The sequence below is a fragment of the Neovison vison genome, chromosome 12, assembly GCF_020171115.1.
Source record: "Neovison vison isolate M4711 chromosome 12, ASM_NN_V1, whole genome shotgun sequence".
Classification (NCBI taxonomy): Eukaryota; Metazoa; Chordata; class Mammalia; order Carnivora; family Mustelidae; genus Neogale; species Neogale vison.
In genome coordinates, this window is record NC_058102.1 from 28,863,172 (window position 1) to 28,935,260 (window position 72,089).

General features: G+C 37.1%; 1 protein-coding gene across 4 annotated transcripts; it reads left to right on the forward strand.

Annotated features, from left to right (window-relative positions):
• The first annotated feature begins 14,854 nt into the window (after positions 1–14,854).
• DCN (decorin) lies at positions 14,855–56,316 on the forward strand. 4 transcript variants are annotated; one of them, XM_044226864.1, is made up of 9 exons: positions 14,855–15,180; positions 17,665–17,712; positions 19,193–19,439; positions 33,687–33,799; positions 41,068–41,281; positions 42,110–42,223; positions 47,529–47,622; positions 51,635–51,773; positions 55,575–56,316. In XM_044226864.1, the coding sequence occupies exons 3-9, from the start codon at positions 19,226–19,228 to the stop codon at positions 55,767–55,769; spliced, it is 1,083 nt and encodes a 360-aa protein (XP_044082799.1). In that variant the 5' UTR covers positions 14,855–15,180; positions 17,665–17,712; positions 19,193–19,225; the 3' UTR covers positions 55,770–56,316. The 4 variants fall into 4 exon arrangements, with proteins under 4 accessions (XP_044082799.1, XP_044082798.1, XP_044082797.1 ...); XM_044226863.1 differs by lacking the exon at positions 17,665–17,712; XM_044226862.1 differs by lacking the exons at positions 14,855–15,180; positions 17,665–17,712 and adding an exon at positions 18,179–18,341.
• The last annotated feature ends 15,773 nt before the right edge of the window (positions 56,317–72,089 follow it).

The following is a 72,089-nucleotide window of genomic DNA, read 5'->3' on the forward strand; positions in this document are numbered from 1 at the left end:
ATCAGGTTCTCTGCTCAGCAGGGAGCCTGCTGCTCTCCCTACTTGTGACCTCTCTCTCTGTCAAATACATAAATAAAATCTTAAAAAAGAAAGAAAGAAAGAAAGAAAGAAAGAGCTGAACAAAGTGAGTATCAATGACCTCTTTTGGACCCATAATAAAATGGAGGTTTCAGAGAAAACACCATACTGAAATCTAGCTAAACAGATGAATTCAGAGTCACAGCTGGAATCTGCTTAAGTGGGGCAGAAGCCACGTTAGCCATAAACTGGTAGAAACACTTACATGGTACTCTTGAGCAATCACTGAAGGCTAAATGTGGACTACCATGAAAATGAGAAATTTCTTGGTCTTCAGTCTTAGGGTAATGTCACACTTTCAGGGGTTTTACCTCTAGAAACTCCACCAGGTTCTGAAGTTGAGGATCTAAGGAAGATCTCCTGGCTCTGGAATGGAGAAAAGATGAGCAATCATTAGTAATATATCCAGAATGTTCCCTGTAATAAAAATATACCATTCCAGGGAAAAAGCTTTACCAGAACCTGATCCCAGATGAGGGAAGATGGGTTTCCCACCACTCCAGATCCTCCAACCTTCCTGTTTTACCAACAGGAAGTTTGGGGGTGAAGTTATACCAGGGGACAGATAGTGGTGAAGGTCACAGCCCAGACATACAAGCACACTAAAAGACTAAGACTTAATTGTGAGATTATTGGTCTCCCTCTCCTATTCTTTTTCATCATAATAAGCTCCATTATAATAATAGTAGATTATAACACAAAGAGCTTCATGGCACATACTCTGTCTGAGGAAGGGTAATTAGGAAATCCAAAATTAAGTGGAGAGATAAACCAAGGACACTAGAAGAATTTGAAACTTTTGCCACAGCAGGTATAAATACAGTCCCATTCCTAAATACATTAATGTAAATCCTCATGCCGTGGGCCTTTTATTCCTTAGCTCCCTTCACCTGATACAATATGCCTAGCTTTCAACAAAAAATTACAACGCATTCCAAAAACAAGGAAAAATAGTCTAAAAAGACAAAGTAAGCCTTTGAATCATGCTCAGGTATAACAGATGTTGGCATAATCACAGGGGATATTTTAAATCTTTGGTAATAAGTTAACAGCTCTAATGGAAGAAAGAGACAACATGCAAGAATGGTTGGGTAACACAGCAGAGAGATGGAAACCAGAAGGAAGAATATAAAAGAAATGCTAGAAATACCAAGTTCATAACAGACACCAAAAATGTGTGTGACAGGCTTACCAGTAAGCAAGATATGTCTGAGGAAAGAATCAGTGAGCTTGAAGATAGATCAGTAGGTCTAATTTTCGGAGATCAGTAGAAACTTCACAAACTGAAGTTTGAGGAAGAGAGAATGGAAAACAAAACAAAACAGAATGAAAAACCCAGAACATCCCCAAACTGTAGAATAATGTTAAAAGATGTAACATACACGTAACTATAATAAGTAATAATGGCTAAAAGTCTTCCAAAATTTATTATAGATACCAAAGCACAGATCTAGGAAGTTCAGAGAACACTAGGTGGGATAAATATCAGAACACAGCATTTAGGCATATTATGTTTAGAACCACTCTCCATCAAAAAAAAAAAAAAAAAAGAGAGAGAGAGAGAGACGCGTGCGCGCGCGCACACACACACACAAACTCTTAAAAAATCCAGAGGGGAACAAATGCATCCTACTTACAGAGGCACAAGGTGGCCATTCTATAAAGTGGACTTCTTTTTGTAAGAAATCATGTAAGGAAGAATAAGGTAGGATGAATTTAAAGTTTTGATAGAAAAAAAAATACCAACCAGGAATTCTATATCCAGAAAAATTATCCTTCAAAGTGCAAGAGAAATAATAACTCCCTTTAACAAAAACTGAAGAAATATGCAAACAACAACAACAATAACAACAATAAAAAAACAAAGTTAAAGATTTTTTTTTTTTTTTAAGCAGAAGGAAAGTAATATAAGCCACAAACTTGGATCTACCTAAAGAAAGGAAGAGTGTTAGGAGAAAAAAAAAAAAGATAAAATAAAAATATTTTCTTTTTCTTACTCTTTTTTGATATAAAAGATAACTTTATATAAACTTAAAATAGTCAACCAGTCCTCTGTGTGCCTGCTGCCTATGGGTAAGTGAAATGAATGGCAGCAATATCATAAAGAGAGGAAGGAGGGACCGGAGAATGCTCTGTTATAAAATACCTGCATTACAAGTGAAACATTATAGTATTTTTTGAATGTTTATTAGATTAGTTAAAAATGTATATTGAAAAATCTAAAGCAACCATTAAATTTCTAAAAAAACCAATTTACATGCTAAGACAGGAGATAAAGGGGATTCATATAAGATGCTCACTCATAAGCCAGACAAAGCAGAAAAGGGGAAAAAGGAATGAATAAGATCAACAAATAGAATAAAGTTGCAAAAATGTAAGATATTATCCCAACTCTATCAAGAATGGCTCTCAATGTGAATGGTCAAACACCAGTTAAAATTCAGGGACTGTCAGAATAGATAAAAAAGCAAGTCCCAACTTCATATTGCCCCATAAAACCCACTTTAGAAATCAACTTTAAAAATAAAATTTCAGATTGGTTAAAAAAGATAGAGCAATATATATTATGCTAACACTAATCAAAATAAAACTAAAGATGTTGTACTAATTTCAAAAAAGCATACTTCAGAACAAGGAAAATTATAATGGATAAACAAGCATTACTTAATGATAAATGAATCAATTTTAATTTCTTTTAAATGCATATGTACTTAACAACAGTGTGTCAAAAAACATTAGGCAAAAGCTTAAAAAATGGAAGATAGATAAGAACAAATTCACTCCTATAGTTGATGACTTCAACACTCCTCTTAATAACTAATAGATCAAGCAGAAAATTAGAATATATTTTACCTGAATATCACTATCAATCAACTTGATCTAACTGATATTTACGGAATACTCCAACCAATGACAGCAGAGGACATATCCTTCTCAAGCTCACAAAGAGCATTCACCAGGATTGATTACATTCTGGGACATAAAATATGCCCTAATAAATTTAATAGATAAGAAAATATACAAAGTATGTTCTTAGACTCTGTAGAATTAAGATATCCATCAAACAGATAGCTGGCAAATCCCCAAACATTTGAATTTATACAACATAATTTTAAATAACTTTTGGGTTAAAGAAGATAAATGTTTGGGTCAAAGAAGAGAAATTTTCATTTGAAGTAAATGGAAATGAGAAAATAAGTTACCATAATTTGTGCAATACCATACAAAGTGGTGGTAAGAAGGAATTCATAGCAGTAAATGCACATACCACAAAAGGAGAAAGACCTAAAACCAACTTCATCTTACAAAACTAGACAAAATTTTAAAAAATTTACCTTATAAACAGCCAAATTTTTTAAATGACAATACACTTAATTTTTATATTTGTCTAACTATCTTACTTTAGAGAAAATTGTAAATATAAGAAATTGGAGTACAGTGTGTAATAAATTTAATGTTTGTATTCCCCCCAAATCTATATATTGAAATCTAATCCTCAATAAATGTATTGAGAGGTAGGGACTCTGAGAGGTGGTTTGGTTATGAGGGTCAAGCTCTCATGAGTGGGATTCACACTCTCATAAGAGGCCCTATAAGAGGTACTCACACCTTTTGCCATGTGAGGTAATCTCAAAAAGAATGGTCTCTGAACCAGGAAGTGGGCTCTTCCCAAATACCGGATCTGCCAATGCCTTGATCCCGGGCTCCCTAGCCTCCAGAACTGTGAGAAACAAATGTCTGTTATGTATGAGCCACTCAGTCTGTGATATTTTCCTGTAGCAGCCTGAACAGACCAAGATACTGTGTTTTCCTCATAGATGTACTCCGAAGTGACTGATGAAAACCATTGGATTTTTATGGACCTTTTTCTTAGGGATGGGATCATGTGAACAGAAAAGGTCACTGTTGTTCTGGTTGCAGAGAAGATTTAGGAAGAATCAGCCACCTCTTTCTTCAGTCCTCAAGTGTTAGCATGTTTGAAAACCCCTTGCCTAGACTGCAATCCATCCCACTCTGTGACAAAATTCTGTAATACAGTCCACCTGGCATTTCTATCCCCTCAACAATGTATACACAGTCATGTATAAGTCTGTTAGCCAATTTCATGACTTTTATATACCATCAATCCATTATAATTTGTTTATGGACTTATGTCATATGTCCAGTGTTTTAGTTTCAATGATTTAACAAGCAATTATTGAGCAACTGTATTCCCCTTCTGCCAGATGTCCAGGAGGATGAAGTTGAAAAGACATGGCCCCTACATTCAACCAACCCATAGTTCAGTGAGATAAACAATTACAAAGACCTTTTTAAAATAATGGAAAATACCGTGCACTTTATTTATATGAAAACATGGCTGGTTTTCCCCGACATGATAGGATTGGAGGCCCTCGTGGAGGCCGTTGTGGACCGTTGCCCAGTTCTCTTCAGCACTGATGCCTGTAGCTGCCAGAATTTTTGACAGCTGGCAGTTCCCAACATGGCCCCGTTGGGGAAGGGAGCTTCACCTTGCATAAGGGCGACTCATACACTGTATCTGGCTCATGTGAGGGTATAGAACTGCCAAACTCAAGTTAAGTATCAAGTCCTCTGAGCTCTGGAAGTTCCCACTTGACTGGCTGAGGCTGTGGTTTTGACTGCCAACACAGCCCTGCTTCTCCTGTCTCATGGTGCTTTCCTCACACCCTTACAAGGATTGTTTCTGCGAACAGAAACAATCACCCTCCTCCAAGTAAGCTTTGTCTCAAGATCCGCTTTCTGGTGAATCCGACCTGAGACCTCTCTGACAATATGCACCCATAAGAGTCCCATGTCCTTAAGGAAAATCCTGAGGGGCCAGACTGGAAATAGGATAAGGCATTCAATAAGGGCGTTTGTTAGGGAAGACCTAATGTGGGATTTATAGGGCATTAGAACACCCATGAGACTTGGACTAGACACTCCCTTTAGGTAACTTCACCCAGTAAGAGCAGAGTGGCTGATCAGCCGAGTTAGAGTAGTTTTAAGACGTAGGAAATAAGATTAGTGTAGCCCTTACATTGCTGTTATGGGGAGTCTCCTTGACATTTTGGAAGGAGGTTTGAATGACCTCACAAATGTAAAGGACTAGGGATATGCTTCTGACCTGATCCCACCAAACTAAAGTGACCTTAGATAGGAAGTCACCAAATATGTATATGTCTGACGTCTTATGGATTAATCATACTAACATTAAACTAAATACGAAATATTGGAATTTGGTTTAAAAGTATTGGGTTAGGGATTATTAAATATTTTCCAAGAAGTAAAGCCTCTGCCATTGATAACAGGCAATGTGAATTTACATGATACATCAATAAATAGTTTTATTAGAATAATTATGTATGTATTTAAGCATGTAACAGAAAATTTATCATATGATGATGTGTTTTTGCAGATTTTATTATTATTTAGAACAATAACAATAACCATTAAGTAAATAATGAATAATCAATAAGTAAAATACATAATCATCGAATAAAACAGAGATGACAAAAATTTATGATGTTGGTAATCTGTCTGAATTTTGAAAGTCACTGACTTATAGGGGAAACGACAGTGGTGTTGGAAAGATGCAGTGTGGAAAAGTCTTGGGCTATGGAAATGGAAGTACAGAGGCACATTAAGGAAGTTTAGACAGCTGCAGTTCTGCAATCTATGTGTAGGGACCTGGGGGTCATTGGCTGGGCTTTAGAGAGCAAACAGGTTTGGTGATGTCTCAACTCTGTAATATGGCAGGGAAGCTAGAAGGGCTGAGATCTTCCAAATTACCACTCTAAAATAATACTCAGCTTAAGTGGAACAGAGACTTGATCCTCTGTCGATCTAAGAGGACTTTGTTGGGGGAAGACAGGTTCTAGCTGTGTAAGGGCAGGTAATATGGAAGAATGAATGTGTGTGCCTTGAGTTGTGGAACCTTAGGTCCTAAGGGTTAATGTTCAATAACTACCTGGCCCTACCACATGCCCTGCCTGTTTTAAGCATAAGAGATTGAGCAGTGAACAAAAGGGACCCATATCCCTGCTCTGATGGAGATTTCATTCTGGTACCCACATCCAGGATGCCTTAACATAAATACAGTTTGCAGTGAACTGAATTATGACTCTTAAATTATGAAAGAAAGAAACTTCACTTCTCCCAAGGTAGCTTTTGTCCAGAACTGAATTTTTTCCTTCCTAAAAGTCTCTATACAAGGCTTACATTATTTCTCTTGTTTGGAATTAAACATTTAAGTGGCTTGCTTTTAATTTCAACATACTCCCTATTTTTAAAGAAAATTTAAAAGCACTTTACAGACATACATGCTGTTCTTTCAGGAAAATATTGTTTTTAGTACTTTCATAAAAATAGCTAGTTAGTGTAGAAAATATTTCTAGTGAGATCCATCTTTGACCATGCCAAGTTAGTTTAACTGTATTTTATAATCATAAAACATAGCCTTATGTTCCTTGTTTTATAGGACTACTGTGACAAGACACAGATACCTTATTGAAGCTTGGTTATCAGTACTGAGCAAAGAACTGAAAAGAAATGCCTACTGATAAGGAGTCAGTGCCATCATTCCGAATGCATTAGCTGGTCTTCAGATTACATTCGCTATGTTTGTAAGCAAACATTTGGGATATTAAAGCTTTCATGGTGAATTACTTCCTCCAAAAAAAATCTGTGTGTTTTCATTGTTATGTTTTTGTTTGGTAATGATTTGAATTTAAAATGTTAGGTGTCTAAATTTCATCTTTGACATAAACATGGCAAACTCCTGGACCCAGTGACTAGGATTTATTGATTGAGACTAGGGTTGTTCTCCAAGAAGAAACACTTCCCTTGAAGCAATGTGGCTCTGGCTTCTTCACTGCTAGTGATAATTTTCTGTTATTTCACTATCTTCCCATTTAAATACGCATTTTTTAAACTAGTAAAAAAAAAAGTTTTTTTTTCTAAATCAGAAATTTGTTACATGACTCTATTTAAATGAGGTATCTAGAATAGGCAAATTTATGGAGATGTAGAATAAGGTTTACTGAGGACAAAGGGAAGAAAGAAATGGGGAGTTATTATTTGGTGGGAAAGAGTTTCAGTTTGGGATGATTAAAACGTTCTGGAAATGGGCATGGTGATGGTTGATTATAAATGTACTTTTTTTTTTTTCCCCAAGATTTTATTTATCTATTTGACAGAGACACAGTAAGAGAGGGAACAGAAGCAGGGGGACTGGGGGACGGGGAAGCAGGTTTCCTATGAGCAGAGAGCCCGACATGGGGCTCGATCACAGGACCCTGGGATCATGATTGAGCCAAAGGTAGATGCTTAACAACTGAGCCAATAGGCAATCCATAAATGTACTTAATGCTCTTAAATTGAACACTTAAAATAGAAAGTGATAAAATTTCATTATGTATAATTTTACCACACACAAACACACACACACACACACACACACACACACACACTACATGGAGTTTGAAACCACCAACTTTCCAATGGCATCATTAAATAGTTCTTAATGTGACATTGGTATCACCGTATTTCAATTGCCACCTGGCAAACATCAGGATTTGCAGCTCCATGAAAGAAAAAAAAAAAAAAATCTCAATTATTTCCTGGAATCTCTCAGCCACTTTTACTATGTGGTTTTCCCCTCCTCAGACAGGTACACAGTGTTCTTATCATTTAGAAGGTTAGCAAATCATCTGCTTAAAGAGCTGCTTTGATAGCACACACTTCTTGGGTTCTTGGTCTATGGGAAGACTTAAATACTCTTTCTAGTTGGATTGGGTATTATTTCCGACCATGAGTAATGCTAGGGAAGTTCCTGAAAATGGCCCCCAGGAATGACGATGTTTCATGAGAAGCCAACCTTTTGATGAAGAAAGCTCCAAAGAGATTTAAACCTGAAACACCAAATGTGATCATGCCTCAATTTTCTCCTTGATCCCCATAGACTCATAATTATAAAGTAAGCTCGCATATTGGTGATTTAATGCTTTTATAAATGATATGCTTAGACATCCTTCTATAAAAAATGGGCACATAAATTATTTCTGAACAGTAATATTTCCTCAAGTATTTGAAGAGGATTTACTCAAAATACGGGATTGTTTCCAAATATAAAACCTCTCTTGTGACTTAAATGGGAAAGCATGTTTCACTTTGTTGTCATGTTAATATATGTCTGCATCAAAAAATTCATCTCATGAATTATTAAAGAATTAACCTCAACAAGGCAAATTACAAGGAACGAATTACTGCTATTAAAGGGACAGCTTGAATCAAATCAAATAGTTCTCAAGGGGCTATAACGATCTCAGAAAAAGCTCCTAAATGAAGTCATTATTTTACAGGACAGACATTAGAACAAAACCTTTCATTTGTTTGCCTACTTAAATCCTAGACGGCTGAATTCTGGGGAGGAGCATTCACTTTTCTTAGGATACAGGGTAAACTGAAGGGAGAATATTTACAGAGCAAATAGGTGCCATGCAGTAAGTACACATTGCACAGACATGACCTGCATTTGAGGGTTCCAAACTAAACAGGACATAACTTTCAGGCTAGAGTCTGAAGAAAAAAACAACACAGAGAAGAAAACAATCTCTTAAAATCCTCAGTCCATTCTGACATTTTCAGTCCTTGACATGGACTTACACAGCCTATCCTCTATGGTTCTATTCTACACCCTTTACAAATACAGACTCATTGTAACCTCCTCCTTTTATCCTATTTTATCATGCGTGGGGACACGCCCGAGGTCACACAGAAATACCCCACAGAGTCAAGGGTCAAACCTGAGCCTTCTGGCCCCAGGGTCTGTGTGCTCAACTATTATACGAGGCTACCACTTAGAAAAACTCATGAAATGAGCTTTGTTAAGGGAATTTTACAAAGACAGGGTCTCTTTTGCTTTCTACAATTCAGGCATTGCACATTATTCTATTCTATCCCATTTTGTGCTTGAACTCAACTTTCATCTTCACATAGGATGTTTTCCTTTGTTTGAAAAGCAAGGACAGCACTGCCAACAGAGTTTACTTCAGTGGTTTATGGTAGCAGGTCTTGCTTTCAGCAGCACTAGTCAGTTAGTAAGTCAACAGGCGGGAGCTGGGCCCGCAGGTGGTCTTCCAGGAAATGTCTGGCTTTTCTCTCTCTCTTTTGTAGTTTCCCCTCACTTCCAATATATACATGTCCTGAGCTGGTCTCATCTGTAAAATGGCAAGTCTGCCATCACTCAGTGGGAGAACAACCTGAATTCCACATAAAGTTTTCCCCATGTATGAATTCAGAGGGAAGGATTCTACATTAATCCTTTCTTTTTTTTAATCCTATAATTCATATTGTATGATTTCTCCCTCATTACTTGCACAAGAGTCACCATCAAGGCTTCATATCATGTTAGTGCCCTAAAAGTTGACTTCACAGAAAATGGTTAATGTATTAGGATTTTGGCATCCATCAAGGGCTTTAGTGAGCTCAATCCTTTTTGTTTGATGCTCTTTTGCATTTATAGAATGTTCTCCCAGAGATGAAGATGGGTGCAAAGAAGTTTACTCTCCCTGCCTTTGCTCACAGGACAAAGCCCGTGGTCAGGATGGCTGGCAACAGTGAGTGGAGTTCATGGCTTCTGGAAGCCTCAGCTCTGTGCTTTTAAAAATTGGTTACAAGGGGATGCCTGACTGGCTCAGTTGGTAGAACATGTGACTCTTAATCTCTCCCAGTTGTGCATTCCAGGCTCACACTGGGTGAAGAGATCACTTAAAAATAAAATCTTTAAAAAAGCATTGATGATGAGAATTGATTATGATAGCACCTAAATGATAGGGTTATCATGGGTCTTAATTGGGATAATACCTTTATAGAACACCACAGTGCCTGGCACAGGATGGGGGCTCCAAACCTTTGTCTTTAATATATCACATCCCCTTCCTGGGCAGTGGGCCTGTTTCACCGTGTCCACCTTCCCGTTACTAAGATATTAATACATCAGCACCAAAACAATACCTCCCTTACCAGTTTCCTTGATTCTATTCCCACCACCTTGCCTGAAGTTGCTAAATTTTATTTGTTAAAATAAAACTTTTATCATGCTATTACTTCACTCAAATACATTTGATAATATCCAGCTTCTGGCACATCAGTTGGCAAATGTAAATCAGCAAATGTATTTGGTGAAGAAAAAAACACATGAGTGCCCTATGGGAAACTTTTCACAAACCCTACCCTCCTTTCTTACCTTATCTCCTGCTGGTGATTACTACAGACAGGGAACATTCACTTACTGTGTGACTTCAACATGTCGGGTACCACGGCAGTTGTTGAATATTCAAGGGTAATAAAAGGGCTCATGGCTTCTTTGAAGGAAAACACCCACTTAAGCCGCATTGACTTATTTATTGTCTTTTGCCTCTCATTGCCAAGATTTTGATAGCTCTGTTCTGCCAGACTAAAAAGCTGTCTCTTTTTTTTTCACATTCTTTTTATCCCTCAGGATTCAGCAGCTCAAATTGTACCTTGTTCTCCATAAACACTTACCTAACTATCCTTGTGTAAAATGATCTCTCCCCTATCACTCCTCTCCCTTTCTAAGACAATTATTTTTAATTATATCATGCTTTACTTTGGCTAGGAATTATAGTTATATAACATTATGAATTTCCTGGGATGAAAACTCTAAAATGCTAACACATATATTTGTTATATAACATATTATATATAATATATATGTCATTATTGTATTATATAACATATTATATATAACATAAATACAAATAAATAAACATACACTAAACCTATTACTATATATATGTATATAGTTTATGCCTTATCTCCTTACTGGTGTGAGTTCTTTAAGGTCATGCCTTTCGCATCATACTTTTTATTTTTTAATATCTTCCATTGTGCCTAATATTAATGTTTTCTCTCATAGTGGTTCCTCAGTTTGTATTTGCTGATTGATGGACAAGTTACTGGAAATTTCCTTGTATTTAATAGAGAGTTATGTTCTTTGCCCACACTACTAGATATTCAATAAACGTTGCCTTGTTGTCCCAGCACAAACTGATAACTCAGGAAAAGAATAAAAATCTCTCGAGTGTCACTGATAAAAGAGATACTCCTGAGCATTCAAGAGGAGAGGCAGAGAATGAAGGAACCGAGTACCTCCCTGTGGTGAGAGAGAGGCACCTTCGCCCTGCCTTAGTTCAGAGCTTACCCTGTCCTCGTCTCTATTCCCAGAGTCGAGGTCCTTCCCCTGGAGCCTTTGGCTCCTTTCGAAGTCCATGAATGCGTTGGAGCAGGACTTGGAACCTAGTGAAATGTTATGCGTAAGGAAGGGCAGAGAGTAATTTAACGAGTACAAAGGGAAGGTTTAAACCCAAACTTACCTAACTGCAACGTCCTTGCTTTTCTGACTCTGTCATGGCTTAGCTGAGTTCTGGCATCTCGGGCTGGGGAAAGGGTGCGCTCTGGTCACCAGACTGGGGTTCCGGAGCAAAGTTCTGCAACACCACCACCACAGGAGTGACAGCAACATAAGCAACAAGCAACACTCACGTGCTACGTGATAGGTGTCAGTCACGATTCCAAACGCTGTATGTTTTCACCTATCTGAAACCTCTCCACAAATCTATGAAGTACGTGATTCTATGCTTACGCACATTTTATAGATTTAAAACTGGAGGGGCAGAGAGGTTAAGTTATTTATACAAGCCCATGTAAATGGGACAAAGAGATGATGGGTCAGGGAAGAGGAGGCTTGTGGGAAAGAAAGATGCTAACGGAATAGTTTTCTACTACCAGATTGTGTTTCGAGCCACCCTGTGTTCAAGGCTGCCTTGAATTGCACCTGAACCTTCTTTCTCGGCTGAAAGAGAAAATCTGTCCAGGGTAGCAAAATAAAGAGCCACACAACACATTCCAGTCCCTGACCTGACTTTGAAGAGTCAGTCTAAGAATAAACCAGTCACATCAGTTTTGTGAAGATAATTACTTGCTTCCAGACCTCTTAGAAAATAAAAGGGTGTCTGAAGGAGAACTTTCTAAACTCTGGCATTCTTCACATCTTTAATATACAGGTACAATTTAAATCACTTGTATTTGATGTTGGGGAGAAAGAGTGACTAGCCTTGAAATGAACTTTGACAACATGGAGAATATAGTTACCCTGCTAACTAGTGGGTTGTCAGTAGAAATCATAGTTTAAGTGGTTTTAACAGCAGATGTAGTATGTGCTCTGAATTTGAATATTTCAAATATCTATAAGGCAGCCAATGTTTGGGTGAACCCTACCCCCAAACATTCCAAGCCAGCATAAATTTCAGCAGCCTCTGCACAACCACTGCTTCTAGCCTCAAAAGTATTCCATTTCACACTAGAATTACAAGAGACCTGAGTTCTGTTGATAGCCACATGGCAACTTTGTGATTTAGCTGCATAAGACTTGGTTGTGTCTTAGTGTCTTCTACCTAAAAGTGGGTGTGACAATGTATACAACTTAACATCCGGTTAAAGGGATTTTAAATAAGATGAGGGTTGGTAAAACCCTTGGGATTTTGGAAGCGAACTTCTTAAATTAGAACAAAATGGAAATGCATGTTCTTGCACAAATGTGACATATAAAAAGAATTGTAACTTGGTCACAGTTTTTAAACTAGTCTGCAAAGACATGTTATCCGAGAATTTTGCTAGTTAATTTTCTTTACTAAGAGCTTGGTCTTTCTTAAAATCTAGTACAATAACAGAAGACTAGAATAGTTGCAAGAGTGGGTGTTAGTTTCTGTTGTGCTTCTTACCAGCTCTGTGAACTTGGGCAGATCATTGGACTTGCATTTACTCATCTGTAAAATGGAAATAGTAAAAATGATTTCCCTTGCTGTTCTCAAAGGATTGCTATGACATACATCAGAAAACAATAAAAGCTAATATTTATGGAGAGCTTAATTTATTGGGCCATGCTCTGAATTCTGTGCTTCATATACTGCTTCATTTCATCTTCTCTCCAATATTTTAAGGTAGGTCATAATTTTTACCTATTATCCAGATATTGGAACTGAGACTCAGAGAGATTTAGTGTGATATCTTACTATCAGAGGAAGAAAACCCAGATGTAAATGGCAACCAAAATGCCTCTGCTTTATGAAAGTAAGATGATCTACATATCAAGATACCGTGTCTTCTTTTCCTCTTCCTTTCCTACTTCTTCTTCAACTTTCTCCTTCATACCCTTATCCCTCCACCCCTTTCTCTCTCTTCGGTGACAATTATTGCCATTACTCATCATATACACTACGGTAGGGTTGGGTTTTGATAAGGAGCAAACCGGGATCTCGGCAAAACAATAATTATGGTGGGATCTAGAGCCAATGTTCTGACTGTCTTTATGTGGTCATTCACCAAGTGTTTCTTAAGAATTTACTATATACACCATGACTGTGCTGGTGCAGGGACTCTACAAATGAAAATGGTGCCCTTCCTTCCTTGGGGTGACACATGTCTGTCAACAGCTATTACATGAAGAAGAAGGGATTGCATGTCATATGAAAAAAATGGATGCAAGAGGAATTCAAGAGGAAAACATAATTAAGTCCACATAAGGGGATCATGGATTTTGCACCGAAGTCCAGGGAAAATAATACTTGGCTTTTTTTTTTTTTTCTAAAAGATCGGAATAACTGGGCATGTGGTTATTCCAATGTCAAAGAGAGGAGATGTGGGGTAAGACATTACAAAATTAGGGAGGCGGGTCTTGGAAAATAACGTAAAATATCACCCCCTCCCCTCCTGCAGATACCCACTCAAGAATTTAATTCCTTCAAGTTTCACCAAGGCAAAAGTATTCACTGTAGAATTGGGTACGTGGATGGCTAGAGGAGGGAAAGGGAAGGTGGATGATGGGAGGGGAGGGCTATCCTCTCCTGTTTCACAGATGTCGATTTCAAGTCTCCACCTGGTAACAACAGCCTAAGGGCCAAGGCATACAAGTCAAAACACAGAGACACACAGGGGGAGAATTAAACAGCACCCCGTCAGGGAATTACAAAAACTCAAAAAAGCTTTGCAGTGGCTAAATAAATAACAGTCCTTGTGTTTACACTTTCTTTTTTCTATTTACTGAAATTTGAAAAGAGCCATAGACTCTGTTGCCTTTTCAAGGTTCTGGATTATATAAAAGCAGAGTCCATGAAAATCAAAATTTTCATATGCAGGCTAAATTAAAAAGTTACCAATTCCTAGTATCTATGTGTTTTATTTAGAAAAATAAGAAGAAACCCAACAGTTAGTAAATGACAAGAAAGATTGTAAACTATGAGTAATGAAATAATAATAATAATTAATAATAATAGCAGCAAAAGTGACATTCTTCTCGTATAAAACTGTGACTTTCTTCCAGGACGCTTTAGAAATACGTTCGAAATACGTAGAAAAACTCCACGGCAGAGTACTTGAATTTGCACAAACAGCCCAGGGCAAGTAAGAATCTGAAAGAGTATTTTCATATAAAACTACTCATGGATTTCTGCAGACCACATTCAAAATAACCACAAGATTAATTTCGTTCCATTTGCCAGATTTGCACATCACGAAAGCCAGAAAAACTGTCATTTCGGAAGTCTAAATGTTACTTATAAACAAGACTAGAAAGGGTGGATAGTGGAGTAAGACGGGGGTGGGGAAGCAAACCCTTTAGTTAGAATGTTTTCAGGAAATGAATCGACACAATAAAACAAATTTCAAATCAAGTTGCCCCTCTATACCACATAAGCAGTTTAGAATCTTAAGCAGATGCCAAAGGAATAAAGCAAACGGGGAGAAAAAAGGCCGATAAACTTTCTGGCAGCCATACAAGACACATATCATTACCATATGATCTAATGTGGGTGTCAGCCGGATTGTGTTCATTGAGGGAAACCTTATTTTTTAACTGTGCTATGGAGTAGAAGCAGGAGGTTTGCAACCTAGTGACAGTCACAGAGCAGCACCTACCCCCTCCTCCTTTCCACACCTGCAAACTCTTTTGCTTGGGCTGAATATTTAGTGTAATTACATCTCAGCTTTGAGGGCTCCTGTGGCAAATCCCCGGATTAAAAGGTATGGTTTTCAATAATTGTCCTGAACTCTGCTGCAGACTAATAAAACTTTGATCAAGTTGAGAGCAGAAGGAATTATTTGGGGAGAGAAAGAAAAGAAAGAAAAAAAAATCATGCTAAACTTTTGATAATCTTGATGCAGTGTTTTAAACAAGTATTACTTGAAGACAAAAGTGGAATATTTGGTAAAATGGTTGAATGCATTGTTTTAGTTCTTTCTGTTCTTGCAAGGATATTTATTAAAAATATATATATAACCTAACATCATGACTGTCTATATTGATATATTTTGTATTTGTACTAATGAAATGTTTTACCTCTTTAGAAAGTATTTATATTTTAGATCAGCATACTATTTGTTATATATATATATATATATATATATATATATATATATATATGGTTTTTTTTTAAGGGATTTAGTTCCCTCCTGAATTCTTGATATTTTCAGAACTTTTAAAAACTCAAGAGATGTGAACTCTGGTGCTTAGCTGCAGAAGTCAAATAAATGTATATTTCTACAACCTAGAAAAGAATAGAAATGATCACCAGAGAGGTGAAAAGAAACATTGAAAATACTTATGCTGCTTTTTGAAGATAATCTCAGAGTTAGCTACATAATTCCTTACAGAGAAAGAAAAAACCCAGCCAGTATTTTCAGTGTAAATGAAATTTTATTGTAAGGTACATCACTTGAAAAGGAGGGTGTAGGTTATTTTTCTTGCTGATTTCCAATCAGGGTAACACAATGACCACTGGCTAAGTGGGGTCCCAGTGACATAAATTCCTGTGGCTTTTTCTTTTCCTATTGCTATTTTGACCAGAAGAAGAACCAAATGCTTCCTATAGCAGTCCTTATAGATAAATGCCATTTTTATTGTCTGTTTTTAAATTATTTCCATTATTATTGAGGTTTTTCATGCACCTAGTGCTGGGGAATTTTTTTTTTGCTCTGTAGTTATAGTTTTATTTATCTCTTGAGGGTTAAATTTAATTTTGAAAGTCATACCAAAGACATAAATGATACCCTACAAATGCTGAACTGAATGATATAGTTAATTTAATGAGCTGAAGCAGTTTAAGGAGCCAGAAATTATTATTTTTGTTGAAACACTTCTAAACTGTAGGGACTAGCTTTAGTGGACTAGTGACATTATACTTAGTTAGCAATTAGCATCTAGGAAGGAGTCCTATTTTTTGAGAACGCTTAAAACAATCTCAGTGAAATTTGGACAGTATATTGTCTCATAATCTCCTTGGTTTCTGCAAGGGTATCAGCACTTTTCTGTTTATTTTTCTTATATACTAAGGAAGGAAGGAAGTGATTAAGAAATTATTAATATCAACAGTCCACATTAATGGTTTTAAGATGCTCGGTCTTCAAGTATGATGACACTAATTTAAAAAATCATCTCTTGGGGGAATCTGTATAAGGTTTCGGGACGTATTATTCTTCTTCAGGACATTCAGGGTTAAAATGCACACACACACACACGCACACACACACACGCACACATGCATCCGAGTGATATAAAATAAGTAATGGAAGCCATAAACTCCCTGCTTGTGTTCAGCTTCAAATCAAGAAAAATATTGTGCAGATAATTTGCACAACTTTAAGAAGAGTAAACACATATAAATGATAATATTCCTCTGAGCTAGCGTTCAAGATTTCCTTTTTGGGGTTGGTGAAACAACCAGGCATTTTCTGTTCTGGAGAAAAGATCAAAAAACGACATCTGCATTAATTCTCATTGCGATTTACTAAATCTGCAATTACTTTGCTTCATTTTCCTTCTAAAATTATATTAAGTATGCAAGCCTAGCAAACCATGGTAAACAGTAAACATTACATTTTAATGTGAAACAGACAGAAACCACTCCCTTAGATCGAGTCCAAGGGAACACTGCCAAAACAATAGGGTCTCCGTTAAAAGGCTGTGCAGTAACTGAGTGGGAACATGCTCCCAGAGAAAACCTGATACTGAATTTAAAGGGGCAGTGTGAATAATAATCTTTGTGGTATTTTTAAAATGAGAAGCCACATGCCTGTACTGCGTATTTACTGCCTTACACATATCTCACTAATAAATATAAGCTGAAGAACAAAAGTGCAAGAAATTCAAAAACATTTTTTTTTCCTTCTCTAGTGCATCTAGCCAGGAATTTCCAGAAGTTACGTAGATAGATACATTGAGGTCAGGGCATCCAACGTGGTGTGTTTTTTGTCTTTGTTTTTTGGTTTTGTTGCATGTGTTACAGTTGGCTGATGACTAAAAATCATTTTTTAAAGTCTGGTTATGAATGGGCAGCTTTAATATGATGCTTACAAGTGTATACTTCAAAGTAGGTGTGGGAGAACTAAAGGTAACATCTGCTGTGTGTTTTGGGAATCCTCAGAACAGTTTCCATAGGGTTTTAAAACATACAAAGTAAGAAATAAACCGCGTGTTCTCTACATGATCAACTACTCTTTGTTATTCAGATCTATGTAGTTCCCTTCAGCCGGCTGAGCACCAACTCAAAGACAGATGTACGTATGTAAATGCTTATCAAATGAATACGATATGGATTTGTCAAAACTGCACTTATGTTTGTTTATAAAACTGCCCTCTAGGTAAAACCAGATACCATGTAAGTCCTATAAAAATCAGGATTTCCCATATATGTTTGCTGCTTTAATAAAAAATGATCAGTTTGAGAAACTGGCCCATAGATTTATTTTAAAAAATGAATTGTGCTTCCACCAAATTAAGGTTTTCCATTTGTTACCTTTCTCAGGCTATAGACTTGATATCGAAAAAAAGATAAGTTTGTGTTTTAAGAAATCAGACCCACTGGCTGCCTGGAACAAACGGAATAACTTGTATTGTTAATAAATTGATGGTCAATTGAGTCATTTATGGGCAAAATGTTGTGCAAGGCCTGGGTACAGAACAAAGAATAATAAGACACGCCCTGAAGGAGTACATCTTCTAGTTGGGGGGACAGACCGAACATGCAAAACAAATTACAGTATAATGTGATAAGTTCTTTAAAAGAGGTAAGAGCAACGTGCTTTGGGGCACGGAAGAGGGAAGAAGCCGTGTCCTGCCTGGATGAGCCAGGGTATCCACAAGGGAAGTCCATTGTCATTTTCAGTCTTTACAGCCATCTTGCAAGGTAGGTATTTTAAATGGCACTTAGCTTTGAGTGGCAGGGTTGAGGTGGGGACTGGAGGAAAGAGGAGATACAGAGAAACTGGGCTCGAAACATTGGTTGGTACCAAATTACGAATGGTCTCACAGGCCACAGAGGGGATGTGGACCTTATTGGCAAGTCTTGAGAAGTCAACAAGGAGTTTTCCGTAGAAGAGGAAGGCAATGAAATCTAATTCTCAGAACATGACTTGAGCAGCAGAGTGGAGGAAGACCTGGAGTAGAACAAATATTCAAGGCTGAGACCATTTGGAAGCTCTTGTGATAGTTTAGGGAGTGATGAGAAAGTTCTGGACCAAGATAAATACAGTGGGATGGGGAGATGAGATTGGTTTCCAGAGAGATTTCTGACATAGGAATTGAAGATCTTTCATGTTTATAGACCAGATTTTATTTGACTGTGACCTGACTTGTGTTGAGTGAGCCCTGAGAATTCCAATAGGGCTTATCATCCTAACAAGTTTGCAAATGAGGTGAATATATAATATACTGTCTCAATCCAGACCCCAAATTCAAGCAGGCAGATTCAAATTGCATTCAAATTTCTTTTCCTAAGTAAAGAGCTGTACTTAATCTGTTACGTACCTTTCAAATACATTTCAGTGTTCTGCTTCCTAACAAGAAATGAAAGGTTTTTCTGTTGTTGTTTTTGTTATATATATATATACATACATACACACACAACAAAGTATATATATATATATATATATATATATATATATATATACTTGACACTCACTCTACTGTGGGGTGTTTCAGAAGATAACGCAGTACCCAGGTTTTGTGACTCTTCTAAACCTTTTGTTTGTTTCCTAGGTTCCTTGCCTGTGAAAATACATGAGATAAATCATGAAGGCCACCATCATCTTCCTCCTGCTTGCACAAGTTTCCTGGGCTGGGCCGTTCCAACAGAGAGGCTTGTTTGACTTTATGCTAGAAGATGAGGCTTCTGGAATAGGCCCAGAAGAGCGCCCCGGTGTGGAGTCTGCCCTAGAGCCTCTGGGACCTATGTGTCCCTTCCGCTGTCAGTGTCATCTGCGAGTTGTCCAGTGTTCTGATCTGGGTGAGTAGGTGCGGGCTCTCTCTACCTGTCTTGCTTCACTCACAGGAATAGCTTCCCGGAGAGGTTAGCATTCTCCCTTTTCATCTCTGCAGTTCCAAATGTGAGAGACAGCGCCACCTATGGAGAAGTGCAGGAAGCTGGCTAGCATAGAAAGAAGGAGCTTTGAAGTTAGATCTTTTTCTTTCTTTTTCAAATTGGGACTCCATCACCTTTGCAAGTCACTTTAAAAAAAAAAAAAAAAAAAAAACTTTCCGAACTTCATGGTCCCATTTCTGTAAAATGAAATTTTGAGCCAAATAATGTCTCCTGTTCCACGATTCCAAAGGGATGGCTTATTTTAATTCCGTGATTTGCTTTCAAGAAATGTTAGATGTTAAAACCTGGGTGATGTCTCTACTCTTGGCTTAGCCCAGATAACAGAGTTCGAACATTACTAAATTGTAAAGTATGCAGTTATCAGAAGCAAAACAAGTAAAGTTTTAGAACAAAACATTATCTTTCAAGTACCAAAATACTCCCCTAATCTCTGGGTCTTGGTTTTGCCTTTGCCTTTGGCATTTTGTAATCTCACTGTTTATATTCTTTAGAAAGTTTCAAAGCAATCTTTACAACTAAGATATGGTGTAAATATTCAATATAATCACAGGACATTTATCTTTAGCCTAACACAGTATACAGCTTGATTTATCACGTTTGAAGAAAAATCTGGTCTGGGAATTCCAAGAGCAATACACTCAAAAGATAAATCTCCAGAAAGTTTGAGGCCCCAGCAGATGGGCCAAAGGGAATGAATATAGTTGACATGACAGTTGATTTGCATCTCTCTCTCTCTCCCTCTCATTTTGGTTCATTTTCTTATAAGGGAAAAACAAAAGAACCAAAAATCTTCACAGAATGACTCTGTCATGGTGTAATTCCTAATAGAAGAAACTCCATAGTGTAGTCGTGTAGTCGGGTACTTCTTTTTTTTTTTTTTAGTAGGGTACTTCTTTTGGGAACCCTGTATCTATTCAGAACATAGTCTCTCTAGCAGTATTTTACAGGAAAATTTGCCACTAACCTCTACAGTTGGAATAAACTACATGCTGACCCCCAGGAAAACATAAATCATGTCAGATAGTAACAACTCAAAATCAAACATTCAGGACAGCTTTTTAAATGCAGACATATTATATAGCCATTTAACACCGGGTGGGGGAAAGTGTGTAGAAAGGCTTTAAAAAGGCTACAGGATAATTTCACAAGATTCATTCATTCATTCAACAAATATATTGAGATCCCACAATGGGTCAGATCTCTTGTAGGCCCTGGCAAGGAAGGAGTGAGGAAGACAAATATGGTCCTTGTCAGTCTGATATGATATTGGTGGTGATTATTTCTCTTTTGAATTGTATATTTGCTACAAGGGGGATTAGATAACTCTCAAGTTCTACAGAAACTGTTGTAAGCATCTGGACATTACCTGCATTTCTAGTATAGGCAGGAGAATCATGCAGTTGAAAATATCTGCACATTGGAATCACCCTATGATGGATAGACTGGGGGTAAACTTAAAAAAAATTATTGAAATGGCCAAGTTCCTAAGAAAATGTGAATCCAATGAAATCTCATTTTGCCTCTGGAAACAAGGTTAAAGGGATCCATGATTATTTCCACCACATATATTGCTAACAATGACCAGCTGATATTTTTAAGGAGGAAAGAGTTGTCCAGTCACTTCATTGGTTTTATTTTCCATAAATATAGTTTACTCATATAATAAATTATAAAACTTGAGTCTGATAAAAGCCTATGAGATAGTTTTCCAGTTGACTCTCATAAAAAAAAAAAGCCCAAGCCTATTGCTCAAAACTAAACAGAAAAATCCAGTCTCCAGAAATGTCAAGTTCATTGACTTGGGTGTCTCATGACTTGGTTTCCTTGATGTCCTTGTTATTATTTTATTTCATTTATGTGTTTGTTTTTGGATGAGGACGTTTTCTACATGTTACCTTTTATCTAAGAGCCCAGAGTGCATTCCTTGAAAAGGCTGACTGACCCTATATACCAAGGACATAGCAAAGATTATACTAACGATTTCTTTTGGGAAACCCTACCGCATGAAGGGAACTAAGTTCCCATGAGCAGTAGTCTCATCTAAGTTACTTGTAGTTTTTATTAAATTCATATTTAAATATATTATGGAAGGTTTTGATCAGATATTTCTAAAACAGAAAATACATCTTGAAAAGGAAGAATAATCTGTTTGTCTTTGAAGAAAACACTCTATTGACACTCTCCACTACCATCAAACTTCTCAGTCTATGTTCTTGGCATTCTTCGGAGCCTTGACATCTTCATCTGAAGAAAGATCACAGCCAACCTTAGATATTCTATTATTTGTGTGTGGTGCCTGGCTCACAGTGGACTCTCAACATATATTTTCTATGTGATGACTGTATGGAGTAAAAGGTGGAAGATATGTAGAAAATAACAAGGAAGGAGAAATAGTCAATCTTATTCATCGTAAAGACATGCAGTTTATTTTTTTTGTTTTTGTTTTTAGTTATTTAGTGATCTGAACATGAAACTTGAGTTATTTTAATAAAGAAGAAAATGTTATGCACTTTGGGATGAGAAAAGTGAATGCTTAACCTTATCAAGGGCTAATGTTTTATTAAGGATCATCCTTGCCAGAGCTTTTAATGAGCAGAGGGGAGCTACAGAGTTGAAAGACAGTAGTCCATTGCCGTCTTATAACTAAACAATATTTAATAAAAGCAAACAATTCTTACTAAAATGTTTGACTATTTTTGCTGCTAAGAAGTATTTTTGGCAAAGTTAAACAACATCAAATTTTTAAGCAGTTCTACATCAAAGCTAAGAAGTAAAAACTGTGTAATTGGAATTGAATAATTAACCCATAGGAAAATTTGAGGTTTTCAAGAAGATACATGGACTGTTTTAGTTCTTCTCATTCCAATTTATCAGAGTAGCATTATGTATATTTTTCTCTAGCATGGGGGATTGAGAAAATAAACATATTTTCACCTGTCAAAGAAAGTAATGAATACTCCATAGATACTGGCCAAGTTGTTTGGCTAAATTTGTTGTAATTTAGATTGCCGTTTGAGCCAGAACTAAATGAGATCCCTGTCTTCGCTCTCTCTCTTTTTTAATCTATCCTCTTGAAACATAAAGCAATTTCCTCTTAAATGTAGAAATCATAAAACAAATAAATGTAAGATTAAGAAATTCAACAATCTATGGGTTACCTTAAAAGAATAAGCCTACAATGTAAGTCATTCTTGCCAAAGATTTTTGAAGTGTCTTAATATTGATCTTGTGAGTGAATGATGTTTTGTGTACTATTTTGAAGGAAAACAGTTCCCTTAGTTAGATGTGTACTCTTTGGCTCAAGTGTTACTAGGTCACCATTCATCTTTGGCTCAAGTGTTACCAGGTAGCATTATTTTTACTGACTTCCATCTTGTTGCTAAAAGGCAGATCAGCCCTGGTAGGTGAAATAAGCCGAAGCATTGTTTTTTGACTATTCTTCCAAATTAAAGTAACAGTTACTGATAAATTTCTTTTTAAAAAGAATTTTTTTTTAAAGGGGCACCTGGATGGCTCAGTGGGTTAAGCCTCTGCCTTCAGCTCAGGTCACGATCTCCAGGTCCTGGGATCGAGCCCTGCATCAGGATCCTTGCTCAGCGGGGAGCCTGCTTCCCTCTCTCTCTTTCTCTGCCTGCTTCTCCGCCTACTTGTGATCTCTCTCTGTCAAATAAATAAATAAAATCTTAAAAAAAAATTTTTAAAGATTTATTTGAGGGAGACGGTGAGTAGGGGGAAAGACAGAGGGAGAGGGAGAGCAAGAATCCTCAAGTAGACTCTATGCGAAACTTGGAACCCAGTGCAGAGCTCATTCTCAAGACCCTTGAGATCGTGACCTGAACCGAAATCAAGACTCAGATGCTTAACCTGCTGAGCCACCCAGGAAACCCTTGATGAATTTCAAAAGAATTTAAATAGCTTTTAAAATGATTTAATAGTTGCAAGAACTTGGGTTTTGCAGTTCAACATCTCTGAACTCAAGTCCTGCTTTACATTGAAACTTTCATTGGATAAATGGGAATATAACATTTCATTAGGTAAGAATAGAAAATATTGATAAGAGTGTCTACCATACTGTTCTATTGAGTTTACCATTTCAGACAAAGTTGGCTAGTGACATGAGGTTATTCCTCATAATGTTCTTTTATTTTTCTTTGACACTGAGAATCTCTGAGAAGTGGATGGCCTGTAGAGTTGAACACAAAGTAGCACCTTCTCTCCCCTCTCTCCTGAATAGGACCACATCCCCTCCAACTATAAATAGACACATATTAGAAAATTATATAATTATCAAGCAATTCAGCCTTCTCCAAACACCATTCCTTTGAACAAAATGGGTTAGGTGAAGTAGACAACAGTGAAACATTTGTATATTTTATAATCATAAATGATTCACAACCCACATATTTGGCTCTCCAGAGATGATGTTGGAAGATGTAACATTTTATTTTGCCATGTAAAAGTAGTGCAAATCACTACTGGTTCCTAAAATGTACTTCATATGGCAAAGGATATTTTAGATTTAAAAATGCCTTAACAAAAAAAAAAAAAAAAAGAAGAAGAAGAAAGAAAAAGAAAATCCCACCACCCTTTACACTGCATAGAGCTCGTTTTCTTCTTTTTAATCATTTTGCTTCAACTGGTGAAAATTTTGTCAGTAGCCACCCCTTGGGACATACATGCGATAGCTTATTTCTTATCTGGGGAAACTGGTTTTCCAGAAGCAAATTTTATATGTGAGGTAAAGGAACTATTAGATTTCCTCTGTGAAATCAACTCAGAAGAATAAATTAGGGCTATTTTGTAGAGGGGCAGAGAGAATGCCGGAAGTTCAACTGCTTTTATAGTTTGTATCTGGCTCTGCCGCAGCAGGGACGTAGGGTGACCCTCATTAAGAATCTCAGATGCATCAAAAGGGTGTGCCTAAGACGTGGCAAGGGAAGGAGCTGTGTGCAGAGCATGCCCAGTGGGTTGCCTAAATGCATATTGGGTAGTGTGGAGCGTGGCAGATCATTAGACGCAGCAGGAAGAATTCTCATGTGACCCAGATGGCCAACGTTCCTGACACCAGGGATTAAAGATGGGGAGGAGGAACAGAGGAGTCAGAGAAAGCCAAAGGAAGCATCTGTCTTCCTGACCTGACTGAGAACTGACATATCCCTGGTTTCATTCTCAGTCCCAGGAGGGAGAGAACGGCAGCTGTGTGGGATCAGGGCATTTGATCAGACTGCAGCTGTGAGGCATTCTCTTCTGGAAGATCCTCCTGGCTCCAGGAGACAGGATGGGGACAGGTTGTGAGAATATCAATTCCCTGGGTAAAAGAAATGCAGGAGACCTTCTAATCTGAAGTTTTCTCCTTCAAAGAGTAGCAAAAAGATTAGATAATTCCCTTAAAAATAAGGATAAAGAAGAATTAATCCGGTTTTCAATCCAGTCTTAGTAAAAGGAGAAAGCCCTCTAGAGCTCTCTAGCAACTACACTACGACACTCAGGATTCAATAAACCCTTGACTTAGTTTACAGATTGCTTTGAGGCGATCTCTGCAGCTTGTCTACGTCTGTGGGTTCGCTGTAATTGATATTTGCCTTGATTTTTCTGTATTACTCAAATATATGGTATATAATCGTGATTCAGTCTATTTTATTTATCTATTTATACATTTACTTTCTCTACCAGAAGGGAAGCATAGTGAGAACTTATTTTTGTATTTCCTCTACTTAATAAAATGCCTTCTACTTGGTGGATAGTCCAACATCAAGAAATGTCTGATGAGTAAGTGAACATATCCAGGATCTAGTGTTGGATGAGTGTATAGTTCTACAACTTCCTCATTCTGTCAAGCTGGGAAAAGGAGGGAACATGGCTAAGTGGGAATTAAGAGTCATGGAGCTGTGGTACACATTATTTTTGCTTTTCTTTGTTTATTCATTTGTTTTGTTTTGAGGGTGACCATACGTAGAACCAGAAAGGTTCAACCTTCCTTGGGCTTATTTGAAAAAAAGAACTGAATTGAAGGGGGGAAAACTCCTATTTCTGAAAGCTGATCCAACTACCACCACAATCAAATTGCCATTTTTAAGAGGGAAATAAGGGAACATGCCTGCCTTGAGCAGAGGAAAGGTTTTTGATGGAGCCGGGGCTCCCAACATGTCATGTCACGTGCCAAATACTGAAGTGTATCACCACTGTCCTAATTATTAAATTGAAGACAGCATTATAAAAAATATTATTGGAAACCAACAAGAATAAATCTTGGAGTTTGGACCTCTGCCACAGAACGGGGGGAAAAGAAAGCATCATGTCTTAGGACAACCTGGCCTTTGTCCAACATGATGTTTACCAGATTGTTGACATTTGCTAGCAGAACCATGCTATTCATCACTGGGACAACTTGAAAAAAAAAAAGTATAATTCTCAAAGAATTTATTTCAGAAATGATTTTCTGGTAACATCTTGAGTAAAATTTTATTTACTTCAATAAATAATCCTATTTTTAAAAAGATAAATTTCCATTTACAGATTTTGGGGGGACAAATAAATAATTCAGACTAGTCTCGGAAATAATGCATTTAAATGGAAAATATAGAGTTATATTAAAGGATACTCACTGAAAAATAATTACATTTAGAAAACCACTCTGCTCCTGTTACAGTTGCTGAATTCATTTTATCTCAAAACTTGGCGACTAAAAAAAAGATAGTTTTATTTTGCTCATTATTTAAGTACAAGAAATTTGAGCAGATCTCAGAAAGGCTGTTCTCGCTTGGGGTCTCTCAGGCATCGCAGTCAAGTGTTGGCTGGGGCCATGGCCATGGGGAGTCTTTCCTAGGCTCCACACCCAAGACAGCTCACTCTTGTAGCTGGAGTTGGTGCTGCTGTTCCCTGTGAGCTCAGCTGTTCTGTCAGCTGGAGTGTTTCACGTGGCCTCTGCAGCAGGGTGGTCTCAACTTACACAGGCTTTTTTACATAGCCCTTAGCCCCTGGCTGCCCCCCAGAGCAAGTGTCCCAGAAGAACTGGGTAGCAGCTGCACAGCCTTTTCTGACCTAGACTCCGAAGTCATGCTGTGTGTCTCTTCTGGCCCATTCCATTAGGTCATAGAGACATTATATCCCAGATTCCACAAGAGGAGAATTTGACCTCATCTTTTGGTGGGGTTGGGACTAGTTTGTATTGAATATTGTGACCAGGATGGGAGATACAATTAATACCATCTTTGGAAAATGCAATTATCTCCATATGTATATAAAATGGATTTATATACATTTATAATGAGAAACACAGGCATAAATTGTATAATATATAGAAGGTCCACATATATTACACATCCCTGTGAAGGTCATTATTTAACAGTTGCAAACTACTTAAGAGGTCAAATCAATTATATGCACATTAATTTACAACTTTATTTCATAGTTACTTAAACTTTGTACTTTGTACTTAAAGATTGTAAGAAAGGCATTGAATCATATCTCGATGGGTTTCTTTCTGTTGTAGAATATCTTTTTTTGAAGCGAATTTTACCTGGCTAATCAATATTTCACTTAAAATGCTTATCTTACTTCCCATATAATTTGGGAATGACTATAAAATTCATTAGTTTCAATAACAGTGACTTAGTTAAAATCATATATAGTTAATAAGATCATATACACAGATAGAATTTAAGTTTTTTTATTTAAAAGCTAAAGGTAAAAATATACTTAAGTTTGAGTATTAATGGTTATTAATGGTTTCATACACTTTGAGGACTTGTTTCAGTTCAAATGAACAATTTTCAACTGAATAAAGTTTTTAATCACCTTGAAAGCACCTTTAGCTCTAGTATTTCTACCCTGGTCTACTTCATGCTCAGCATTTTCACATGAAGAGATAGCGGCAAGGGAATGCTAAGGTAAATGTTCTTAGTTATCTCTGGTTAGTGTCTGAGTTGATCTGAACTCAAAGCCCCTCTGATTCTAAAGATGATAATGCTGACCAAAAAAAAAAAACCCAGCATAAACAAAGACTGATAGTTTACAAAGTCACCAAAAGAGCATACCATTTGCCACTATTAAACTAGAGTTAAATGGACCAGAACAGCTTTAGGGAAGTTTAGCAATTTGTCGGGGAATATATGCTTGCTAAACGAGGGGTGACCAGCCAAAGGCAGAGCTTGGTAGACAAGCTCTTTAGAGACCCTGAACTTCGTGGGAACATGACGGAGGCAGCAAGACCACAAAGGGTCTAGTAGGAAGAGCCAACCCAGGAATAAGAGCTTTAAATGAAAAGTCTGTATGTGATCTGTGGGCAGAGCAGATTTCAGCTTTTGGGATAATATGCATTATAATTATGTTATCCAGGAAAAAAACAACCACTTTTTCACAGATTTACAGACTAAATAATCAGCAAGATAATCGGAGCTGCACCCTTTCATCTCTGTACTGATGATACTTCCAGGTCTTTAATGGAGGGCCTGCTCTGCATTCTGGTAGGAGATTATTTTGTAGAACAATAGAACAACTTACTGAATTCTCATGAAAATTCTGTGAAAGGTGCAACAAAACCGAGGAGGCCTAGACAGTGGAAGCAACTTGTTTGGGGATGTTAAGGATCGAGAAGAGGAGCCAGGATGAAAATGCAAATACCAATCTTATTTAAGAATTGTAGAAACATTTAAAAATATACAAAACCTGCAAAACGAGGGGTGCCTGGGTGGCTCAGTGGTTTGAACATCTGCCTTCGGCTCTGGTCATGATCCTGGAATCTCTGGATGGAGTCCTGTGGGGGGCTCCCTGCTCGGTGGGGAGTCTGCTTCTCCCGCTCCCACTCCCCCTGCTCAAGCGCTCTCTGTCAAATAAATAAATGAAATCTTAAAAAAAAAAAGAAAGAAACAAACAAACAAACAAACAAACCTGCAAAATGAGAGACTCTGGTGCACCCGTCATCCAGCTCTCAGCATGGAACAACTATTGCCAGTATTTTTCTATGTATCTCCACCCGCCTTCCCCCTTCCATTTTATTTAGAAGCAAATTCCAGATGTCACGTCATTTTATCCAAGAATATATCCATACGTTTCTCTGAGAGATGAAAGCTCTTAATTAATACAATCATAACTATCAGATCCCATCTAAAATGTAAAATTATTTAATATCAAATATTCATTCTGAGTACACATTTTCAATTGTCTCATAAATATTAGAAACAGTTTATTTTACAGTTCCTGTGAATTAGGATCCGAATGAAGTACACATACTGCAATCATTTAAATAGTTTTTAAGTCTCTTTTAAACTATACATTTGGAAAACTTGTATTTCTTTACTTATAGTTTCTTTGCAGTTTATCTGCTGAATTGTTGCATTTCCTCTTCCCTCTTCCCTCATAAACCATGAGTTTATTTGCTGTAATTAAGAGTTTGTGTCTTTATTTGTCTCTCTCTTCTTTTGTTCCCCTTTACATGTTTGTTTGTTTCTTAAATTCCAACCTGTGAGTTCAATCATGTGTTTGTCTTTCTCTGACTGACTTATTTCACTTAGCATTACACTCTCTAGCGCCATCCATTTCATTTCAAATGGCAAGATTTCATTCTTTTTAATGGATGAATAATATTCGATTATATCTATATCTGTATGATATAAAAATATCTATATCTATTTATCTATCTATATAGATAGATATCAGATCTTCTTAATCGGTGAACACCTGAGCTGCTTCCATATCTTGGCTATTGCAAATAATGCTGCTATAAACATGGGGGTGTATAAATCCCTTTGAATTTGTGTTCTTGTATTCTTTGGGTAAATACCCAGTAGTGTAATTGTTGGATCATAAGGTAGTTCTATTTTTTAATTTTTTGAGGAATGTCCATACTGTCTTCCACATTGGCTGCCCCAGTTTGCATGCCCACCAATAGGGCAAGAAGGTTCCTTTTTCTCCACATCTTCACCAATGCCTGTTTTTTCTTGTGTTGTTGTGTGTTGTGTGTGTTGTGTTTTTTCTTGTGTTGTTGATTTTTGCCGTTCTGATAGGTGATAAAGTGATAGCTCATGGTTTTAATTTGCATTTACCTGATGATGAGTGATGTTGAAAATCTTTTCTTCTCTTTCCTTTAATATTTTATTTATTTATTTGACAGAGAGAGACACTGTGACAAAGGGAATACAGGCAAGGGGACGGGGAGAGGGAGAAGCAGACTTCCTGCTGAGCAGGGAGTCCAATGTGGGACTCGATCCCAGGACTCTGGGATCATGACCTGAGCTGAAGGCAGACCCTTAAAGACTGCCACCCAGGCGCCTTGAGAATCTTTTCATGTGTCTGTTGGTCATCTGGATGTCTTCTTTGGAGAAATATCTGTTTATATATTCTGTCCATTTTTAAATTAGCATAGTTGAATCCATTTCTTTATCAGACTGAAGCATGTACCTTTAACTGTTTCTTCTAAATTGGGAGTTACATCTACAGGCTTAACCAGATTCAATATTCATTATTTGCTTGATTGTTTTTGACAATACTTATACATAAATGAGGGTCTGTTTCTCCATCCAAAGGTTTATAATTGGTCTCTTCCCATGAGAAATACATGGCATACTGAGAAACTGTACCATTGAATCAGTTATCATGTGGGACGGGAAAGATAGTATCATTCAGGCACATGTAGCCAAAAGTTCCTCACAAATATGTCAAAGATACAGAAGACATTGAGAGAAACTTTCAGATGCAGATAATGGAGATGAAATATTTGATGGTAATATTTATTCCTAAAATATTTCTGGCCAACCAAGAAACAGAAGGAAAATTATTATTATTATAGCCAGTTGTATTCAAGTACTTCCAAGGAAAGTAAGAACTATTGTGAAAGCAGAATCTGAAGAGAGGATTGTACCAAAACATAGCAGGAAAGATCTTGAAGCCATGACCATGAACTTTTCACCATGGGACAGCAGGACAGACTAGAATTTTAAAACTAATCAATCAGTTGGGGTGCCTGGGTGGCTCAGTGGGTTAAAGCCTCTGCCTTCAGCTCAGGTCGTGATCTCAGGGTCCTGGGATGGAGTCCCACACCAGGCTCTCTGCTCAGTGGGGAGCCTGCTTCCTCCCTCTCTCTGCCTGCTTCTTTGCCTACTTGTGATCTCTCTCTCTCTCTGTTAAATAAATAAAGTCTTTAAAAAAAAAACCTAATCAATCAAAAAGATACCTTTATATATGAAGCGGTAAGACCACAACTCTCACAAAATATAGTCATTTGTCCCAGCTCTTCTGGAACTTACAGAAAAGAAAGAAAACTAAAGTGCAGGACAATACCTCATGAGCTTATATACAAACAGGAATTTGGCAGGGGCTGTGTGGTCGCCATTGTCTGGTGTGGTTAGGGTGAATATCTAGAGGAGAGGGGTAAAGGGGTTGTTAGAGCACTTTTAGGGGTTGTGAGAATGAAGCTTGAAGGACATGAGTGGGTGGAATATTCCATGAAACAGAAATAATAAGAACAAAAGCAAAATGAATAGTTAAGAATAAGCATAGTATGTTCAAGGAACAGTACAGATCAACTTCTTTAAAAAAAACACACATATGGCATGTTGCATAGTTCTAGAGTGAGGTCTCATACCATCTTGTTCTTGGTTTAGATTAAACATGAGACACCTTAGTGAAGTCATATAATTTCTTTTTTTTTTTTTTAATAGAAGTTTTTTGTTTTTTTTGTTTTTGTTTTTGTTTTTAATATTTTATTTATTTATTTGACAGAGAGAGATCACAAGTAGGCAGGGAGGCAGGCAGGAAGCAGGCTCCCTGCTGAGCAGAGAGCCTGATGCTGGGCTCGATTCCAGGACCCTGAGATCATGACCTGAGCCAAGGCAGAGGATTTAACCCACTGAGCCACCCAGGTGCCCCAAAGTCATATAATTTCATTTGATTTCTGTTTCTTTACCCATAAAAGGGAGTATTGGACTAATTTAGAAGTTCTTTAATTTCCGGGACCAGTGAGATTGTTTGAATGTTGAACAAGTTAATTTCTTATAAGGTGAAAACCAAATTCAACAAAATAACAACAACCTGGCATCTGCTTATTATAATGATTTTTAAGAAGGTATGTTTAATACAGAAGCAGAAGCTAGTTTCAGAAATGTGTGTATCCATGTATGTGAGTATGTGCATATGTGTAATTTATATTAAAACTAACTTCATTGCACTCATTTGCTTTTCTAATTTTGATATAGACTGATGAGAATCTCATTATAGAGTCTATCTGATCAGCATTTGGAATCATAGACTAGCTGTTACTTAATAGTCCTTCCCTTTGTGACATTCTAAGAACTCATAACTAGGGTAATGTCCCTGTTTTACTCTGCCTGTAGTTGTTGGAAAAACTAGTTGACAGTGCAATGCCCTGGCTAGACCTTAAATGTAACAGTATGTTCTTGCATCTGATATCAGAATAAATACAAAGTTTTATAAAAATATGAATATGTAAAATCCCTGAGATGGATATAAATTTACTTATAACTCAAAGAAGATAGTAGGGTTATGATTTTAATATTAAAATGATTTTCTAAGCATTAAAATGTGAAGATCCCAAGATTTTTTTATGCTAAATTTTCCAAAAAAATAATGTATACAATTCACCCCAAGACATTCCTAAAATTCTAGAAGGACAACATAACCAAAATTGTTAGCCAAGCAGATATATCATTTTTTCCCTCCACAACTGGAATTTATCTGCACTTTAGATTTGAACAAATGTTAAAAGAGTCACTGGGATTTAAGTTCAATAATGTATAAAAGTGAGCATAAGTGGAAATTAAAACTTTGACAAAGAAGCCCATGGAGTAATAAAGAAATGCAGGCAGGAAAGGCAATGTGTCTTTACTTGGTTGGAGAACACTAATTATCAAAGATTTGGCAGAAGACTGCCACTCCTAATTGCATGAAATTATCAAACTGACATTTCTGAAAATGGCAGTGATCATGACTGCATAATGCTGTTAAAAATCCTCCTACAAGATAGCTGTTTATCACCGAAAACACTTCACTCTTGTCATTTCTCTGTGAACTGTTTCTGTAGTAAGTTCTTGGAATATATTTATGTATGTTTAGAATCACATGCATTTTGATATTTAAATTTATAATAACGGTTGATCTCTGAATTGGATACTAGATTTTTCCCCCCCACTATCAACAGAGTCATGTGAGTAAAAAAGTTATTTGCAGAGAACTTAGAAGGTAGGTGATTTCAGATACACTTTCTGTAATTTTCATGGAGGACTTGAAGACAGCACAATGACTACCTTGATAATTGAACAGCACACACTTCTGTAAGGTTCAAAATGGAAAAGACATCTTTCCAACATAACAATTGCATTCCCTGTTACAGTTTTCCTTTTTATTGAACACTGTAGATTAATTATATTTTCTACAGGGATGTGGGCAATTTCTGTCTTGGTCATGCTGCGTTCTCAGAACCTGATAAACTGATGATGTCTAGAAGGTATTCTATTGGCTTTGTTGAGTGAATGAAAGAATTCCAGCTTCAAGTACGACGGAGAGGTGGAAAAACTTTTCTGATGTATGTTGTACAATCTCAAATACAGAAAAGATCACATGACTTTGATAGAATTTTAATAGAATATCAAATTTCTGCTTAACTTCCTACATCAATATGAAACAAAGCCAATGGAAGAGACAGAAGCATTTTGAATGTACCTCTGTGGCAATGGTAGGTTAGGGCAGATGGATCGTCAGTGATTTGGCTAAAGCTCTTCTCTACTAAATGGTATATTTATATAGAAAAGCATAAATTTAGAAATCATGTGCACTTAACACTGATCCAAGGAATTATTTTCTAAAACAAGAACAATGGGGTAACACCTTAATGTGCCCTGAGAATTTTCAGCCACTCTCTTACAAAATATGAATTTTAGTTTTACACAGCAAAGTAATTACATGGGAAAAATAATGTGGTCAGTGTATAATTTTAAAAAATATATAGAGCATTTGACTTCTTTGGAAAGGATAAAGCAGATCTTTTAAACTATAGTCGATGTAATTCCTATAAGAAGAAAAATATGGTAGTGGTAAAACTTTCATTGCAACATTGATTTTTTTGTGAGCACATCCTTTGTGATTCTGTGGTCCCATGTCCCTCTTACTGACTGCATATTTCTTTTACTGTCACACAAGGTCTGGAAAAAGTGCCAAAAGATCTTCCCCCTGACACTACGCTGCTTGACTTGCAAAACAACAAAATAACCGAAATCAAAGATGGGGACTTCAAGAACCTGAAGAACCTTCATGTAAGAGTTCTGTGTTTGTTTGTTTTTGAGTTGTAACAAGATCTGACTCACAGGATTCTTCAAAACAAGGCTAGGAGTACTATATGGTAATAAATAAGCACAGAAGCATTTATTAAATCCTCTATTTAGGGCGTGAGAGGGGAGCAAAGCATCATATTCATTAACCCCTAAAAAAATCAGCCAATTTTCTTACATTTGCCCCATATATCTTTGGTATTTGTATCCTCAAAAATACTTCATATCTTGGTCTTCTCTTATGTTTCATGAATTAAAGTCTTTATCTTCCTAGGTAGATTTTATTTCAATATTGGAGCAAAATACAAAATGGATTACTGAACTTAGTATTAGTTTATCTCTTTGGTCTTCTTTCATTAGTTTTCTAAGAGGTGCCAATGTTGTAAAGGCTCAAAGATTAGCACCAAGAGAAAAAGGGATAGCCATATGTAGTTTACTTAGTAAATATAATTCTATCTTCAAATATCTATATATCTATAGCTTGCTTTGTATTTGGAACTTTGCTTATTGCATTCTTATCTGTATCTGTGCTTTAATTGTGATTTTTACTTACCTCTACTCTATTATGTCACACATCCAGTCTATCAAACAGGATTCCAGCAGAAAATTGGTGGCACTCTCTAAAGTGTTCACAGAGAAGGCATTACTGAAGGGATGATTTGCAGAGGGATATAGGAACCAACGAAGCGTTATGAAACACCCAAGCCCACCTTGAAAGAGGTGGGGAGCCATAGTCTTACCTCCTCATTTCCTGTCTGTGTCTCCTATAGGTGAATCTAACTGGGGGCCAGGGTCAATATCATCTGGGTGAAGTAGTCCCCAGAGTTTATCTTCCCAGGACACAAAGGAAACTCACAAAGAACAAAGAATGAGTATAACTATAGTTGGGAGAGGGTGTGTGGAAAATGGAGGATGACCAACCCCATTAAATAGGGTTCAACATTGCTAAGGCAGCCTTCTGTCAGAGTAAGTGTATTGTCTTTTCAGGTAGGGGATCAGAATCCTGATAAACTGTATGCTCTAGTCCAGCTCTCTACCTGTGGATAAATAGAAAGTAGTTTCCTCTCAGAATATCATTGCACATTTAGTATAAAGAAGCCAACCTTCAATGTCCAAAATAAATACTTCAAGTCTCACTGTCTCTGTATTCTACTCTGGTAGACCACTCTTGAAGTATTAAGTCTGGTCCTGGGCAAGACATTTAAGGAGGGCATTAACTGTTGAGTATCCGCAGAATGGTTATCATGAGGATAAAGAATTTGGAAACCATGTCTGATAGGCAGAGTTGACAGAGATATGGATGCCCAAACTGAGTGAAAGAGGTCATGAGTGACAATTTTGAAGGGCCATGCTGGAAAAGAGAAATTGAATTACTTGCTTCAACTGTAAGATGACAGAATTGTCCTCTTGACAATTGAGTGGAAATTTCAGGGAAGCAGTTTTGCTCAACATTAGAAATACAATGTATAGGGGGCACCTGGGTGGTTCAGTCATTAGGTCTCTGCCTTCGTCTCAGGTCATGATCCCAGGGTCCTGGGATCAAGTCCCGCATCGGGCTCCCCACTCAGTGGGAAGCCTGCTTCTCCTTCTCCCACTCCCCCTGCTTGTGTTTCCCTCTCTTGTTGTGCCTCTCTCTGTCAAATAAATAAAATCTTTTAAAAAAATGCAATGTATAGTGTTAGAAGTTTCAGAAAATAATGGAGAGTTGTTTAGTTATGAGTGACCTCTATGTAGATATAAGTTTACAGGTTCTTATGATGAATAGCAGAGAAATACATTTTTAAGGTTGGGAGTATAAACAGAAAACTCTAATTTCAGATCCATTTAGTTCTTGTAACCATTATAGAAAATAATTGAAGGGATATATAGTAAGAATAGGCAATATATGTAAATATAAAAATAAGACATCTGGCTGGTATGCTTTAGAATAAGAAATATAGATTCAAGGGAAATAATGTAATGTAAAATAAACTGGTCATCTTATGTTATAGAACTAATATAATCAGGACAGGATTTAGATACCAACTTTCTGACAGCTAGAGTGAGAAAAGCAATAAACACCCACTAGGTGAAAATATACCATATTCTTAGAAGGTTGTAAAGATTTTTTCCTTACGATTTTAAGGTTCTCTATGGAACGATTAATATAAACAAAAGTGCAAATAAAATGGCATAGTCAGTTTATTGAAGTGTCCAACCATAGGAGACCAATGTAATGTAAGTAGTGAATGCTATCAGACAGATCAGACATATCCTACATCAGGTGACCAGTATATGAGAGAATATGGGACAAAAGGTTTTTTAGAGGGTTAGCAGAATTTTGAAAGGAAGAGAAGGAAAAGAGAATTTTCTCTACAAAAGGAAAGGAAAGAAGAAAATAAGCAGATAGGAGCTGGCTGGAGTGAAAGACAGGCTAGAAAAAGTGAGGATAAGGCTTGAGCTAGAGATTTCAAATCTTGAACCAGTGGGATCCATCTTCACTGTTAAGATGCCAGGCCTGAGCCCCAACCCACCTTTTCTCCACCTCCATGGTATGCTTTCCCTGGGAGTGGGACAATGGTGATACCAACAAGGTTTGTCAACGACTATGTAAACTATCACCGGATCTGTTAAAAGATTAATTTAAAAAAACAACATTATTTTCAATGAACTAAAATTTAAAACTTCATTTTATTTTTATAAGTTTACCCTAAAGCTAATTTTTAAGGGAGAAAAATTCTCTTACTCTAATCCTAACTTTCTATATTGTTAAGTATAATCTAAGTAATTTATTTAAACTCTGCATGGCCTTAAATAAGAGATCTATCTCTGTTTCTGTGACACTGTCATTAAATCTGGCATTTGTAATAATATGTTCTTTCTTTTCCATGTTTCTTTCTCTGTATGCTTTAGGCAACTACCATCTTAGCAATCTCTTTCTTTCTACTTCAAAGTATACATGGAGGAGAGAAAGAGTTTATTAGAGCTTCCAACTCTTCAGAGGATGTTAAACAGCTCTTTTTCTCTTACTCTTTCATTCATGATAGTTTCTATCCTTGTTATTATGCAAATAAACATTATAATTTCAGCCAGGAAAGCCACACTTGAATGAAAAGGAGGACGAGAAGTGAAACTTCAGCAACGATTAAAATAGAAAGGATTTGACAGAATGCTTCCTCTCTTCTCAATAGTTTTATCATTTTAGCCTCTGTGTCTCATGATGAGCAGTACATACTGTGCAAGAATAGTTTTATACTCGTATGTAATCAAGAAACACAGTTATCCTGTGAAATAGTGGAAAATTAAATATTATAGTGCCAACATTTAATATATTTCCTTTGAATTCATGCTTAAAAAATCTAGTCAGGGAGGTTTTTTTAACTAAAAATAAAATATTGTTAAAGATTGAGTAGTAGTAAACACTTGTCTAGCAATTACTATATACTAGGCTTAATACCTATACACACTCACTTACTAATTTTCACAACCATTCTTTTGAAGTGGACACTCTTAATAATGCTTTTATACAGAAGAGGACATCCGGGTACAGAAAGGTTACTTAGTCACGCACTGTAAGTCACACACATTCATCATCACTCACAAATAAGAGCCAAATGTTGAGACTGAAACTCAGGAGCACTGTGAATTGAGTCCGTTAATTGCCTATAAATATGATAGTAACCATACAATTCCTTAAAACCATACTTGATGCAGTGTAAACTGTATATAAGTGACTTTGGAGAAAACTACATCATATTAAGTCAGGTTTCAAGATTATTTTCTTCTAATTTTATTGAACTATAATTGCCATACAGCAGTGTGTTAAGTTTAAAGATGTATAGCATAATGACTTCATATATTGCAAAATGATCACCATAATAAGTTTAGTTAACATCCACCATATATAATATTATATATATATAATATACACACATACATATATACATATAAAACATTTTTTTCTTTTCATATATATATGAAAAAGAAACATTTTTTCTTTTCATATTTTTTTATATTTTTTCTTTTCATGTATATGAAAAGAAAAAAATGTTTTATTCCTTGTGAGGAGAACTTTTAGGGCTTACTCTCTTAGCAACCTTCAACTATACCATGCCACAATGTTGGCTATAGTCATCATGCTGTACCTTACCTCCCCTGTCCTTACACACTTTATAACTGCAAGTTTGTCTCTTTTGATCTCCTTCTTGGATGAAGGTGGTGAAAATGCTTTTATTCCTACTTTCACTCATTTCCATTGCCAGTCGCCTTCTTCATCCCCTCTTTCCTACCTCCCAGGCTAGATCCCTTTTTCTTTAGTTACCAAAGAAGTAGGTCATCCTGGTTTTTGAGGCTGTGCTTCAATTTTATCTCTCCTCCTCGGACTACTATCCCATCTTTGCAAAGTCATGATAAACTGATTCTGCTTGTCTTTTACCTTTTCTTTTCTTCTTCTCTGTTTTTACTTTTATTTGAATTTGTTTTATGCAGAATTGACTCCCAGGCCACAAATTTTTGTTTCTTCAGTATCTTCTGGGATATCTTTTTCCTCTGTGCAACTGCCTCTTCTGGTTTAAGATCTTTCTGCTTTTTCAGTGAGGATGTCTCAGTGCAGCAGGGAGAGCTCCTGCAGGGAGGGGTTCATCGGCCGTGAGTCCTGTCAATTCAACACTGCATCTTGGGAGCTTTGTTCCCTGGGATGTGCTCAATGACCAGAGAATCTACAATTCTTAAGTTCAGCAATACTCTCTGCATTTTTAAGCATGTGCAGTAAGAATTCAGTACTCTTTTTGGGCCATCTGTGTCCAGACTGACTGTTTGGCCCGGGGCTTACCTACCAACTCCACCATTGTAGGGACCGGGTAGCACACATGGCTTCCCCAAAGTTACATCCTTCAGATACTTGGTGGCTTTTTTGATATGCATGCCCTTGATGGCTTAGGCAGTTTCATGTGTGTTCTTAAAGCAGACACAAAGATTTGAACATCCTGATTTGTGTGATCTTATAGGATTTTCTGGGCCAAGTGAATAGTGAACCATTTTTGGAGGTCACCTTGGGTTGTTTACAGGAAGAGCTTTCTGCTTTTCATCAGCTGATCTCCTAAAGAATACCTGAGGTTCACCTTTGACTCTTTCTTTGGTTTAGCTGGTCTTTTGCATTAGCCAATGGAATTAGTTTTCTTTTGTTTTCCCATCTTAACATCTTGTCATTTCCTGTTATAATTGTAAGGGTGCTTTCTTAAATACATATCACTGTGTCTTTTTGGCACTAATATCAACCATCTTTAAGCAATACTGTATATACGCAATTAACTTTTTTTCATTTGTGGATTTTTCTTTAAGGTGGTTTTATTAAAGCATGGGGACAGGACCAATGGCAGAAAGAGCTGCCTTACCTATGGATCTGTTTTATGTGAAATTCTAATTCATATAGGTCTTGAGATTTTACCTCATTATGACTAAAATTTACAGAGTTTATTTATGTTACAATTTTTTTTAAAAATTTGAGAGCAGGAATGTTGCCATTTGAAAGGTGCTTTGCAAATAAATTTATATACATTATCATGTTTGCCCTGTAGATGCTATTATTATTCCCACTGTACTGAAGAAATAATTGGGGCAAATGTCACACAACCCCCAAGACTTAATAGCAGACACTACGGTGGCATGCTCACAGGTAGAGACATCATCTAGTTATTATCTAGTTTAAAAAAGATGATATTTTATTAGTGGAAATGGCAGATAATAGATCATCAGGGTGATTCTTCATACTAGGTTTTGATACTTAACATAAAATAATCAGATTTTCAAACCATGTTGAATGCATTGAATGATATCTAGCTTTCAGAGTTGTCTTTCATAGATAGCAATAGAAGATCTCCTCTTTCTTTATGATTAAGCATCTGCCACTTTGGGTGTCTTTCAATGATGTGAGTCCTCTTAAACCTCTCCTCTGGCTCTTGCTTTTACTAATTTCCTGGACATTTTACTGGTTAATATTAATTTCCTATGACTTTAACTCTCATGTGTTTTTTAATTTTCTGTAATACTCATTGGAATTTCCTGGGGTTTTGTTTTAATCAACCCATCATCTTTTAGGATTAGCTGAAAAACTATTACTTAGAAGGAATTTTAGTTAGTCAAGTAATGTGAACTCCATGAGCATATACATGTGTTAACTAACCAGCTGTTACCTTCAGAAAGTATTCCTGCATTTCTGAATCTGGAAGTTCTCATTGTTTTCTTTTTTTGTCCCTGTGCTTTTCATATATGCACATAAATCCACTGTAATTGAAAATGAGGTTTCTTAGACCATACTCAAATGATCCTGAATTTCTTAGGATTAATTGATAAGAAGATTTAGTATAATAAGAAGCATGGTTCTATAGACATACATATCACTGGAAGAGAAAGAGGTATTTAAAAATAAGCTCAGCAATAGCTATACATATTCCAGTAATGAATGAGAAGCAATTTTGCAGAAACAAAAATTTGAGAATTACCAAATACGTTAGCATATTTGTTAGCAAAACCTTTATATGTAAAAAGGACAAAAGCAGAAGAAAAATATATTAAAGCTCTGCATTTCGTATTAATTACATCTTTATTTTCTGTAGACCAACTATTAAAATATATTAAAACTTACTAAAATGAATAGTATTGTGATCAGGTAATCCTTTCTTTCCAAAAAGTACAGAAAACAGTAGCAGAACAAAAGGAAATTCATTTAACCTTTCAAGTGACAAAGAAATGCAAAGAAATTATAATGAGGTACAACATGGTGTACTAATTTGACAAACTTTTTGAAAAAAAATAGATCTAAATCTATAAGGCTGCAAGAAAGCACAAAAATTTTACTCTTTTACATTGCTGTGGTAATATAAATTGGTGTCACCGTTTGGTACTGGAATTCATGGCAGCAGTCAATGAAGATGGATTTTAGGCTGGGGGATGGATGCACTGGACTCTTTTCTGGTATCTCGGGTTACTCTTGTAGTTTCAATCTTTAGAAGTATTAACTGTTTAAAAATTGTCTATCTATGTATCTATATTATAACCTATAACCTATATCTCATCACCTTTATTCCTGATGCTCCTGATGTTCAGATCCTCATATACTTCTTAAGTGAAAGAGTCACGTTTGCTTAATTTTTTCTGATTTCTTGCAATATATATAATATTTGATTTTTTTTCTAATTTCTTGCTATATATATATAGAGAGAGAGAAAGAGAGAGAGAGTTGAAATTACGGTGTTGTTTTTGTTCATTATCTATAGACGTTGATTCTTGTCAACAACAAAATTAACAAAATCAGCCCTGGAGCATTCACACCTTTGTTGAAATTGGAACGACTTTATCTATCCAAGAATCATCTGAAGGAATTGCCAGAAAAAATGCCCAAAACTCTTCAGGAGCTGCGTGCCCATGAGAATGAGATCACTAAAGTGCGGAAAGCTGTGTTCAATGGACTGAACCAGATGATCGTCATAGGTACAAATATTCTTAAAACTCTAAGGCCAGGATTGAAGGTCCACCTTAGAAGATTCCAAGTAAGCTATAGCTTCAGGAGGTAGACCAGCCAGAGCTTACATATCTTTAGCCTGTAGGAGTAACAGTAGCAAAATCGGCAGAAATGAGATTTGGAATCGTACCTTACAATGTTTTTGTTTCTCATCCTCGAGGATCTGAGAATGTGGAGAAGTTCTAGGGCCAAAGTCACCCTGCTGTATGCCCAAGTTGCGAGATGGAATTAGGTAGTGATTGATTAGAGATATGTGGGGATACCTTTCCATCATGGGAATTGTTTCTATTCTGAACATCTGTAAATCACTTGCTTTAAACAATGTGTTCTAACGTTTTGCTCCATGTGTGGTAAAAATGATGATTTTATAATTGGCTTACAAGATGCTAATATTTCAAATTATTTCATATTTTAATTCATCTCAAGAAAGTAATAACACCATAATAAGTGTGACTTATTAACATGTGCTTTTGCTGATTTCTGTGCAATCCTGTATATGTACTTTAAATAATCTTCTTGTTATTGTTTTCATCACTATTGCTTTTTCCATAAATTTTTGTTTTCTTATTGTGTTTGTTGTTTGTTTTAAAAAAAGAAAATTTTGCCTCAGTTTGCTATCCCTTTGAAGAGTGTATCCTTTAATTTCTCTTTGGTTTCTCAGTCAAGTTGTTATCAACCCTTATTTCTCTTAAAATCCTTAAAATCTCTTAAAATCTTAAAAAATTGAAGCAGACCCTACTCTGATTTGCAATATCCTAATGTTGTCTGCTAAAGCTTTGTATTTATTACATTTGTAGAACTGGGCACCAACCCACTGAAGAGCTCGGGAATTGAAAATGGAGCCTTCCAGGGAATGAAGAAGCTGTCCTATATCCGCATTGCTGACACCAATATAACTACCATCCCTCAAGGTGACAGAAAACTCTCTAAAGCAGTCTGAACAACTAAATCTTAAAACTTTAACATTAAAAAAAAAATTGTTTTGGAAATTTAAATGGTGACTGAAGTAGCCAATGTTATTGCTGGTAAATTGTTTACCCTTGGAAGTGTTTTTTGTTTTTTTTGTTTTTTTTTGAGCCTAGATGACTCCTGGGCCATCAAGGCCCACAGTAGAGATGGCTAGACCCTTCTACCTATTAAGTCTCTTCTAAGATATAACTTAACACACAATGATTTCATATTAAATAATTGGGATAAAAGAGAAGAATTGTGATAGCACAAATGTACAATTATTTAAAAAACAGAATGCCTAGTGGCATTAAAAAAGAAGATACATGACGTACCTTGAGCCAATTTTTACTTGAGTCTGCAATCTTTTAGTGAATTTCTTTCCATCATAGGACATCTCAGGCCTTATGAGTAAGAGCAGCCACAGAGGTCATGCTCTTGTATGATAGTGCCCGTTGTATGTTGTAGAGTGGGGATTTTGGTCTGTATGGTTGAGTTCAGTTTGTCCCTAATTGGCTCTAAGGCCTTGGACAAGTTTATTCAATACTTATGCCTCAATTTCTTAATATTTAAAAATATTTTAAATATTTAAAATACTTAAAATACTTTTAAATATTTTTAAAATTATTTAAAAATATTTTTAAAAATATTTTGTTTATTTATTTGACAGAGAGAGAAAGCATAAGTAGGCAGAGCAGGAGGCAGAGAGAGAGGGTGAAGCAGGCTCTCCACTGAGCAGGGAGCCCTATGAAGAGCTCGATTCCAGGACCCTGGGATCATGACCTGAGTCAAAGGCAGCCACTTAACCAACTGAGCCACTCAGGTGCCCCTGCCTCAATTTCTTTATTCATGAATGTGTAATAGCATTAGTTTGCCTTAAAATTAAATAACTAAGAGAAATATCTGGTATTCAAATAAGTAGTAGGTTAATATTACCTTTTATTATTTCTTAAAATTATTTTGACACTCATTTTGCTTAGGCAAAGTACCAAACACCAGAGACAGGACAATGAATAGGGTCTATTACCTGACTTCAAGGAGCTTATCACCAGAGCAAAGCCAGACAGGTCAGCAGCAGTCATCACACGGCCTCATGCTAAGGGTTCCCTGGGGGAGGCAAGGAAGCCAATCTTTGTGAATCAGAAAAGAAATCAACTCACCAAAAAAAGCAATTCCTCTAATTCTCACATTTTCCCTGCTCCAGGGTTTTAGTGTCACAAAAGCCCCTCTATATTCTCAAATTTTCCCCTCCATCTGGCCATCTGGCCCTTTCTCAGCTTAGATATCTCGTTTTTGGACTGGGTACATAATGTAGGTTCTTGCCCACAGAAAACAATTACCCTTCACTGTACTTCCACAGAAACTCAGCTTCCAAGAAGATATATTCCATAGAATGGTTTCTTACCATCCCTTGCTCTCTCCACAGTCTTTTTGCTACAGAAGATGTTTTTATGCCTATAATAGTAACTGCTGGTACAGATTAGATAGATAGATAGATAGATGATAGATAGGTAGAGATTGATGAAGCACCTTCATGTTGGGCCTCCAACTTGTTGCATCATAACAAGTGGTTTTATCCTTTTGTTTTTTTTTTTTTAATTCCCAGTGCAGAGGTGTACATATCTATATCTATATTTATTTTATGTTATATATATTAATATTATCTCAAGTGCAGATGTGTATATATTTATATTTTTAATATATTTTATACTTTAATAATATTTTAAAATTTAAATTATATTTTTATATATTACATATACACATGTAATATATGCAATGCCCAAAGCTACAGAGCTGTAGGAAATGGAGTAGAAAAGCTGGAATTTAAAGTCTGGGTCTTTTCCACTACTTCATGCTGCCAAATAACTTGCATTAAACACAGTCTTTGATTTTGCTCTCCTTCTTAATGCATCCTCCAAAATATGCCTCAGGAACACATTTCATCACTTAGTGATCTGTATTTGCTATTTCTCCTCCCTACTCTAGGTGCTCTTTTCTCACCATCTCTAGCTTACTTTTATGTATTAAGCACTTACTATAAAAATTATAGTAACGAAGTTTTGCTAAGCACTTACTAATACCAAGTATCGTGCCGAAGGCTTTTTATGGATTCTTTGCTATGAATCTCAAACCATTCCTCTATAGTAATATTATCATACCTATTTAATAAATGAGGAAAATGAAGCTTAAAGACATGAAGTATATCATGCCCAAGGTCCTGGGGTTAGGAGGCGGCCAAGCCAGGACTGTGCTGTGCTGACGTGAGTTCATGGGCATGACCATTGTACTCTGCTGCCAACTTAAGTACTCCCGCCTATGCATATTTATGCCAACAAAACAGATAAGTCTGCTTTTCCTAGGCTTGACCCTTATGCCTGTATAGCACCATCCTCTGGGAGTCTTAATGTCCATACACTATCTACCATCAATGATGGAAACACATGGCAGTGGAGTGAAGTGGAGAGTTATGTATTCTCCACGTAGACCACATGGATGGAAGGTCTGATTCTGCCACTTAGTTGTTCTGTGACTTCAGGCTAATTTTTGCACATCTCCAAACCTCAGTTTTATTGTCTGTGAAATGGAATTGTTAATGACACCTGTCTTCTAGGATATTTGTGAAGATTAATAAACACAAATAAGACGCATAATGTGCAAACATAGTAGCTGGCCCAAAGTAAGCTCTTAATATATTTACCTTAAAAATGGGAAGGGAAACGAAAGGGGGAAAAAAAGGAGGCAGAGTATAGGTTCTTAGCTAAATATTACTACAGTGGCAAATGATTATGGTATGCTTGATAAATTTGCCTCTCTCTATCCTATTGCAGTTTTCTTCTGCTGTCAAACTTTCTCCTGGCTATCACTTCCCTTCATCAGTTTTGGGAAACTGATGCTGTAGAAGGGAAGACACTTAGAAAGTAGGTAGGGTTATGGACACGATGATGATTGTTGTTCTAGAGACAGTACATTTTTAAAAACATCTTTTCGTGGTGATAGGGAAGAAAAGATGTGTATTCTATTGCTTTGTTTTATATATTCATTCATTCATTACATATAGGAATATTTTTTAAATCCACATTTATTTATTCTAAGGAGATTCGGGAGGTTGAAATCCCTTATTCCAAGAGTGACTGTGGTCTCCTGGTATTTAGTCATAAGAATGACTCAATTGTGATTTTGCTACTAGACCCCAAGACCAGGTTCTTGAGCCATGCCATGAAAATGAACACCAGACTCAAGAGAGAGAATGCTGGTGGAGTTTGTTAGAGATAGCATACCTGCAAGGGAGCCGACTGGAAAGAGGAAGGGGTCTTGTGCAAAGAATAGAAAAGCCACTTTTCCAGAGGGCGGAAAGGGAGTAGAGAAGCATTCTTCAATCCCACGGTCATTAACTTGTGGTCATTACTTCTCAGTGGACACAAGACAATCACAGGATGTCTTTCTCCATGGTTGACATTCTTTTAGGGGTCCTGGAAAATAACAATACTTGTACAAGCAGGCTTTAAATTGTTACTTCTAATTTTGCCCAGACACCCATTACTCCTAACGACCATTATTTCATTTGTTCATTTTCCCAGAAGGAGGTATTTGTCTCTAAGCCTATGGAAACTTTTAACCTTGGCCTCAGACCAGTGGCTTTCAGGAGTTAAGTCCCTCTTGTTTTTCCTACACTGTCTCCATTTCATTCCCTTCAGTTAAAAGCATGCTATTTGAACTCTCTTTGACCATCTGGGATCATATTACTTCCCCACATGGCAGCTAGATAACCTCCAAAATTTGTAATTTGGAGTCTCCGCTTCTTCATCTATAGCAGGGAGGTTCACAAAAAATAATTTTTAAACTGAAAAAGTTAAATGAGCTAAGCTAGAAAAAGTGCCAGTGTCCGTGTGTGCTACATGACAGACTTTGCGTGAGTAGCTTAGCATTTCCCGCACAAAACATCATGCTGTAGAGAAACAAACAATAAGTTCAAATCAAATATGGACTAAACTTTTACATGAACGAGATGGTATGGACAGAATTCAGGGGTGTGCCATGAAAATTTTCTTACCAAACGTAACCTACAGTTTCCCAACTTTTTTCCTTATGGACAGATAACCAACACTCTCTGCTAAGCAGATGTTAGTTTGACATGTAACTGACTTGCTCTTTTCTTTGTAGTTGTGGCTATTCTTGTAAGTGGAACAATATGCTCTTTAAAAAGCCATATAAAAGCATCATATATCCTCATATGGCAGGAGGAAATGAAAATAAAATATTTAAACTTTTATATTAATATTACTAAATGTTTAGAAATCATAGCCTTTCGAGAAGTACTATCCAGAGGTTTCACGGATACTTTGGATTTAAAATTATTTCCCCAGGTGTTCTACATATGGCCGATCACTTGATTCTAGGCCTCTGCATTCCTCTTGTGTAAAGAAACAGTCTTGATTTAAAAGGTCCAAGTCAGCTTTAGCTCTTTCTACACATCCACGTTGCAGAGGCATTCGAGTTTTGTTTCATTTGTTTGTTTTTTAATGTGGAAAAGCCCATTAAGACTAAGGCCAATGCGGTTTATGAAGTGTTAGTTTTGTTTTTTTTTTTAAGATTTTATTTATTTATTTATTTGACAGACAGAGAGAGAGAGAGAGATCACAAGTAGGCAGAGAGACAGGCAGAGAGAGGGGGAAGCGGGGTCCCTGCTGAGCAGAGAGCCCAGTGTGGGGCTTGATCCCAGGACGCTGGGATCATGACCTGAGCTGAAGGCAGAGGCTTTAACCCACTGAGCCACCCAGGCACCCCATGAAGTTTTCGTTGTTAATGAGACTCATTACTGAAATACTTCATTAAACTTGTATATAGGTTTAACTTACACATAATTTCTCTGTTATAGTTCAAATACTTATCTCCTTTTACCTTTGTGGTCTTTTATCAGTGACAGTATTAGCTTAGTAACAAAGGTGGAGGAGATTAATGAGATTCAGGGTTTGACTTCAGTTCTACGACAGTATCCTAACAGTTACTAGGACAAAAATCTACTACATGATAAAGATAGTCCACGTTTCTGTTAAAATCAATCTATGAGAAAAGTAAAAATTGCTTGTCCTACTTCCCAAAGCATCTATTATTATGAAAGAGATGGAGAAAAAGATAGAAAGCAAAACTGATGGAAAAGATGAAAAGCAAATCCTTTGGAGCTCTGTGTCTTTCAGCAAATTGGTGGCCTACTGCTCGTTAAGTCCATCTACATCCTGTAATTTAACATTCTGTATTTCTCTATTCCAGGTCTTCCTCCTTCCCTTACTGAATTACATCTGGAAGGCAACAAAATCACCAAAGTTGATGCATCCAGCCTGAAAGGACTGAATAATCTGGCTAAGTAATAATATTCTTTCATGACCTTTTATCAGTAGAATGGCCAGATGTGTAAGTGCCTGCATGTTCCAAATTAGAAACACAATGGGTGGTTGCTGACTGTTTTAGTTGTTGGCCCTAACAAACTCAGACCTCAGCAGGCCCAATTGCTTCTTTAAAAAACAATGAAGGGGCGCCTGGGTGGCTCAGTGGGTTAAGCCTCTGCCTTCCCCTCAGGTCATGATCCCAGGGTCCTTGGATTGAGCCCCACATCGGGCTCTCTGCTCAGCGGGGAGCCTGCTTCCCTCTCTCTCTCTCTGTGCCTCTCTGTGCCTGCCTCTCTGTGCCTCTCTTACTACTTGTGATCTCTGTCTGTTAAATAAATAAATAAAAATCTTTATAAAAAAATAAAATAAAAAAAACAAATAGCATACTTACCATAACCATGAAGATTATCTACCATATTGTTTTTAGATTAAGACATATCTTATGTACCTGGTGACTGATTAAGTCAGTATGTTCCTTCAATATGTTCTTTTTTTTGTTGTTGTTCTAACTTAGATGCATTAAACGGAAGGTCAAGTAAATTATAACAGTGTTCAGAATTTGAAAATGCCTTAAAATGAAAGTTACTAGATCATGGACATACTAGGCATCCCACTCTATGGTATTGGAATAATTATAATGAGATTCTCTCACTTCTGTTCTTTGAAGAGTTTAAAATGTCTCTGGACATCTAGCGTAGTCTAACAAAAGAAATTATTTTTTTTAACAAAAAATTAACTTTTTTTCCCCTGATAGATAATCATTTGTTCCTTTTCTGCTTTCTAGTCCAACTTTAATCTTTCTACATTAACAATCTGGTTAAGTAATAAAAAAAGGGGGGGCGCCTGGGTGGCTCAGTGGGTTAAGCCGCTGCCTTCGGCTCAGGTCATGATCTCGGAGTCCTGGGATCGAGTCCCGCATCGGGCTCTCTGCTCAGCAGGGAGCCTGCTTCCCTCTCTCTCTCTCTGCCTGCCTCTCTGCCTACTTGTGATTTCTCTCTGTCAAATAAATAAATAAAATCTTTAAAAAAAAAAAAAGTAATAAAAAAAGGGAATGCTTGCAAACTATTTGCTTTATCTTCAGAAGCACTGGGCTCTTGAATGGTATTACAGAATGTTCTTACAAAGGAGCACAGTGTTATGCTAAATTGACTCACTCCTCTTTTATCTTAAAAATTTTATGGTAGATAAATAAATATAAAGTATGTCATTTATCCTTGAGAATTAGCTAAGACCAGATGATGTATAATACATCTTTTCTCATTTCTGGAGATTTCCAGTGAGCCAGTGGATGATAAGGGTTAAAGGTGAGCCTGTACCTGTGACTCTAGCTGTCCTTTCTTACCCTGGTATCTCCAGTGATAAGAAATAATTTATCTAGGGATGCCTGGGTGACTCAGTGGGTTAAAGCCTCCGCCTTTGGCTCAGGTGGTGATCCCAGAGTCCTGGGATCTAGCCCCGCACCAGGCTCTCTGCTTAGCAGGGAGTCTGCTTCCCTTCCTCTCTGCCTGCCCCTCTGCTTACTTGTAATCTCTGTCTGACAAATAAATAAATAAAAATCATGAAAAAAAAAATAAATCATTTATCTAAAGATACTTGAATTACAGTCTCTAATACAGCAAATATATTTTGAAAGAGTATTAGGCATCACTGACCCTTCTTTGTGATTCGGTCCCTCTAGCTGCAGAACAAGGTAGGAAGACGAGTTGCATTGCCTATTTTATAGAATGATCTTTAGGATGGCCAGTAGTAGTTGCAGTAGTAATAGTAGAGATGAACAATAATCTAATTCCAAATATGGCAAATCATTAATAATATCTGTACCTTTTTAGAAGAAAAATTCATTTTTTAATGAAAGCCGAATGGAGATTTTTTTAAAATTCCATTCATTAAATGGAACAGACTGACTCAAGTGGCCAAGCAAACTTTTCTGACTCAAATTTATCAAACAAATTTCCTTTTGGAATCAAGCCTTGAAAAATCTGTCTATGAAACCATCACATCCTCGTGTTTATTCTTCACTGATGTTGGAACATGAAAGGTATTTTGGTGTTGAGCATCAAAACTGTGAAAAGAAGGAAAAAGCAGCCACCCCTGATCTTGAAACAGTGTTGCAGGGCAAATATTCCAATTAGTTATTAGAAATAAGTGGAAAGAAAATAGTATACGCTTCTCTCCAAAAATATGAGATGGATTTCAGGCACACCTCCCTTCTGTTATACATGTATACATCTATGATCATCTCCCTAAGTGGATTTTAATCTTTGACAGAAAGAATAATGGTTTTTGAGCCATGAGTCCTCTACCTTCATAAACCTAGGATAATACTGTGAACGTAGTAGGTCCTCAAAAACATTTATTGATTGAATATCTAAGTAAACCATGAGAAAAGTGAAGTTTCTTTGAATCAATGATTAGGATTATCATGTTCTGAAACTGAATTAGCCCCAAATTGGAAATGGGACTTGAAGTGTTGCAAGGAATAGAAGACATGTTTCTGTAATAGAAAAGAAAAGACCAGAAACTAGAGATAAATGTCTGAGATTGGGGGAAAATACAAAATGTTCTCAGCTAAGAGGTCAAGTCAATAATCCATAACTAAGATAAACCAACTATTTTACTAATAGCCTAAAATCAATATACTATGATCTCAATTATTTCAAATATCAAGCCATGATTTAAATTGAAAGACGTTGGTCAGATAAACCAAAATCGAAATCCCAAAAGGGCCCAAAGATCAAAACAAGCTGAAGGCAAGCAAAAAGTGTCCTACAGATAGTTCCCAAGCCTATTCCACAACATTTGAATGATCCCAGTAGACTCTGCCTCTTATTTTTTTTTTTTTTAAGATTTTATATATTTATTTTACAGAGAGAGATCACAAGTAGGCAGAGAGGCAGGCAGAGAGAGGGGGAAGCAGTCTCCCTGCTGAGCAGAGAGCCCGATTCGGGGCTCGATCCCAGGACCCTGAGATCATGACGTGAGCCTAAGGCAGCGGCTTAACCCACGGAGCTACCCAGGCGCCCCATTTCCTCTTCTTTCTCTTGGAGCTAGATTTTGGCTCTCTTTCATTACCTTGTTGTCTCATCCCTGGTATCCCCTCTCTGCCTTCTTGGATTGGCAGCACCCCGGTTTTGACAGAGTCACGCAGCCCCAGAATGCCAAATACATTAACCTTATCTCCGAGTCGACCTCTGCCTTTTGAATCCCATTTACTAGGAAGATACCTCACAGCTGCAGAACTTTGACCTTTCATGCATTTAATTAAAAAAATGCAACCCAAAACTTTGAGTGGCATTGTATAAGAAATGTCAGGGGCCAAGAAAGAGACAACTTAGGTCAGAGATCAAGGCCAGTAGCCAGGAATGTTGGCACCAGGCAAATTCTGATATTAACAGGTGGTCATTGATAAAACCCAAACAAAAGCAAGATGCTAATTCTGTTAACCTTCCTGGCAGGTGTGTTTATGGATTCATTAGATCCTTCTACCTTTTATTTCCAATGAATAAATTTATATAACAAATATACAGTTATTTGATTTCCACAGTGACCAAGATGATAATAGTAGTCCTTTTCATTTTCTCTGAAGTGAATTCATTATATTCATTATACAGAGAAATCAATTTGACAGCTCTTCATTGATCATAACAAACTCTGTGTTCATACTGTGTATGCCACAAAACAGTCACTTTTCTCTAGGAGTGACACACAAGTCATTAGTCCCTTGAGTTTTTTTTAAGAGGGTGACAACAGGAACATTTACTAGAGGATGCCTGTCAGAAGGGTTTCAAAGAGAGTGACTCCAAGCTGGGAATTTGAGGACAAACGGGCTCTATCCGAGCTCGGGAAGGTTGCAAAAAACATTCTAGACAAAGAGAACACTAAGGCTGAAAACAAAGAATGTCCTTTCCCGTTGACTGGGTAAATCACACAGCGCCTGTGAGGAGGGCAGCGGTGTGCAGTGTGCGCATTCATTTCTGCTTTCCTTCGCAGGTTGGGGCTGAGTTTTAACAGCATTTCTGCCGTTGACAATGGCACGCTAGCCAACACTCCTCATCTGAGGGAGCTTCACCTGGACAACAACAAGCTGATCAAAGTACCTGGTGGGCTGGCGGAGCATAAGTACATCCAGGTAATGCAGTACCGCTAAATAGTGTGAGGGGTATCTAGGGGGCAAACCCTACCTACTGGGATGATGGGGGGCAGGAAGGGAAGCTCTGCTTACAAATCTTTTTGCAGGAAGTTGTTTTTAATGTTTCCACATAAATATTCATTCTGGTTTCATGGAAAACACAAGTTCATTTTTTAAAAGATTTTATTTATTATTTATTTGTCAGAGAGAGAGAGCACAAGTAGGGGAAGTAGCAGGTAGAGGGAGAAGCAGGATCCCTGCTGAGCAAGGAGCCTAGTGCAGGGCTCCATCCAAGACCCTGGGATCATGACCTGGGCTGAAGGCAGAGGCTTTAACCCACCGAGCCACCAAGGCATCCTGAAAAACATAGGTCTAAAGTACTATTTATTTAAATAAGACTGTTACCTTAAACTAGTTATAGTGCTGACTTCCAGAATATCATATTTTTAATGAAGCAGGCAAGATAGTTTGAAGTCATAGATCACTGTAACAGAAACATACTGATTGAAAAAAATGATATAATCTGTGAACCATAGATATGGAATAAAATAGCAGTTATAACTTTTAGCTTCAACAGATGTCACGTAGATCAAAGGGAATATTTTGCTGGCAGTGTGACTGAGTTAACTTTATATAGATTATTGAGTTACAGTACATTCATAAGAATAAGAAGACATCCAGGGGTCCACTGTGGTAACAGAGCTTTCTAATCTGTAAATCTATAAATGTATGGCATGTCATTAGTTTAAATAATAACAATATTTTCACACATAATAGCACAAGACTTCCATTGTTACTTTGAGGAACTAGAACAAATACGTTATTCAATTTTTTTATTTAAAAAATTAATAAGGGGGTTATTCATAAATTTTATATATTTGCTTGTTTTATCTAATTTTTCAATTTCTTTAAAGGTCATATTTAAATTGTCTCTTTCAGAAATTTACATAGGTACTTAGTTCAGTCATGACGATTCAGAAATTATATGTTGGAGTGCCTGCGTGGCACAGTCAGTTGGGTGTTAGACTCTTGGTTTTGGCTTGGGTCATGATCTCACCATTGTGAGATCAAGCCCCACATGAGATCTGTGCTCAGCGTGGAGTCTGCTTAAGATTCTCTCACTCTCCCTCTGCCCCACTCCACTGTGCTTGCATTCTCTCTCTCTCTCAAATAAATAAATAAATTTTGTAAAAAAAAAAAAATTATACCTTGACATTGATGTTCTATTATAAATAAATCATTTTTATAAAGTTGCCATTTTGGTAATGTTTCCACTTCTTTGGTTGGTGTTCAAGATAGGTTTATCCCTTCTTGCTGTCAGTTCTGTCAATATGTTACTGACCTCTTCTTTTTTTATTCAGTTGTGACAAAAATTCCAAATGAGATTAATACATCATGATTTACAAAAGGATTTTGTTGGTGGTGGGCATTTTCGGGGGGGGCAGTTGTTTTGTTTTCATTTTTATATCCTAGAATAATCAGTTTTACCTTTTTAATTGCTGTTTTTCAAATGTTAGTCTGGTTGTATTACTGAGTTCATAAAATAAGTTTAATGAGCTAATTTAGAACATTTATAGGATAGGCTAGGCTCAGGTGGGTTAGAATGAATGGAAAATAAAATATCAATGTAATGGTAATTATTTCATAAAGACTTTGTTTAAATGCACATATTTATATATACTAAATGCATGTATTGTGTTTCTTATTGTGGGTCACAGAGAAAAAAATGATAAAACATGGTATTGTTATTTTGAAATTTTTGTTGAATATCAGCAAATCTCATGAGGATTCACACAGGGTGTCACTCTTGGTTCTTCTTTTCTAATTGTCTATCCATGCATCCATTTCACCTCCCTTCTTTTTTTTTTTTTTAAAGATTTCGTTTATTTATTTGACAGAGATCACACGTAGACAGAGAGTCAGGCAGAGAGAGGAGGAAGCAGGCTCCCCAGTGTGCAGAGAGCCCGATGTGGGGCTCAACCCCAGGACCCTGGGATCATGACCTGAGCCGAAGGCAGGGGCTTTAACCCACTGAGCCACCCAGGCGCCCCTTGTCTGGCTTTAATATTAGAAAATACTGACTTCATAAAATGAATTGGGAATAGAGTTTTCTTTTTTACACAGACTGCTACTTGCTTTATGTCTTGATATTTTTTTTCTCTCGCCTTCAGTATTAGTCATAAACTTTAACCAAATGTGTTTTCCCTTTCTTGCTAATTCTAGTAATTAGAGAATGGCAAATGAAAAGAAATTTTCAGTTTGAGAATTATTAAAAAAAAAACTTGGACGTATTGTTTGGCTTAATATCCCTTGCCTCTGTTTTTATGTTATATCTATTGTTCTCCTTCCAAACTCTTTCTTAAACAAGACCCTTTTCCACTGCATATAAGTGAGTGTTCTGGTAGAAGCAAAAATATTTTAAGTTAATTATTATGAGGGAACACCTCATAGGTTTTACAATGTACTTTAGAAATTTTCTCTTTCTATATTTTCGCTTTGGTTGTATAAGTCACTTCTTGCTCTTCAAAATTCACATGTACATGATAGAAGTAAAAACTCATTTCTAAAGTCCTTTTCATAAGTCTGATATTTAATTTCCCTGAGGAAAATCTATGAACATGTTATTATTATCTTAAACATAATCATAAAATGCATTTCGGAAAAAATCCTACTGAACAGTAGAATTATATTCATAAGGTAGAATTTGTAACACATAGTGCATTTTCATTTAAACTTTCTAGGTCTGTTCATCCCAAATGCTGATACTCAATGTTTCTTAGGGTTTGTGATTATTTTGACTCTAATGCTGCCTGTAAACTTTTTCTTCACTGTATATTATTTTTTCATTTTGTATAATTTTGTTAAAATGTGCATCACTTTATCTTTGCCCCCAAAATGCAATATTCCATGGAGACACAACTTGTCAAATAGCATAAATTTACTCATGTATTCATTCAACATATATTACTGAACACCTACTCAGTTCTAGTAGACACTGAAGATACAGTCATAAATAAAACAGAACAAGTTTCTTTCTTCATGGAGCTTTTATTCTAGAGGAGGATACAGACAAAACAAACAAATATATAATAAGCTATATAGTGATAATTACTATGAAGAGTTAAAGAAGTGAATTAAGGCAGAAGAGTGCAGCCCAGGATAGTCAGGAATGACGTCTTTGGTAAGAAAAAGTTACATGAATCACATGAGGGAGGAAGCCACGGAGACATCCTGGAGAAGGTCAGTCCACGTGGAGGAAACAACGTGTGCCAACCAAAAGAAGGACTGTGATTTTCCTATTAGAGGAAAAACAAATAGGGCAGAGTGGTTAGATTGAATAGCAAAGGGGAAAGGAGGTCAGAGCAGAAGGATGTCAGATCCTGTTAGGTTTTTGAGCCAATGTGAGAACTTTGGACTTTATTCGGCATGAGACAAGAAGGCACTGGAGTGTTGAGGGGAAGAATATATAACTTGGCTTACTTTTTGAAATAATTGCTCTATGAACTAAGGAAGGAAGATTGATTTTTAGGGCAGAAGAGGAAGCAGGAGCAATGACTTCAAACATCCAGGAGGAGATCATTGCAGTTTTGGACAATGTTATAGGAGTCAATACGGGGAGAGGACTGGGTCACACGTACGTTTTGAAGATTAAACGAGCAGCATTTGTTGATGGTTGGGTGGAGAGTGTAAGAGAAAGGAAAGGTCAAGAATAAAGAATAAAGGGAAAAGAATAAAGTATTTACATGAATGGTCCTGTCTACTTAGAGGAAAATAATCACTCTCCATTATTTCATTTTGCAGGTTGTCTACCTTCATAACAACAATATCTCTGCCGTTGGGTCTAATGACTTCTGCCCACCTGGATACAACACCAAAAAGGCCTCTTATTCAGGTGTAAGCCTTTTCAGCAACCCAGTCCAGTACTGGGAGATCCAGCCATCCACCTTCCGATGTGTCTATGTGCGTTCTGCCATCCAGCTTGGAAATTATAAATAATTCCCAAGAAAGCCCTCATTTTTATAACCTGGCAGAAATTCCATTAATATCATTGCTCAAAAAAGAAAAAAAAAGAAAGCTAGATACTGGAAACTTAACTGCAATGTGGATCTTTTTCCCACATGATTTATAATACATAAAGCTGAATATGCAGTTGAAATAATTGCCTACAATAAAAAATATTTTGCCTGCCATTTTCAGAATTCTTTTTTGAAGCTTTCTGTTGATGTTAACTGAGCTATTGCAGATACTCTTATTCCCTTAAACATAAAATTTGGAGTAAATATATATATGTCGACAATTTAGTAAAGCTTTTCGTATTTAATTCTTAGAAGGATTCAAATAAAAAAGTGTCCATCTTCGGTAGCTCATAGGGTGTTAGACCCTTTGACATAAAGTCAAACTTCAAGTTCTGTCTAGCTCTGTGTTAATGCCCGTTATCATTGGTAAAGCCTCATTTGAATATGTAAATTCAATAAGGCTATGTAAAATTTTTGCTTATGTCATCATTTTGAAAAAAATAAATTTACAAATACATTCAAAATTACCATTGTATTAAAGTGTAATTGTAAATCTTCCCTAAACCCCATTTTCTGAAGAGAGCAGACATTGTGTTCTAGACAAATATAGCACATCTCTTCAAGTTCTCAGGTATTTCTTTTACTCCTGTTTTTTGACATTCATGTATTATAACTTACATTATCTATGATCAGTGCCAAGCTGATAAAGCCCAAAGCTGATTTTTTTTCCCGATTGGTCTAGAAAGCTGGTATTTTCAGGTATTAAAATACTTAAATCAGTCTTAAAATATCTTGTGTATAATCAGGCTGCTCAAATATTTCTATAATTACTAGATGTATTAGAAATATTTACTGCACTTAGTTAAACCTTCAAATTTAGAACTTTTTTCTTCAGGATTTATAAAGACTTATCAAAGCAGACCATACAGTAGGCCTGGGGAATAGGCTGATTTACAAAAAATAGAGATTTACTAAAAACTACATTGATGCTACCAACGTCTAATCAACAAACATGTGAGGATAGTTTGTTCTGTCTACAACGTTGGTTGTTTTATGGTTGCAAATATTGATGACCAAATCCAAGATGGTTTTTTAAAGAAGATTGTATTTATTTACTTGAGAGAGAGGGCATGCACACACAAATGCACACGTGGAGGGTGAGGTTTAGACAGGGAGGGAGAGGGACAAGCAGACTCCTCACTGAGCATGGAGCCTGATGTGGGGCTCAATCCCATGAGCTGAGATCATGATCTGAGCTGAAAATCAAGAGTCAGACTCTCAACCGACTGAGCCACCCAGGCAGCCCCAAATCCAAACTGGTTTAAGCCAAAAAGGAAAACCCAAAGAGTCCTACTATTAGAAGAGCCTTTAGGTACAGTTTGATCAGAATTCCAGACAAGTTTCTCTGCAGTTCTTTGCCTTCCTTCATTACATTTTCAAGCGGCCCTTCCTTGCGGTTGAACTATGACTCTCCCTTGTTATTTCTGTCTCAGAACACAAAAGCATATCAACACAAAGTTTCCAGGAGAAGTCATGAGATTCTCTCTAATTATTACATAGCCACTTCATAGCCCTATAGAGTAAATGAGTAAAGGCTTTTGTTATTCCCATTTTGTAGAAAAGTAGACTGAGGTTAGGAGAAATTAAGTAACTTTCCCATAGTCAAATACCTGGTAAATACATGGCAACCAAACCTTCTCTTTTAATCTTTGTGAAAGTCAGGATCTGGCAGAAAACAGAATTTACCTCTGAGAAGTCAAATGAAGATAGTTAATGAAGGGACTATTCTAGAGCGTGTGCAGAGTCTACTGCACCAAACAAGGGATGACGAGGCGCCGAGAGACAGCAATGGTAGAAAGCCATTGTCACGCCATTGCCACCCAAATGGCTGTGAGGGTAGGGAAAGAATTGAGTTTCTGGAGCCGCGTGAGAGGACAACCTTGGAGGATTTCTGTGCCCGGAGAACTATGTTCCAAGAAGGATGCCACATCTGCCAGAGGTTGGGTACTGAAGCAAGGTATGTCCCCTTCTCTCCTTCTACATCGGACCCTCCCACTGATGAAGCCTAAAGGGAAGACAACCATCAAGAAAGCTAGAGAAAGGAAGGTTCTTCTTGGGGCAGGACAGAGGTGGAAGAAAAAAGGATCTGGTCAGGACACTTGGAGAATAACTAATAAACCCAGCACCATAACTATATCTGTAGGATTAAACAAATGTCACTAGCCACAGATAAACATGATGTCCACATCCTATGTCATCCCAGGCACTTTTTCTGAAACCCAATTATTTTAGGCTTTTCTGCATTGATCAGAGGTGTTAACAAATAAAACAATATTTGATGAAACTTGGTCAAAGAGTTAACTGAATCTGGTTTTCCATTAGGAAACATGGGGTTATTTTTATAATGTTTTGAGTGTAGCAGAGTTTGCTTATTTAAAGAAATGGGTAGTGTTAAAAATAAAATGGTAAACAGAAAACTTACACTGTCAATATTAATGGGTAACTATGTACTTTACACAAATTTTGCAGAAAATAAAAATAATATTTGAATAATCATGAGAATCAGAGCATAGAGCTCTGAGTCCCTGTAGTCAAAGTCATATTCTCCTTTATGACAATTATAACCTGAAATATACAGGGCTTTGTGTGAGCTATTTAATCACATGTTGGACTTCCATGAAGTTATTATGAGTGATAGTTATTCACCGGCTGGCATTGGACAATAAATAGACAGGAGAGGCTATTTCTTGATTCAGCATCTCATTCATTCACTTATTCATTCATTCCTTCATTCAATAAACTAGCACTTGATATATTGTAAATATGACTCAAGACCTGGTAGAAAGATAACAACAGCAACAGATATTTATTTCTGGAGCTTATTCAGTGAATACAAAGCTTCTGTGCCAAGCTCTTCCTGGTCCGTATCTGCTGATCACAAAAATCCCATGAGAATGTACTTTTCTATTTCACAGGTGATGAAATTCAGACATGGTACATGCAGAGTCAGAGTTATAACTCTGATGTGTGCTGATCAAGTTAGGGTCAGCATTTGCTTCCGTCATAGTTTACAACTATGCAACTGTAGAACTCAAAGCATGTCAAGGCCAAAGGTGGTAGTCTGAAAAACTGAGAAGGGAGTCTCTTCATGGCTCTCAGTGGTTCCTCTGCATTGTGGTAATAAGTCATTGTCCTGAGATGCAGGTGACATAAACATAATTACTGTCATTTATTCAATACAGTGTCTTAACTATACATACAGTGTCTCACTTAATACTTACAATGGCCCTGTGGACTATGTATGGTTATTTAAAATCTTTTACAGATGAGCAAATGAAGCTTCAGAGAAGTCAAGTAGCTCTCCCATGGACACACAGCTTGTAAATAAGAAAGGCGAACTTTCCATTTTTTTCCATGTGTTGCCTGCAACTCTTTAGAAAGAATGCATTTTTGTCCAACAGTGAAGAATCATTGAACCTCCATAGCATCTCTCATCTTTGCCATATGGTGTAGGGCCATAAAATAATGGGTCATCCTACCACTGTGATTTGTTACACTTCAAAAAGAATAAATTTATCCATAAAAAAAATGAAGCTATAACACTGTTCAACTTTTAAAAATGTCTTGTATCAGCACTGTCTAATATGGTATATATCCAGGTAGGAGTACTAGAAATGTGATGGAACTGAAGAACTAAATTTTAGTTAATTTTAATGAATTTAAAGTTAATAGCCATATGTCACTAATGACATCGTATTAGATGTGGCATTCTAAACACTCCCAATGAGTTTTAATTTTTTAAAAAGATTTTATTTACTTGATAGAGAGAGAGAGAGAGAGAGAGCGAGTGCATGAATTGGGGGGAGGGGCAGAGGGAGAGGGAGAAGCAGGCTTCCCACTGAGCAGGGAGCCCTACAAGGGACTTGATCCCAGGACCTCAAGATCATGGCCTGAGCCACCCAGGCGCACCTCCCAATGAGTTTAAATATGATTTTCCTGGTGTGCAGTGTATTTCTATTTATACAAAATTTATTTACTAGGCCCGTGTCTAACTAAGGATATAAGAATGAATAATAATATATATAATAATATATAATAATAAGAATGACTTAAGGTGGTCATATTTTAACAAAGACACAATCATTACAAATAATGGAAATGCAGAGGGATAAATTTTATTATTAGAATTAAAGGCATGCTTCATTTTACTGTGCTTTACCTCCTTGCACTTTGCAGATGTTGTATTTTCTAAAAATGGAAGGTTTGAGACAACGCTGCGCTGAACCAGTGTATCGACCACCATTTTCCAACAACATTTTGCTTACTTTGTGTTTCTGTCACATTTTGTTAATTCCTGTACTATTTCAAGCTTTTTTCATTATTATTGTATTTGTTATGGGGATCTGTTATCAGTGATTATGACTCATGGGAAGCTCAGATGATGGTTAACATTTTTAAGCAATGAAGCATTTCAAATTAAGATACATACATTTTGGGGACACCTGGGTGGCTCAGTGGGTTAAGCCTCTGCCTTCAGCTCAGGTCATGATTTCAGGGTCCTGGAATTGAGCCTCTCATTGGGCTCTCTGCTCAGCAGGGAGACTGCTTACCCCTCCCTCTCTCTCTCTCTCTGCCTACCTCTCTACCTACCTATGATCCCTTTCTCTCTGTCAAATAAATAAATAAAATCTTTTTAAAAAAACATACATTTTTTCAGACTCAATGTTATTGAACACTTTCTAGTCTATGGTATAGTGTACATATAACTTTCATATGCAGTAGGGAACTAAAAAATTCATTTAACTCACTTTTTTGGGATATTGGCTTGATTGCAGTGGTCTAGAACTGAGACCACAATATTTTCAAAGTATGCTTCTATACACAAGTTACACGAGTGGCTCATAGGAGGGGTAGCAGCTCTGTCAAGGGTAGCAGAATGAGCACAGAGGACCATGAAAGACTTCACTGAGGAAGTAATTTTTGAGGCAGGTTTTAATGAATGTGTAAGAGTTCAACAGGAACATTTGGAAGAAAGGACTAAAGGCAAGAAAGTAGGAAGTACAAAGACCCAGAAGTGTGTCTAGGCACATCTTCTCTGATAGGCTGACACAAAAAGAGGGCTTTGTCAACTTCTTTGCTTCTTCTGAAACACATAGCAGTCTATGGTTACCTTTGATATCCACAGGACTAGAGACGATATCAGAGGAAGTCACTCTTTTCCCTTTGTCCACAGTCTTGCTGGCCCACAAAATGTTGATCCCCCAGAATGGTCAATAGGAGGAAAGAAATGGTTTTATTTTTCTTCTCTCTTACACTTCCCAAGGGATCCCACTCTCATGACTCCAGTGAAAAGGTAGTTTCCCTTGGTGTTCAAGGTCCACGGTTTCACTAGATATTTTCTTCAGAGCTGGACCTTGAATGCTACCCTCTCTTCCTTAGTCCTCCCTCCTGCATACTGTAGCCTTCCTGTTGTAGGAGAAAAGCCACTAGTTAGCCCGCTGCCTAACTTACAACCTGGGGAGGGAGGGGGTCAAGATAAGGGACAGAGAAGACCATTTGGATTTTGATCTGCAAAACGGATCTTCCACCTCACCTTTGCCAGCCCTGTAGCTGCTTCTAATTTTGTCAGGACTCACAGGGGAACGAGGCCTGACCCTTCAGCATCCCTCTCTCAAGTAGCAATGCGACTTCTTTCTTACATATGTTTCCTTTGAAATATAGATACAGTTCATTTCCTTGACTTCAAAAGTTGCTATTTGCACAACTGAGCAATGTTATTTAATCTCCCGGTGGCTTATTTCCTTACCTGTGAAATGGGAATAATATTAGTCCTTACCTTACAGGTTGGTGTGTGAACAAAGGGGGTTAATATAGTGTTAACTCTTAGACCAGAACACATGAAAAGGGTTCACAGACATTGGCTGCCAGGTCACATAGTTTGGACTACCATCATCTCAAGAGCAATTAGTTCTCAGGTCTAAGACGGGGTCTGAAATTATGCATTTCAAACAAAGTCCCAGGAAGACGCTGCTTCTTGGTCTGTACTTTGAGGAACAAAATAACAGAGTTGTCTCATCTCCTGGGGGACCATGGCTGACTCTTGTCTCCCCACACTGGCTGGCTCGGGAGAGAAACCCTCACAGTGTTAGTTTCCTAGGGCTGCTGTAACACATGACCTCAAATGGAGTGGCTTGAAATGTCAGAAATTTATCCTCTCATAACTCTGGAGTCTAGAAGTTCAAATTCAAGGTGTTGGCAGGGCCTTGCTCCCTCCGAAGCCTCTAGGGGAAAAGCCTTCCTTGCTTCTCCTAGCTTCATAGTAGGTCCAGGTAGATGTTCCTAGGTTTGTGGGAGTAACAGGCAAATCTCTGCCACCATCTCCACAAAGACTTCTTTTCCCATGTGTATGTGTCTCCTCTCTTCTTGTAAGGACACCCATGATATTGGATGAGTCCCCAGCCTGGTTCAGTATGACCTCATCTTAACTTGATCTCCAAAGATCCTATTTGCAAATAAGGTCCCTCATATTCACAGGTACTAGAGATTAGACTTTGAACATATGGTGGGGGAAGGGACGCAATTCAACCATTAACACTCACCTTCTTTTTACCTTTATAAAAATATTTACTTGTTATCTTATTTTTGTTATCAGTTGTGTTCAATTGTGTACAGATTACGTGAGAGGTTGGAAAGTGTAAATTTGCCTCTGATCCTCCGTGGTTGGGTAAGCACCCTTTGTGCATTCTTACTAGTTTTAAGTCATCTTACTATATTCAAGCCACCCAGTTTTCCAGAATACACTATTTATGTTCTTTTTAATGCATTCTTCTTTAATGACCTTGATCTGGCAATGAGAATTACCATGTCACTCTCATCACATAAATCAGGCGTACATGGGAGCCTCTGCTTTCCTTCTCGTTCATTCATTTTACTGAATCATCATCATCTCCCTTTTCATTTTTCCCTCCCTCTTACCCATAATACTATTCCAGGAACTCCTTCCGTCAGGAGTTTTATCTCAGCTAGGGATGCAAGATCCCATTGCTTTATCGTCCATGCAACCAAAGAAACGTCTAATCCCTCAAGTAAACTGGAAATCTTATACACCCCAGTCCCATTCATCCAGAATTCCAGCGAAGTCTTCAGAAGACTGGTCCCAACACACACAGCTCTTGGCCAGATTCCATCGCCCATCAGACGCTGTTTTCCCGCAGCAGAGGTATTTTTCGTTAAGTGGCTGAGTCCATATTACAGTCATTTCAGCTTCACTCTGCGGCTCATTTTATGATTCCCCCATTTGCTGCTGCAGAATTTTTTCGTGGACCCACTTCTCTATCCCCGCACAGCATCTGCCACTGTTACTTCCGGTTACAGCTCTGCCACAGACTGCCATTTCACACAACAGAGCAGAACAGTGGAAAATGGAGAAAAATCGAGAAAGAGATAACATTACACTCAATAAAAACAGATACACAGATAAACACTGTGGAGTGCAACCCCCTCCCCACATGAATTTAAATAATTTTGAAGGAGGGGACCGTCCATGTGTCCTCAAGTCCATGTGTACCTCAAGGCAAAGAAACTGGAGAACTCGGGCCTCTAGGACTCACAACAATGACTGTGTCAGCCCTCGGTGAGCTAGAGACTTTTGCCCCAGACAGTATATCTCACTACAGACCCTGAGAGCTAAGTACTGCAAGGTGACCATGAACAAGGGTAGGAACACAAATCAACTTTAAAGGATCCATAAAATATCAAAATAATCCAACCATCCTGCCCAGGCCTGCTATGTTTTCTGGCATACATGACTTTGTTTCTTTAACACATGTTTCTTAAAACCCCGCTGTCCTAGCAGCCGCGGAGGAACCAGGACATTTGTCTCACCACGGCAAGCAGTAGCTGTCACATGAGGCGAGGTGTGACAAATGAAACAGGAGATGAGGCATGGGGGGGTTGCGGCAAGACTCACTATTCCTGTAAGATAGTCGGAGAAACACTATCCAGAGAAAGTGACAGGTGGGCAGGGATATGAAAGACAAAAGGAAGCAAGCCAAAAATAAATAAATAAATAAGCCTTAAATTGGAAGGATGCATGGCAGGTTCTAGGAAGAACAAGGAGGTCCAATGTGAACAGAGTAAATGGAGAAAGGAGAAACAAAGACAGAGAGGGAACAGGATTCCACACCCTGTAGGGCTTTTAGACAATTTTAAAGACCACCATTCCTCTGAGCTATTGAAGGAAGCTATTGAAGGGTTCTCAGCAGAAAGATGACTTGATTCAGCATCTCTGAGGGGTTCTCTCCGATGACAAAAGCCATTGAGGGACAAAGAGGGACGCAGGGAGGATATTTAGGGTACTCTTGCAATAACCAAGCAGGATGCGATGCTGGTTGGTAGCAGCGTACGACCTGGTTAGTAGCGGAGAAGTTCCTGAGAAAGGTCCCACTGTGAAAGCATCTTACAGATACTGAGGATAAGGAGGGCTGAGAAACCAAATGGGGAGACAGGGAGAGAGAGAAGTGACTCCAAGAATTTTGGCCTGAGCCCCTGAGACGATGAAGTCACCATTGCCTAAGATGGGGAAGACTGTGAGGACGTTGAGGTGGAGGGGAGGAAATCAGAAGTTGTTTTTGGATCTGTTCATTTTGAGATTCCTCTTCAGTTCCCACATGAAGGTATTAAGAAGTTGGATTTAGGAGGTCGGAGCTCAGGGGAGAGGGTTGGGCTATGGACATAAATTCGGGAGATGCCAGCACATAGATTGTCCTTTATCAGTGCAGAAATGACTTGACTTGCTCCACACTAAGCAATCACACTGTACATGTGAGCAACACATTTCACAGGGCCAATTCTGGCCTTTTGCAATGTTCCCGTGGTTTCTAAGATAAATAAACATATTATATGTTTCCCTCTGGATGCCTTTGCTAGGACCATGTCAGCCTTTCCAAAACAGACCTTGCTTAAACAACACCAAGAAAGAAAAACCTCTTGAGGAGAAAAGATTTTATTGTTTTTGAAAAGATTCCTGTGTTTTCTCTTATGAGTTTAAAATTGTATAAAAACAGTTTCGTTTCTGTTTCCCTCAAGAGCTCATATTAACAAAAGTGCAGCTTGGTGTCTGTCTTAAATGTAGGCTGATAACTTGCTGGTGGTTTGACAGTTATGAATAAACAGTGCTGTACCATAAAGCAAGCATATTCTTGAATCTAGTGATGGTCTCAGCGGGCCTCAGGCACTGTACCCACACATTTAACTAGCAAACCACGGAAACGTGTAAATGCCACAGTGGAGGTGATTATTTTATAGAATACTAGCACAGACAATCTTGTAATCATTTATAGTGAAGGCTAGTTTATCAAGAATCCATATGGCCATTTGATCTGGAGTTGATTTATAATAAATATAAAATATTTCTCTTGAAATAATTTACCTTTACCCTCTTTTCACAAAACCAGTTACTATATGTGTGTGTGCTGGGGAGGGTGGATGGGTGTATCCTCTTGCAATGGTATTGTGCTCATAAGAGAAAAAAAACTATTTTAATTAATATGATCATTCATTCATTTATTCCTTTAATCCACGCATTTATTGAGGACTTGGGATATGACAGGAACTATGATCTGTCTGGAGAAAATAAAAACAAAAAAACATACACATTTTTTCCCAGTAATAAAAAACTGTGGGATATGAAAATGAGACATTCTTTCAATAAACTTTAAAAATGAATACAAAGATAATATCAGAGAAGACTTTGAAAGGAAATGAAAGCCAAGAGTACTGTGCACCCCTTCATGATTAAAAATTATAATGTTAAACAAATTTCCTGTGGCTGTCATTGTTTAAAAAAAAAAAAAAAACATCTGGAACACTGTAAGAAATACCAGGCCACCTACAAATCACAAAGCTGTCACTGAGGTCTAGGCAATGATAAACAAACCTTATGAGACCAGATGTTTCTAGATGCTGTATTTTGATTAAGATCCTTCTCATACCATCTGGATTGATAGGTGGATTTTTCCCCCCTAGGGTATTTCTTCCTAGCTTTGGCAACTCTCATTGATAGATATAGTTGTGATCTGTTTACATAAGATGAGTGGCAATAGAGCTAGAAATTATCCAAAAGGCAATATCAGGGCAGGAAACTCTAATGATTCATGAACACGTTGGTATGGTTTAGTCCAGGTTTGAATGCTGCCATCACATTTACAAAGCCTACATTTTCTCCAGCTACCAGTGTCCACTTTTAAACTGTCTGAGACAGGATGCCTCAAGTTGTAGTTGGCAAAAGTTGGAAATCAGGTGATAATGTGAAAGGTCTTTCCTTTGCTTGAAATTCTTGACCTTGGATCTTTCTGACTCTTGCAAATAACACATTAATTCAGAGGGGGGTTTTTTGGCTTTTGGCTTTTGGGTTTTGTATTCATAGGAGAAAATGTTTTTTTATTTCTTTTCTAGTTTTAATCAGATGTTATTGACATATAAGCTTACATACATTTAAGGTGTATGCACACCTTATATGCAATATAAGAATTGGATATTCACAAAATATGTGTATGTAGTAAACTGATCACCTTTCCTTTGTTGCTATAGTAATGACAATAGCAATGCTACTTTGTATTGATCTGACAGCATTTAGTTGACAAGTGTGTTCACTGGTAGAATCTCATTGTTTCAGGGGCACCTGGGTGGCTCAGAGGGTTAGGCCGCTGCCTTCGGCTCAGGTCATGATCTCAGGGTCCTGGGATCGAGTCCCGCATCGGGCTCTCTGCTCAGCAGGGAGCCTGCTTCCCTCTCTCTCTCTCTCTCTCTCTCTCTCTCTCTCTCTCGGCCTGCCTCTCCGGCTACTTGTGATTTCTCTCTGTCAAATAAATAAGTAAAATCTTTAAAAAAAAAAAAAAAGAATCTCATTGTTTCATAATGGACAGCTCATTTGCATTATATTCTGATAAGAAAAAGAGACAAGGGGAAAAAAAGAAGAGACAAGGAATAAGTAATATAAAAGGCCTTTGATAGGGCACCTGGGCGGCTCACTTGTTATTCTGCTTAGGTCATGACCTCAGGGTCCTGGGATTGATTCCAAAGTCAGGCTCCCTACTCAGCAGGGAGTCTGCTTCTTTCTCTCCTCTCCTGCTCTCTCTCCCTCTCTCAGGTAAATAAATAAAATCTTAAAAATAAGATAAAATAAAATTAAAGGACTTTGATAGACGGATGAGATAAACACAGACCTGATCTATGAGCTAAGGGCCAAGGAGTTAAGCTGCTAACAGAGCTGGGGAAGAAAGGAAAGGTCACTTGTCCTGCTACCTATTCTTACCGGTATTGTCTCTACTTCTTTACATGAGCACGAGGGGAGTTCAAGAGGGCGGAGCCTTTGTGAATGGAATTAGTGCCCTGATAAGTCTCAGAAGATGTCGCTTTGCTCTGCTTTCTCATTAAGAGGTGGAGTTGCCCAAGGGACTGTGAGGCTGGTGAGACTCAGGTCTCAGAGCTGAGGGAGGATGTGGCTGCGGGTACAAGCAGCCTGTGCAGAAGCCTCAGCTATTGCTTCAGGATCTGATTCCACCTCTGAGGCAATGAAGAGCAAATGACTCAAACAGCCTAGTGTCCACCCACTGATGAATGGATACAGAAGCGGTAGTTGGCATCTATGGTGAAATATTACTCAGCCACGCAAAAGAACGACATCTTGCCATTTGCAACGAGGTGGATGGAGCTGGAGAGTATTGTGCCAAGCAAAGTAAGTCAGTCAGATAAAGACAAATACCATATGATCTCACTCATATGTGTAATTTAAGAAACAAAACAAACAAACAAAGGGGAAAAAAGAGAGGGAAGCAAACCAAGAACCAGACTCTCAACTATGGAGAACAAACTCATGGTTACCAAAGGGGAGGGGATGGGGAAATGGGTGAAATATGTGATGGGGATTAAGAAGCACATGTCTTCTAGCACCTAGCATTAAATGGAAGTATTGAATCACTATATTGTACATCTGATATTAATACTACATGGTATGTTAACTAACTGGAATTTAAATAAAAACTTAAAAGAAAATAAACTTAAAAGAGTAAAATCCTGTGGTCAGATTGCCTGGGATAGTTTTTATTTTTGTAATGATAAGCAGTGTGACCTTAAACATATCAGTTTATCACTTTAAGTTTAAAATGGGGAGTGAAAATAAAGGTGCCTACCACATAAGTTACTTAAGACAATTAACTGAGATACTGTATGTAAATAATGAAAGAGAATGCTCTCACCCCAAGATCAGGAAGAAGTTGGGGCACCTGGGTGGCTCAGTGGGTTAAGCCTCTGCTTTGAGCTCAGGTCATGATCTCAGGATCCTGGGATCGAGCCCCATATTGCGCTCTGCTCAGCAGGGAGCCTGCTTCCCTCTCTCTCTCTGCCTGTCTCTCTGCCTACTTGTGATCCCTCTCTCTCTGCCAAATAAATAAAATCTTTCCAAAAAAATCAGGAAAAAGCAAGAATGACTAATTTTTCCACTTTTCTGAAACATTATACAGAAAATCCTAGTTAGTGCAGTAGATTAAAAAAATAAGTGAAAAGCATGACAATTAGAAAGATGTAAAACTATCTTCATTTCAAGACAACATGAACGTGCCCATAAAAAATTTTAAGACACCAATAAAAAGCTACCTACTAGCATTAATAACTGAATTTAGCAAGATCACAGGATGGAAGGCTAATGCACAAGAATTAGGTTTGTTTCTTTTTACTAAAAAAAAAAAAAAAAAAACTGTAATAAAATTTTTAAAATTCTGTTTACTTTAGAATCAGACAATATATTTTGAAAACTTCTGAATACATTTAACATGAGACATGTAGGACATATTCATAAAAAAAAACAGAAAGTACGTCTAATAGAAATTGAAGACCTTGACAATGAATATACATATATACAATGGATATACATACAAGTTCATCACTGAAAGATTCAGTATTATTAAAATAATTGATGTATATATTCATCACCATCTCAATTGTGATTTTAAAAAGGTTTTATCTAGATATCAATAAGCCGATTCTAAAGCTTACATGGAAATGCAAACAACCTAATAGACACAAAGCTTTTTTCTCAATGAAAAAACGTTGAGGACTTCAGTTTTTGAAATTTTCCATGAAGCTACAGTGATATTAAAAGACAAAAAGACAAATGTAAAGATCAACTGAACAGAAGACAGAGTTGAGAAATGAGCCCACACACATAGAGTCAAATGATTTTCAGCAATGGTAAAAAGGCAATTCAAGTGGGAAAGGAAGAAACATATACATATATGTTGTATATGAAAGCTAACACTATAAAGTTTCTAGAAAAAAACATAGGAGAAATTTTTTATGAACTTGAGGTAAGCAAAGATTTCTTAAACACAAAAAATGTAAACCATAATAGAGAAAGTGGATAAATTGGACTGCATCAAAATTAAAATATTTACTCTTCAGAAGACATTTTAAGGAAAAAAGAAGCTACAGATTGAGAGAAAATGTTTACAATATATATATTTAACAAAGTGCTTTTGCATAATAGCTAGCTAGCTAGAGATAAACTTTAGAAATGCAGTTAAGAGCAAACAACCTTAAAGAACTGAAAAAAAAAGAGATACTTCACAAGAGAAAATATACAAATAACAACAAAAAAATGCATGATAAGCTCAATACCTATAGTCATCAAGAAGATACTAATGGAAACCACCTGATGACAATAGTTAATAATATTGTACTGAATCCTGGAAACTTTTGAAGAGAGTAGATTTCAGGTGCCATTATCACAAAGGAAAGAAATGGTACCTACGTGAGATGATATGTTAACTCGCTTGAGTATAGTAATCATTACACTATTTATGTGTATATTAAATCATCATGTACACTTTTAATATATACAATTTTATTTTAAAAACAGAAAACTAAGCAAGTAAAACTCAAGATACTATGTATCTATGGCAATGACTAAAATTAAAAAGACTTCTAATACCATCCCATAACAATGATGTGGAACAACTATAAATATTATATATTGTTGGTGACAAGTTGTCATTATTTTACCACAAAAATACAGGTTCTTTGTTGGCCAGAGTGAGGAAACCAGCACTATTTATCTAGAGTCAATTTCTGGGAGAGCAAAAGATTTTAAATTTCTAAACTTACACCCTAATTACTACATTTTTTTTTGCACTACTTTTAGATTGAAGTTCAAAGAAGTTACATGTAGAAATTGGGTAGAGGGACGCCTGGGTGGCGCAGTTGGTTGGACGACTGCCTTCGGCTCAGGGCGTGATCCTGGAGTCCCGGGATCGAGTCCCACATCAGGCTCCCAGCTCCATGGGGAGTCTGCTTCGCTCTCTGACCTTCTCCTCGCTCATTCTCTCTCTCACTGTCTCTCTCTCTCTCAAATAAATAAAATAAAATCTTAAAAAAAAAAAAAAAAAAGAAATTGGGTAGAAAATAATATGTGGTGACCAACACTGTAAATTTACAAATGGAGAGGCAATTCTCTTTTGTATTATCTTCTACAGGCATTTTGTTTTTATGCTTCCTGATAGAGTCACAAAAATTGTGCACTCCTAACTTCTAAGTTATTTTTTAAAAATTTCTTCTTTTCATTGTTTCTAAAAAGGAAGATGACCAAGTGAGGGAACCAGGAATTTCCTCCTTAGGTCAGTAAATTCATGTTCAAGAAAAGATTCAAAAGACCAGATTGCTACACACCACTTACTTTTCCCACTTAATATATGAAAGGATTATTCTTTAAAAGCCAAAAGAAAATGATAAAAAGAAACCACCACCACCACCAACAACAACAACAAAAAAAAAAAACAAGAAGAATCTGAAAAGTTTGTTGATTGGCAAAATGCCAGCCTGGATAGAAATCATTCAAGGACAAGAAAACATTGTAAAAGTAGTTAGAGCCTTATGAAAAGATCCTGTCATATTAAAAAAAAAAAAAAAGAAAGAAAGAAAAGGAGAATGAAAGTTGGGGGATGGGGAGCAAAGCACTGCTTTGAAAACCATTTATATAGAAAGCTGACATTTTTTAAAATCTCTGCCTTCTAGTCTAAATAAATACTGAAAAAGTAGCAGGCTTGCAACAAGAGATACCAAGACAGAGGGAAATAGAGAGCTGAGTGGTATGCTGAGTTAGAAGAAATGAAAATAAATTATGAGAAAAATAACAGTTGCAGAAACATTGAAGAAGGAAATCAGCATAACAGGAAGAAGGCAAAAGAAAAAAACAAAAAGATGAATGATCTAAAATGATGGCAAATAAAAGCAGATAGAAATAATTATCCCATGGGTCACTGTTTTCTTTAAAAAGAAACTAATTCCAAAAACACAGAAGGAAAAACCAAAGGCAGACTAGGAGAAACATTCTGAGGTGAAGATTTGAATCCGTAGCTTAAAGGGGAGCCCATGGGAAAAAAAAAATTATAGAAAAGAAACCGATCATAATGAAACTTGGCAAAGTACTTGGATTTCAGAGATGAGCACAATACCAGCCATAAAATCAATCAATCAATCAATTGGTCACATAAACATAAGGTAGGACAAGTCACAACAAATAAGAGTCTACCTACAGAAAGACTATCTATCTTGGATTTCTCTATAGCACTAAACTACAGAAGAAAATTGTCAGAATTTTGACAGAAAGTTTTATGACTGTATCTATGTCCTCTTTTACATATCTCCATAAGACCTGAGTTACAGTGAGCAATCAGTAAATATTTGTTAACTGAATTAAGAAGCGATAGATGCAAATGCAAGTAGAGCATTTTTGCTCTATTTTTAAATTAATTAATTAATTACTATTTTGGATAACCAAATAATGTACTGGTAATAAACCCAATGAATTTTAATCAGAGTATGAGTTCAACTCATTAAAGATAATTAGTGTACCTGTTCGTCAATTCCACTGTTCATCCTTATTTCTATTCTTAGCCTTTTGTAATCCAAGGAAACATAATATGGTTTTCAATGACTTCATGTTATTGCAATGAACAAAGATGGTTTCATGTAAATATGCTATAGCTTCATTGACTTGTTCACCCAAAATCTAGGAAGCTTTTTTCCTAATCTATCAGTAAGTACTATGAGGATTATATTAAAAGCATATCCTCAGTCTTTCCTGTTTTTATCAACTCCATTGCCACCAGCCAATTCAACACCATCAAGTCTCACAAGGGATGTGACATATTGTGATTTTCTTGCTTCCACTCTCCACCTTCTCTCCTCTACCACTGTATAACTCCAGTTCTGTAACAACTCAATCGATAGGGCTGTGTGTGAATAT

What these genes read in the sequence shown, in the direction of transcription:
- DCN (XM_044226864.1), top strand. Translation starts at nt 19,226, where the DNA reads ATGAAGGCCACCATCATCTTCCTCCTGCTTGCACAAGTTTCCTGGGCT. An exon ending in GAACCAGATGATCGTCATAG is followed by an intron (nt 41,282 to 42,109) that starts GTACAAATATTC and finishes TTACATTTGTAG; the next exon opens with AACTGGGCACCAACCCACTG. An exon ending in CGGAGCATAAGTACATCCAG is followed by an intron (nt 51,774 to 55,574) that starts GTAATGCAGTAC and finishes TTCATTTTGCAG; the next exon opens with GTTGTCTACCTTCATAACAA.